Here is a 72089-nt window from a genome sequence, read left to right as displayed (position 1 = left end):
TGACAGGTGGTGGGGGGAGACCCTCACCCATTGCAGGAGGCCACTCTGTCACTTGGGACAAAGTTTGGCCTCCACCACCCTCCTCCTGACAGTCAAAGTCACCAACCTGCACACTTACCCCGGGGTCCAGAGACATGTACCTACCTTGCGGACCCCCTCAGATGTACATCTTCCGGATGGGGGCCGCCATAGCTGCAGTCAGGACCTCCTCGGAGGGCAAACAGCATCACCAGCCTCACCAGCCTCGCCATCCACGCCGTCCACCTCTGACACATGGAACTCCACAACAGAGTGCTGTGACACATCCACCTGTACAGCAGGAGGGAGGGCTACCGCAGAGAGAGATGCGTCGCAGAGGGCACTACCCTCGCCACAGGGTCCACAGACCGAGGCTCAGCCTCCTGGACCTCTCTGGGCAGCAGTGCACACGGAGGCTCAGAGTCACTCGACATGTAGTCGTGGACATCTGCAGCCTCTTTCATGCCGAGCTGCTCCTGGCTGGCCCGAGCACCATCTTCTTACCCGCTGTCAAAGTCACCACTGCCCTCAACAACTTCTCCTCCGCATCCTTCCAGGGTGCAACCGGGGACATCGCCGATGTCTCTCAGTCATCTGCACAAAAGAGCCCTGCAAATACACCTACACCCACTCTGCAGTGACACAATGGGTGGCATCAGTTGTGGGTCCTCATAGTGATCCTCAGGAGAGGGCATTATTGCACAAACCAGACAAGATTCGCAAAGGCGTGGCAGTAGTGGTGCCAATATAATCTGTAATGTGAGTTGGTCAGAAATTCAATATAAGTAACACCCATGACAAACCCTCAAACACGCTTGTGCATCCCCTTCATGCTCACGACACGTTTGCCTTACGCTGCCTACTGCACATATGTGATGCATGCCCTGTGGCTGCAGCACAGGTAGTGGCAGGTTGAGTGAGGCTGGCCGTGAAAGAGATGCACGAGAGGGTGAGTATGAGATAGAGCCATGAGATTGTATGAGGATTGGGTTGAGTGGTAGTGGCGGGATGAGTACTGGCGAGGTGAGTAGGTGCAGGTAAGATGAGGATGACGTTTGAGTTGGTATGAGGGGTGATGTGACAGAGTTGTGTTGGTAGTGCTGAAGGAGATGTGGGGTGGGGGCGGTGATGTGGCAGACGGAGTGTAGGGGAACTTTTTTTTTTATTCGTTCACGGGATGTGGGCATCGCTGGCGAGGCCAGCATTTATTGCCCATCCCTAATTGCCCTCGAGAAGGTGGTGGTGAGCCGCCTTCTTGAACAGCTGCAGTCCGTGTGGTGACGGTTCTCCCACAGTGCTGTTAGGAAGGGAGTTCCAGGATTTTGACCCAGCGACAATGAAAGAACGGCGATATATTTCCAAGTCGGGATGGTGTGTGACTTGGAGGGGAACGTGCAGGTGGTGTTGTTCCCATGCGCCTGCTGCTCTTGTCCTTCTAGGTGGTAGAGATCGCGGGTTTGGGAGGTGCTGTCGAAGAAGCCTTTGCGAGTTGCTGCAGTGCATCCTGTGGATGGTGCACACTGCAGCCACAGTGCGCCGGTGGTGAAGGGAGTGAATGTTTAGGGTGGTGGATGGGGTGCCAATCAAGCGGCTGCTTTATCTTGGATGGTGTCGAGCTTCTTGAGTGTTGTTGGAGCTGCACTCATCCAGGCAAGTGGAGAGTATTCCATCACACTCCTGACTTGTGCCTTGCAGATGGTGGAAAGGCTTTGGGGAGTCAGGAGGTGAGTCACTCGCCGCAGAATACCCAGCCTCTGACCTGCTCTCGTAGCCACAGTATTTATATGGCTGGTCCAGTTAAGTTTCTGGTCAATGGTGACCCCCAGGATGTTGATGGTGGGGGATTCGGCGATGGTCATGCCGTTGAATGTCAAGGGGAGGTGGTTAGACTCTCTCTTGTTGGAGATGGTCATTGCCTGGCACTTATCTGGCGCGAATGTTACTTGCCACTTATGAGCCCAAGCCTGGATGTTGTCCAGGTCTTGCTGCATGCGGGCTCGGACTGCTTCATTATCTGAGGGGTTGCGAATGGAACTGAACACTGTGCAGTCATCAGCGAACATCCCCATTTCTGACCTTATGATGGAGGGAAGGTCATTGATGAAGCAGCTGAAGATGGTTGGGCCTAGGACACTGCCCTGAGGAACTCCTGCAGCAATGCCCTGGGGCTGAGATGATTGGCCTCCAACAACCACTACCATCTTCCTTTGTGCTAGGTATGACTCCAGCCACTGGAGAGTTTTCCCCGATTCCCATGGGCTTCAATTTTACGAGGGCTCCTTGGTGCCACACTCAGTCAAATGCTGCCTTGATGTCAAGGGCAGTCACTCTCACCTCACCTCTGGAATTCAGCTCTTTTGTCCATGTTTGGACCAAGGCTGTAATGAGGTCTGGAGCAGAGTGGTCCTGGCGGAACCCAAACTGAGCATCGGTGAGTAGGTTATTGGTGAGTAAGTGCCGCTTGATAGCACTGTCGACGACACCTTCCATCACTTTGCTGATGATTGAGAGTAGACTGATGGGGCGGTAATTGGCCAGATTGGATTTGTCCTGCTTTTTGTGGACAGGACATACCTGGGCAATTGTCCACGTTGTCGGGTAGATGCCAGTGTTGTAGCTGTACTGGAACAGCTTGGCTAGAGGCGCAGCTAGTTCTGGAGCACAAGTCTTCAGCACTACAGCTGGGATGTTGTCGGGGCCCATAGCCTTTGCTGTATCCAGTGCACTCAGCCGTTTCTTGATATCACGTGGAGTGAATCGAATTGGCCGAAGACTGGCTTCCGTGATGGTGGGGATATCGGGAGGAGGCTGAGATGGATCATCCACTCGGCACTTCTGGCTGAAGATGGTTGCAAACGCTTCAGCCTTGTCTTTTGCACTCACGTGCTGGACTCCGCCATCATTGAGAATGGGGATGTTTGCAGAGCCTCCTCCTCCCGTTAGTTGTTTAATTGTCCACCACCATTCACGACTGGATGTGGCAGGACTGCAGAGCTTTGATCTGATCCGTTGGTTGTGGAATCGCTTAGCTCTGTCTATAGCATGTTGCTTCCGCTGTTTAGCATGCATGTAGTCCTGAGTTGTAGCTTCACCAGGTTGGCACATCATTTTTAGGTACGCCTGGTGCTGCTCCTGGCATGCTCTTCTACACTCCTCATTGAACCAGGGTTGATCCCCTGGCTTGTTGGTAATGGTAGAGTGAGGAATATGCCGGGCCATGAGGTTGCAGATTGTGCTGGAATACAATTCTGCTGCTGCTGATGGCCCACAGCGCTCATGGATGCCCAATTTTGAGCTGCGAGATCCGTTCTGAATCTATCCCATTTAGCACGGTGGCAGTGCCACACAACACGTTGGATGGTGTCCTCAGTGCAAAGACGGGACTTCATCTCCACGAGGACTGTGCGGTGGTCACTCCTACCAATACTGTCATGGACAGATGCATTTGCGACAGGTAGATTGGTGAGGACGAGGTCAAGTAAGTTTTTCCCTCGTGTTGGTTCGCTCACCACCTGCCGCAGGCCCAGTCTAGCAGCTATGTCCTTCGGGACTCGGCCAGCTCGGTCAGTATTGGTGCTACCGAGCCACTCTTGGTGATGGACATTTAAGTCCCCCACCCAGAGTAAGTGTACTCACTTTGGCTGACCTACTGAGGTCATTGGAGCGCCTCCTGCACTGTATGCAGTTGCGCGATATGTTGGTGGTGCAGGTGACCTCCTCTGCCACCTCGAGCCAGGCCTTCCTGGTGGCAGAGGCAGGCCGCTTCCTCCCGCACGCCGGGAGGAAGATCTCTGTCCTCCCCCTCCTCCTCACCCCATGTATTGATACCTGGAGTGAGGCGTCATTGAACTGGGAGCAGCCTTCCCCCTGGGCTGCTCCATGCTGTCATTTTTGCTATTTGTTGCAGCATCTGTCAGTGGAGGACTGCCCCTTTAAATAGAGCTCCTCCAGCTGACAGATCTTACTGCGCGTGCGCAGCCCGCCCGACGCGCAGATCAGCAGTGGGGAACCCGGAGGAGCAGGTAAGTGGATCCAATTTGTGCATTGTCTGCTACAATCGCGCGGGAAGCTGAATAATTTCACCGGGCGCGTTACTCACGCGCCCGATAGCCTCCCCGCCGAGAACCCGCTGCCCTGCTAACATCGGGCCCATGGAGTCAGAAGCTCACCTCGAACTCGAATAGAATGATGAAGTTGTGCACAATGTGGTTGAGCATGAGACACTGGCCAGGCAGTGGATGGAATCGGTTTCAAGGGACGAAGTTTGTGGTGCGGGCAGACAATCATGGCTTTGACCTTCTGATGTTTAGCTGGAGGAAATTGAAGTGTACCAAAGATTGAGGCCCTGATATTAGCATGGAGGCGGGATGGCTGCGGGGTGTAATTGGGCGCGTGGGTAACCCGCCCAATAAAAAATGTCCGTTTTCCACACGATCGCGAGTCAATTGGAGCCTGGTTTGCCGTTCGAAAGCTACGCATCGGGCAGACTGCGCACCCATATCACAGGTCGTCAGCTGGAGGAGCTCTATTTGAAGGGGCAGTCCTCCAATGGCTGCTCCTGGTGCAAACACCCACACACCACAATGGAGCAGCACAGGGGCAAGGCTGCTTCAAGATTCAGCGATGCCTCACTCCAGGTGCTACTGGGGTGAGGAGGAGGAGGGATGTGTTCTACCTGGCAGACGGGAGGAAGTGGCCATCAAGAAGGCCTGTCTCGAGGTGGCAGAGGAGGTCACCAGTAGCAGCAACAACATCTCCCGCACCTGGATCCAGTGCAGGAAGCGCTTCAATGACTTAACTAGGTCAGCCAAAGTGAGTACACTTACTCATTCTCCTACATTCCATCTTCCACATCACTGCCCTCACCCCCCAACTCATTCTGCACTGCCAACACTACTCTATCACATTACTCCTCACACCCACTGAAACACCCATGGGAAACACGCTGAGGATGCTTCAAAATCGCACCCCTGCCAAAATGTGGAGACAATTAAGTACTTCAAGTACCTCATCAACTATGAAAATGACCATCCCGCCGGCTTTAATTGCCGGTGGGACTTCCGCATTCGGGAGGCGCGCGCACACCCTGATGCATCAGTGGGGAAGCCGGAAGTCTGTGGGTTCGGAGCCCCCCCTGCCCCCAACGGACCCGCTACTTAACTTGAAAATCGAGCCCTGAATGTTGTCACTCGAAAGAGGAAAAGGTGCCAGAGATGTAGGAGGAAGAGACTACGGTGTGATTTGGTGATTCGGGTTGCACTGCCACAGCAGCGGTTTGGGCAGGTTAGTTGGTGGGACGTCTCGCCAGGTGGGGAGGTTTCAATACGGGGCAAGATGTCACCTCCCATGAGCCAAGTTTCAGTAAAGCCAAATCTCAATGCAGTCATCCGCAATCCTGGAAACTGGAATGTTCCTGTAAAAGTAGCCACCTGCAAGTGAATGAAATGTGGTGACGGCCACCAACGGAGCTAGGTTTCAGTACTCGCACAATCTATGTTAGATCATACTTGGTTGACCTCAGGTCTTGGTCTTGCTATTATATTGCAAATCTTTTGTAATTACATAGCTTCTTTAATTGAGCTTTTGAAAGAAGTTAATACTGGTTCAAAGATCTGAAGAAATGATCATCAGGAGTCTAATGTAGATTTCTCAATGGTGGTGCTGTCACTGGTAATCAGAGAAAAAAATAGATGCAGCAAGATAGGGAGGGGGAGCCTTATAGATGCAGAAGGGCAGATTACATAGTTCCTGTGTGAAATTTGTTAAAGGAACTGAATTTCATGATCGTATTTATTGCTTAACCATAGTAGGTGGAGTGTAAAGAAATGTTAATTATGATATTAGGCATGAAAGTTGCACATCCACAATATTAAGGTACAATTCATGGAAATCAAACTGCTGTGCTTACTATCAGCTTTTTTGAGTCAAAACATCTTAAACATTGTTGAAAAGACTGCTTTAACATTTTGGATTTATCAAGTTACAGTTGCTATTCAGATATACAGCAGTCTTTGCATTCATAACCTGCTTTGTTATTCAATACCTTTAACTCCCATTTGAATGCAGTTCACTTTTCAATGGAATAGGAAGTTCAAAGCTAAAAATTTTCCTTCTTTCAACAAAATACCTCAATCGTACCTACGACATTTCCTTAGGGATTATGTTTGATTTCCTTCTTATCTTTCCTACCTAGTCTGCCCAACTATTTCTCCTGCAAAAAAACAAAACTGCATCTGCACTATAGGAGCTTCTGACTTTCTCCCAGCCACCTCAGTCTTTGCAGAAATTGCTTTAATAATGGCCTGAGTGCATAATTTCACCAGCTCAGAACTAAACTTGATGTCAGGATTTGAATCGCATTACAGAAATCCATAGATCTAAAGCAATTTAACACTGTTTGAAGCAAAATTAAGGAAACTGCTTGAAAGGGCATTGAATATTGTGGGCTGTCTCAATCATTAGTAATTTTGAGTCCAGCATTGAGAAGGTTAGAATCTCCGAGACCTCGTATTCAACCACTGATTTGGTTCATTTACATTCATGCCTTTACTGACATGGTGTCTACTGAAGTTTCAGCAGTTGTTATTTTATTGCTTAAATTTTTGACCTCTGTGATGTTCAGTGGCTGACTCTGTAACAATATTTACAATTATTCATATGACATTTTTCAAAAGGTTGTAAGGATGGTTTAACTTTTCTCTAAAAATTGAGAGGAAAGCTAAATGAAATGCCACAAAATTTCTTTCATTGAATAATTATTCAATAGGAATGTTTTGATGTCACCTTCAAGTATATATGAGCATGTAAATCACTTTTCTGTAGCTTAACTACTTAAAACTAAAACTGCAGCCTGTGTGAGGGGTGAAATTAAAGTAAAATTTAAAAATTAAATTTTTTAAATATTGGGCCAGATTTTCCTCTGAAAATAATGGCAAGGCTAACAGCACTGTTCCAGAAACGTCTGGCGACCGCACATGCGCATACAAACGCTAAGTTCCAGAAGTTGCTGTACCAGATGCCCTGCTCCTCCGTGGAAACAACATCTCGCCGGCTGGCTCACCGTTCAAATGAATGGAACGGCGTGGAGTTTCTCCACTGCCTTGATGGATACGAACTAATCTCGCGAAAAAAAGGTATGTCAAGTCATTTAAGTCTAAGCAAACTTTTAACAGCGTGGTAAGTCTTAATGACTGCCAAACAACCTCTCTGGAACTGAAAATTAACTTTTATAAGTGTGGTGTCTTCAGATGTTAATTGTTGTTGGACATTTAAAAAAAAAAGTGTAATTATTTTTTTACTTTTTCTTCTGTCTCTTTTATCTCTGTATCTTAATTCAATATTTCTTACTCTCTCTTTATTTTGCTTTCTCTACCTGATCTGACAATGAATTCTCTATTCTAACTTACACTTCCTGGTTCAGTCGTCGGGAAAATGCTGGAATCCATTATTATGTAAGTAGTAACAGGGCACTTAGAAAATCATAGAATCATAGAAAGGTTACAGCACGGAAGGAGGCCATTCAGCCCATCGAGTCAGTGCTGGCTCTATGCAAGAACAATCCAGCTAGTCCCACTCCCTCGCCCTATCTCTGTAGCCCTGCAAATCTTTTTCTTTCAAGTACTTATCCAGTTCCCTTTTGAAAGCCACAATTGAATCTGCCTCCACCACCCCTTCGGGCAGTGCATTCCAGATCACAATCACTCACTGTGTAAAAAAGTTTTTCCTCATGTCACCTTTTGCCAATCACCTTAAATCTATGTCCCTTGGAACCAGTGGATGTGGTATATTTGGATTTTCAAAAGGCATTCGATAAGGTGCCACATAAAAGGTTGCTACGCAACATAAGGGCTCATAGGGTTGGGGTAATATATTAGCATGGATAGAGGATTGGTTAATGAACAGAAAACAGAAAGTAGGGATAAACAGGTCATTCTCAGGTTGGCAGGCTGTAACTAGTGGGGTACTGCAAGGATCAGTACTGGGATCTCAGCTATTTACAATCTATATTAATGATCAAGATGAAGGGACAGAGTGTAATGTATCTAAGTTTGCTGATGATACATAGCTTGGTGGGAAAGTAAGCTGTGAAGAGGACTCAAAGAATCTGCAAAGGGATATAGACAGGTTAAGTGAGTGGGCAAGAAGGTGGCAGATGGAATATAATGTGGGGAAATGTGAGGTTATTCACTTTGGTAGGAAGAACAGAAAAGCAGAATATTTTTTAAATGGTAAGAAACCATTAAATGTTGGTGTTCAGAGTGATCTGGGTGTCCTTCTACAAGAAACACAGAAAGTTAGCGTGCAGTTACAGCAAGCAATTTGGAAGGCAAATGTACAGGGCTTTGGTGAGACCACATCTGGAGTACTGCGTACAGTTTTGGTCTCCTTATCTAAGGAATGATATACTTGCTTTAGAGGCAGTGCAACGAAAGTTCACTAGATTAATTTCGGGGATAAGAGGTTTGTCCTATGAAGAGAGATTGAGTAGAATGGGCCTCTGGAGTTTAGAATAAAAGATGATCTCATTGAAACATAAGATTCTGAGGGGGCTTGACAGGGTAGATGTTGAGAGGTTGTTTCCCCAAGCTGGCGAGTTTAGAACTAGGGGCATAGTCTCAGGATAAGGGCTCGGCCATTTAAGACTGAGATGAGGTGGAATTTCTTCACTCAGGGGGCAGGTCAGGGTCACGCTCTGTCTTCAGACTCTTACACTGTTCCAAAAAAGCTCATCGGAAGCGTGAGGAACAGCACCTTATCTTTTGATTAGGCACTTTAAAACCTTCTGGGCTCAACATTGATTTCAATAACTTCAGATCATAACCACTGCTCCCTTTTTTTCCCCAACAGCAAGTGCTGCTAATGGTTCTGATGTTACTATTTACCTTTAGGCCCATGTTTTGTTTCTTTACTTGTCCCATTACCACCTTCCCAGCCTCGTACCCAGGTGTATCCTGTCCACAAAAAGCATGACAAATCCAATCCGGCCAATTACCGCCCCATCAGCCGACTCTAAATCATCAGCAGAGTGATGGACAGTGCTATCAAGTGGCACTTACTCACCAATAACCTGCTCACCGATGCTCAGTTTGGGTTCCGCCAGGACCACTCGGCTCCAGACCTCATTACAGCCTTGGTCCAAACATGGACAAAAGAGCTGAATTCCAGAGGTGAGGTGAGAGTGACTGCCCTTGACATCAAGGCAGCATTTGATTGTGTGTAGCACCAAGGAGCCCTAGTAAAATTTGAGTCAATGGGAATCGGGGGAAAACTCTCCAGTGGCTGGAGTCATACCTAGCACAAAGGAAGATGGTAGTGGTTGTTGGAGGCCAATCATCTCAGCCCCAGGGCATTGCTGCAGGAGTTCCTCAGGGCAGTGTCCTAGGCCCAACCATCTTCAGCTGCTTCATCAATGACCTTCCCTCCATCATAAGGTCAGAAATGGGGATGTTCGCTGATGATTGCACAGTGTTCATTTCCATTCGCAACCCCTCAGATAATGAAGCAGTCCGTACCCGCATGCAGCAAGACCTGGACAACATCCAGGCTTGCGCTGATAAGTGGCAAGTAACATTCGCACCAGACAAGTGCCAGGCAATGACCATCTCCAACAAAAGAGAGTCTAACACTTCTCCATTTGACATTCAAAGGCATTACCATCACCGAATCCCCCACCATCAACATCCTGGGGGTCACCATTGACCAGAAACTTAACTGGATCAGCCACATCAATAATGTGGCTACAAGAGCAGGTCAGAGGCTGGGTATTCTGCGGCGAGTGACTCACCTCCTGACTCCCCAATGCCTTTCCACCATCTACAAGGCACATGTCAGGAGTGTGATGGAATACTTTCCACTTGCCTGGATGAGTGCAGCTCCAACAACACTCAAGAAGCTCGACACCATCCAGGACAAAGCAGCCCGCTTGATTGGCTCCCCCTTCACCACCCTAAACATTCACTCCCTTCACCACAGGCGCACTGTGGCTGCAGTGTGTACCATCCACAGGATGCACTGCAGCAACTCGCCAAGGCTCCTTCGACAGCACCTCCCAAACCCCTGACCTCTACCACCTAGAAGGACAAGGGCAGCAGGCACATGGGAACAACACCACCTGCACGTTCCCCTCCAAGACACACACCATCCCAACTTGGAAATATATCGCCGATCCTTCATTGTCGCTGGGTCAAAATCCTGGAACTTCCTACCTAACAGCACTGTGGGTGAACCTTCACCACACGGACTGCAGCGGTTCAAGAAGGCTGCTCACCACCACCTTCTCAATGGCAATTAGGGATGGGCAATAAATGCCGGCCTCGCCAGCGACACCCACATCCCATGAACGAATAAAATAAAACATCATTCCTTTTATCATTTAATTACTGCTGCCCTCCACCCTATCAAAGACCTTCCATTTTGTTCTTTCCTCCCCTCCCCTTCCTGCCACACCTCCTCCCCCCTTTCCATGGCTCTGTGCTTGCTTAAAAACTGTTTAAATCTTCGACTTCTTCCAGTTCTGACGAAGGGTCTTCGACCTTCCACAGATGCTGCCTGATTTGCTGAGTACTTCCAACATTTTCTCTCAAAATATAAATGTAAGTTTGTAGTTTCTTTCTTTAGTGGGACATTCAGGAATATTTTGATTTCACAAGGAGATGGCAATCAGGCAAGGAAAGTACCAAGCAGAGAGACGGTAGTGTTGTGGTTATATTCCAGAAACTGAGTTCAAATCCCACCATGGCAGTTTGAGAATTGAATTCAGTTTAATATAATCTGGAAATTTAAAAAAGTTGGTAAAAATGACCATGAAGCTGTCAGTTGTCATATTAATGTCCATTAGGGAAGGAAACCTGCTATCCTTAGTCAGTCTGGCCTATATGTGATTGACTCATAACTGTCTTCTGAACTGGCCTAACTAGCCACTCAGTTGTACAAAAAAGTTATTTGTGCAATAAATGACACCCACATCCAAGAATGAACAGGAAGATGGAAAGCATTTCCTTGCTGAAGTCAATTTCTTTAGTAACTTGTTAAACTAGCACTGTTAGAGCTGCTGGGACTAGATTTTTTTCATCCACTGACAATGATGATCTAGCCCACATTGGCATCATCTGTCAGAGAATGGTTATGTGCTCGAGGAAAAATTACATTAACAGGAGAGGAAGAAAAAGAACAATATTACCGACCTGAAGTTACACAGGCCGCCCTGCGCAATCCGCCAGAACTCTGATGGGACTGTAGGAGAAGGCCCAGGTTCAACACCAGGTCTTGGTATTCACTGGTAGTTCCTGGTGAGCCTTGTCTGTCCCCAGCATGGTCCCCAGTGCCAGTGGTGGTAGGGCAAATGACTCCCTAGGGTTCCTACTTCCCCAGCCTCAATGGGACCTGACATTAGGTCAGTGTGCTCAGTGTGAAGAGTATGCTAGTCATTTGAAGGACACAAGTTGTCCCCATTAGAGGGGTCCATGCCCTTTGGAAAATGTTTCTCCAGGAGCAGGGGAGGGGGAGCGGGGGAGGATGGGCAGGCACCTTCCCCAAATGGAACCCGTGCTGGAGATTTTAGTCTGTACAAATTTGTGGGACACTCGATGTGGCCATAATTCTGCAGGTGCCCTCTAGGCCCATGCTAGTTAGGTGCCCCTCCCCTGACTCCACATACTCTTGTGGGGTCAGTGCTGGAGGGCAATGGTGGCACGTTCTCTCCGTAAGTGCCAGGATTGCATCCCTGAGCAAGTTTGGCGAATGATCTGTTTTGTTTGCAGGGGTGGAGAAAACAGATTTAAGACAACACTTCAGCTGAGAATTCTCATTGTTCACCGGAACTTTTACATTGGTTTATAGAATTTAAACAGACAGATCAGCTCTAGTAAAGTTGCTCTAAATTGACTTTCTTTATGTTCTACAAGTAAGGGCATAGTGGGCCCTGATTCCTACTAACAAGAGCACAGATAATTTAGTTTTGTTGGAGATGCTCCAATGCACCTTGAACCTGAGCACCCATCACCTCCCTGGATAACCAGAGCCTATCCTACTGTTGCTGCACTATAGGCCTTTTGTAAAACAAGGCCAAGGCCGAGGCCCAAGTGAGGAAGAACACACTGTCTGCTCAGGCCACCTACATTTTACAAATGATTATGTTAGTGATATGATTCACATGAATGCTGCTCTGTTTTCAAATAGATTAAATTAAATCACATTAATTCAATGATATATATTTTATTGGAATGATTGTAACATCATCTCCACCAATTCTCATCCTTTTAACTGCCTCAGTATTGTCAGACTGCTTTTCAGTCATCAAGACCTTGATGAATCACAACTTCCTCCAGCTCAACATCAGGAAGACCAAAGCCATGATCTTTGGCCCTCCATCACAAATTCAGCACCCTAGCCACTGATGCCCATTCTGTGGCCACTCTCAGACTGAACAAGCAAAGCTCTCTCTTCTCTACTTCAACAATATGCCCTAGCCCCAACCTCAGGAGAGCACACTGCATCATTTTCCATTTCCCACATTAACCATCCTCTGAGTGCAATTGCCATTTTAGTACCATTTAGGGTCAGTCTTGTGCTGTGGGCCCATGCACTCTGGGAGTTGTAATGAGAGCCCCCTCCCACCACCAAATTTAACTCATATTGGACTCTTACAGCCAGGAGACTCATTGCAACAGGATGGGGCAATAGGCAAGTCTCTAACCCTGCCCAGGTCCCCGAGAAACAAACTATTTTAAAAGGAAGATATCCACTAGAATTTCCATTTTATTAACCATAATCAAGACTAATAATTGCATACTGCTATCAGCCACCAGGGATCTTATTTGTTTGTTGAATAATGTCAGATCATTTGAGATTGTGCCATTTTAATTAAGTTTTAAATGTCATGCTACATTAAATTAGAAACTACTGCTTTGTTGCACTTTAAATAGATGCAAATGGTGCAATAAATTAGTTAATGATCACCACAAAACACATTCCAGATTCCCTCATGACTGTCAAAATATATTAGAACCATGTGTCACCACCATATCCTCTGACACATTATATATCCACCTAGGTTCTACTTTATACTTAATTGCATTAGTTAGCTGTGTTGACAGGAAGGTTACCCTGCAGAACATTTAGAGCAATCTTGACATATTAAAAGTAAACACTTTGAACAGATTCTACTAATGGCATATCCTGCGAATGGCTTCCCTGGTAAGCTTAAATTACTGTTCGAGTACTGGTGCCTCATATCAATTTAGGAGAGGGAATCAACATTAAAGTTCTAAAACTAATTAATATATTTATTGTAAAGTATTTAAGTTGACATTTATTTTCACTGTAGATATGGAATATTCAGCACTTGATATTTAAATTAACCTTCAGAGAATTCCAATAGAAATTCAGGAAAAATAACTCCCGGGATTCAACTTTTATTTGAACATAGGAAGATGGGAACAGGAGTAGGCCATTCGGCCCCTTAAGCCTCTTTCACCATTCAATTAGATTATAAATAGGAGAGGAGTAGGCCATTTGGCCCTTTGAGCCTGCTCTGCCATTCAATATGATCATGGCTAATCCTCTATCTCAATACCATATTCTTGCTCTCCCCCCATACCCCTTGATGCCTTTTGTGTCTAGAAATTTTGGCAAGTAACATTTGCACCAGATAAGTGCCAGGCAATGACCATCTCCAACAAGAGAGAGTCTAACCACCTCCCCTTGACATTCAACCACATCACCATCGCCGAATCCCCCACCATCAACATCCTGGGGGGTCACCATTGACCAGAAACTTAACTGGACCAGCCATATAAATACTGTCACTATGAGAGCAGGTCAGGGGCTGGGTATTCTGCATCGAGTGACTCACCTCCTGACTCCCCAAAGCCTTTCCACCATCTACAAGGCACAAGTCAGGAGCGTGATGGAATACTCTCCACTTGCTTGGATGAGTGCAGCTCCAACAACACTCAAGAAGCTCGACACCATCTAGGACAAAGCAGCCTGCTTGATTGGCACCCCATCCACCACCCTAAACATTCACTCCCTTCACCACCGGCGCACAGTGGCTGCAGTGTGTACCATCCACAGGATGCACTGCAGCAACTCACAAAGGCTTCTTCGACAGCACCTCCCAAACCCGCGACCTCTACCACCTAGAAGGACAAGAGCAGCAGGCACATGGGAACAACACCACCTGCACATTCCCCTCCAAGTCACACACCATCTCGACTTGGAAATATATCGCCGTCCCTTCATCGTCGCTGGGTCAAAATCCTGTAACTCCCTACCTAACGGCTCTATGGGAGAACCTTCCACATATGGACTGCAGTGGTTCAAGAAGGCGGCTCACCACCACCTTCTCAAGGGCAATTAGGGATAGGCAATAAATGCTGACCTTACCAGCAACGCCCACATCCCATGAACGAATAAAAATAAATTATCCCTCAACTAACCTCGCTTTGGTCATTGTGGGATCTTGCTGTATGTCAAGTGGCTACTGTGTTTCCTACATTACAACAGTAATTACACTTCAAAAGTATTTCAGTGGCTGTAAAGCCCTTTGGGATGTCCTGAAGTTGTGAAAGGTGCGAAATAAATGCAAGTTCTTTCCTTCTTTATTTTTGCTGCCAATTTCTACTGAGACTCCATTCTCTGCTGGACTGCCTCTATTCCAGTACATGGCCTGCATTTGCAGGCTGACTTTTGTGCTCCTCCGCTGGAACTTTTCACTCTATGCTGTGCTGGCTCTGATCTGTTCCTGGTGGCTCCTGTGTTGCTGAATGATCTCAGCATTGCTGCTATCCACTTGCTTCTATTCGCTGCTGACTCTGATCTGCTCTGCTCATCCTTCAAAACTCTTCCATCACCATTCGCCAGGTTGGGTTGGACCCTCTGCTCAAGCCACTGCTGCTGCTCCTGATCTTGTGTGCTCCTTATCTAGGACCAGCTCTCTCATCTCTACTGATTCCATGGATTTACCTTTCACCTTACCCTAGCTCCCTGGATTTCGTAGCTCTTGGTCCTCAGGTTTCATTCCCACTGCTCCTTGCTCTCCTGCTGATACAAATTGCTATCACCGGAGGCCACTTTCCACCTCCACGGGACTCCTGGGTCAACCTCTGCTGGCTCATGATCAATCCTACGCTCCTGCTTGATCTCTGATACAACTGGATAACTTTCAGCAGCGTGTCCGCTGATACTTTGCCCCTCAAATGGCTCCTGAATCAACACTGAACCTGAATTCCTTCGATGTCCATTCACACGTGCATTTTGGCTGCCACACCAGATCCGATCCTATTGCTTCTCCTCCTCCCACTCCTCCAATGAGGACACATTGACACCCTCCTTAAAACCCACCTTTTCGGCCAAACTTAGTCATCCCTCCTAATATTCCTTCTTTCGCTTGGTATCCATTTCTTTCATTATGCTTCTTAAAGCGCCTCAGGACGTTTTTCTATGTGAAAGACTCAATATAAATGTAGATTGTTGTTATTTTGTTTTACAGGTTTTTCAATTACTGAAACAACTAATATTTATTTATTTACAAGGTTAATGTGATGGCACAGTGCATGGAGGCATCAATGCATTGTGCAATGAAGTGCTGGGTGCAGTTTTGCACAGTGATAAGTTCCCTATCGCAGCAGAGTATTGTGAAAAAAAATTGAAGGAGAAGCCAACTAAGGCTGTTGGTGCCATTTTAAACATGGTACTGGTAAAGGCCTGGGGGCATATTGTTTCTCACCTACCTTTGATGATTCATAGCATGTGGCAGCCCCCAAGAAATGAATGGGTGAAAATATTAAAAACTTTAAAGAGGGTGCGTCATTCTCAAAACGCAAAAAGAAAATAAAGAAGTGTTTATTTGTTTAATATAAAGTTCAATTTTGCTGAAAATTACTAACTTACTATGTATGGAGCTCTCTCAGTGGCTCATTTGGCAGGCTATTGTAGGAGGTAAAAATACCATTGCCACCAGTGCGAGGGCACTGGATCTGCAAATCCATTAGCATCTGTGCTATTGTGATAACGGGAACATGTTACATTATTATAAGTTCCTAGACAGACAGATAAAAGAACTGAAGGTGCACAGATATAGCATGTGCAATCTCCCGTCCTCCCCTTGCTTGGTAAGTTGTAACTACCCTTGACTAGACAACGAGAAAGAGTGGTAGTGGGGCACTCCATCTTTTGGGTAAAGGAGAGAAGATAAAGATGATGAGAAACAACACTGGAAATCAAAAAGCAAAAATAATAATATGTGGCTTTTGATTGTTAAATTCTGTACATTAGACAACTAATCAAAAGCCTAAGTTTGTAATTGCTAGAAAATTAGTAATTGTTATTTTAAGACATGTTAATCTACCTTAATAGTCTTCCTCTTTCTTTAAAGGATTTTTAGCCTCCATACAATTGGAATTTGGCATTATACATTGTGGGAGGGTTAAGAAGGTTGTGGAGTGGGAAACATTGCCTAAAGACAATCTTTAAAAAAAATCTCCTTTACCGAGGACATTTTGATCAAGTGTTTTTCCTCTGCTGCATTTCTATATTCTGGATTCCATAGTCCGTCCTTTCTCGACCATTGCTGGTACAAGTCTTGTCTGTTGTGTATACACACAGGAAAATGTGCTTTAATTATTGTTCTCGTTCTGTCTGTGCTTGAAAACAATGTCATTTTTCAGTGTGTCATTTTCATAGAAATCATGAGATGGTTTTCAAAAGTTTCATGCAGTTTTACCGAGTTTTTAGAAAAGTTTCAAAAATGGCTGATGCTGACCTTCTGGCTGCTTCGCATTTTGTTTTTGTCATTACTCAGTAACTACCCATCGAGGTCAATCTCAGGTGCTTAGGTTCCAGTCAATTCATCTTTGCTATCCAGTTGAATCCAGCTCCTAGTTTCAAGCTATGTGTTGAATGAAGCCGTTGACAAAAAAATCCTGGTGCTGGAAAATGTGGAGCTCTCAGGGGATGAAGGTGTGGCATTCAACCAGCAAAGGTCAGGGTCTTCTGTAGAGGAGGGGGGAAATGAAAATAAAAAAAATACTTCCAGGTCTGGAATAGTATTGATCTATTGAGGTTAGGTTATGGGGGTGGAGGGTTGCAGTACTCACAGTACATGCAAACAAGATCTAGAGGCAGCAGGCCTTTCACTAGAAGCTGTAAGTGTCATAGTATCATAGTAGGCACAGCATAGGAGGAGGCCAATCGGCCCGTTGTGCCTGTGCCGGCTCTTTGAAAGAGCTAGCCAATTCTCCTGCTTTTTCCCCATAGCCCTATAATTTTTTCCCTTCAAGTATTTATCCAATTCCCTTTTGAAAGTTACTATTGAATCTGCTTCCACCACCCATTGCATTGCATTCCAGATCATTACAGCTTGCTGCGTAAAAAAAAATGTTTCCTCATGTTGCCCCTGGTGCTTTTGCTGATCACCTTAAATCTGTGTCCTCTGGTTACCAGCCCATCTGCTACTGGAAACAGTTTCTCCTTATTTACTCTATCAAAGCTGTTCATGATTTTAAACACCTCTATTAAATCTCCCCTTTACTTTCTCTGTTCTAAGGAGAACAATCGCAGCTTCTCCAGTCTCTCCACAAAGTGTAAATTTGTACTTCCTAATGTTATTATTGGGCTGGATCTTGCTGAAGCAGGGCATCTCATGGCATAAGCCGTTAGTTAGACTTTTTCCTGCACCCTTCAGCTCCAAAATGTTTAATGCGGTAACCTGCTGATAGCGAGGCGTGAGCTGGTAACGGCCTGGTGAGGGCAACGGGGCATCTGGGATCCAAGTGAACATGGGGACCAATCTTAACCGATGAGATCTAAGGATTGAGAAAGAAACAGAGGAATGACTGAGAAGGAAATTGGATGAATTAGAGTCAAATCAGGTGGAGAAAGAGAAATAAAGAGAGGGAAAAAAAGATTGGATTAAGAGAGAGAAAAAAAGAGACAGAAAAGAAAAGTAAGAAAACATTTTTTTAATTTAAAATTTGACATTAAAATCTCTACGTACAATTCACTACCTGGAGGAATGAGACTCCTCAGTTTTAATTGTTCCCTTTTTGGGCCAGAGAGGTTGATTGGCATTGCATTAACAATTATCATGTCGTTAAAAAGGTACTTACACTATTAATTACCAAACTTAACATTCTGTGGCGAGTTTAATGGGCAATTAACATGCAAATACAGCAAGTTCTTAAAAATAATGGGAAGGCTAAGGGCGAGATGCCATTTGCACGAAGCAAACGGAGGATCGGCGTAAATCAGCCAGCGAATTCTGGAGATTCGCTACTCATGGCGTATCACTTGATCCCCTGAACTTGCCGGACAATTTGCACATTAACAACGACGTGCGTTGTTAACACGCTGTTATTTTTCCAGCAAGATCCAGCCCATTGTATTTATTTATGAGCTGTAATGATGCATGTTTCGAAGATTTGATCACCCAATATATCAAAATATATTATAGTACTTGAAAAGGGTTTTTTGGTCAACAGGCAAATGCTTGGTCCCAGATAGCTCCCCTACCCACCCAAGCATTGCCAGAAACCACTTGCTGCTTAAATCCCATCCAGTGAGTCTCCTCACCTACCCTCTGTTCAACCGAGTGATCCACCAAGAAACCACAATGACCTTATTAGTACATAGTGTAATTCATATGTTCACAACTGTCTAAGGGCCTCAGTGTAAACATTTGTGAGTTTTGGATGTATTGCAGTTTATGTAGGGAGGCCAAAGAGAAGGTAATTGGAAAAGTCAAGCCTTTTGGTAACAAATGACTACCTTTGACGACCAGTGGATGTAGTATATTTGGATTTTCGAGGGTACGGTAGCATAGTAGTTATATTACTGGACGAGTAATCCAGAGGCCCGGACGAATAATCTGGAGTCATGAGTTCAAATTCCACCATGGCAGCTGGGGAATTTAAATTCAATTCATTAAATAAAATCTGGAATAAAAAGACTAGTATCAGTAATGGTGGCCATGAAACTATTGGATTGTCATAAAAACCCATCTGGTTCACTAATGTCCTTTAGGGAAGGAAACCTGCTGTCCTTACCCGGTCTGGCCTATATGTGACTCCAGACCCACAGCAATGCGGTTGATTCTTAATCGCCCTCTGAAATGGCCTAGCAAACCATTCAGTTGTACAATCTCGCTTTAAAAAAGTCATAATAAGAATAAATCAGGACGGACCAACTGGCATCGGACCATTAGGCACCGGACACGACAAAGGCAAACCAAGCCCAGTCGACCCTGCAAAGTCCTCCTCACCAACATCTGGGGACTTGTGCCAAAATTGGGAGAGCTGTCCCACAGACTAGTCAAGCAACAGCCTGACATAGCCATACTCACAGAATCATACCTTTCAGCCAATGTCCCAGACTCTTCCATCACCATCCCTGGGTATGTCCTGTCCCACCAGCAGGACAGACCCACCAGAGGTGGCGGTACAGTGATATACAGTCAGGAGGGAGTGGCCCTTGAGTCCTCAACATTGACTCCGGACCCCATGAAATCTCATGGCATCAGGTCAAACATGGACAAGGAAACCTGCTGATTACCACCTACCGCCCTCCCTCAGCTGATGAATCAGTACTCCTCCATGTTGAACACCACTCGAAGGAAGCACTGAGGGTAGCAAGGGCACAGAATGTACTCTGGGTGGGGGACTTCAATGTGCATCACCAAGAGTGGCTCGGTAGCACCACTACTGACCGAGCTGGCCGAGTCGTGAAGAACATAGCTGCCAGACTGGGCCTGCGACAGGTGGTGAGCGAACCAACACGAGGGAAAATCCAACTTGACCTCGTCCTCACCAATCTACCTGTCACAGATGCATCTGCACCAGGTGTACTACCTAAAAATGAGGTGCCAACCTGTTGAAGCGACAACTCAGGACTACATGCATGCTAAACAGCGGAAGCAACATGCTATAGACAGAGCCAAGCGATTCCACAACCAACGGATCAGATCAAAGCTCTGCAGTCCTGCCACATCCAGTCGTGAATGGTGGTGGACAATTAAACAACTAACGGGATGAGGAGGCTCTGTAAACATCCCCATCCTCAATGATGGCAGAGTCTAGCACGTGAGTGCAAAAGACAAGGCTAAAGCGTTTGCAACCATCTTCAGCCAGAAGTGCCGAGTGGATGATCCATCTCGGCCTCCTCCTGATATCCCCACCATCACAGAAGCCAGTCTTCAGCCAATTCGATTCACTCCATGTAATATCAAGAAACGGCTAAGTGCACTGGATACAACAGAGGCCATGGGCCCCGACAACATCCCGGCTGTAGTGCTGAAGTCTTGTGCTCCAGAACTAGCCACGCCTCTGGCCAAACTGTTCCAGTACAGCTACAACACTGGCATCTACCCAACAATGTGGAAAATTGCCCAGGTATGTCCTGTCCACAAAAAGCAGGTCAAATCCAATCCGGCCAATTACCACCCCATCAGTCTATTCTCAATCATCAGCAAAGTGATGGAAGGTGTCGTTGACAGTTCTATCAAGCGGCACTTACTCACCAATAACCTGCTCACCGATGCTCAGTTCGGGTTCCACCAGGACCACTCAGCTCCAGACCTCATTACAGCCTTGGTCCAAACATGGACAAAAGAGCTGAATTCCAGAGGTGAGGTGAGAGTGACTGCCCTTGACACCAAGGCAGCATTTGACCGAGTGTGGCACAAAGGAGCCCTAGTAAAATTGAAGTCAATGGAAATCAGGGGGAAAACTCTCCAGTGGCTGGAGTCATACCTAGCACAAAGGAAGATGGTAGTGGTTGTTGGAGGCCAATCATCTCAGCCCCAGGACACTGCTGCAAGAGTTCCTCAGGGCAGTGTCCTAGGCCCAACCATCTTCAGCTGCTTCATCAATGACCTTCCCTCCATCATAAGGTCAGAAATGGGGATGTTCGCTGATGACTGCACAGTGTTCAGTTCCATTCGCAACCCCTCAAATAATGAAGCAGTCCGAGCCCGCATGCAGCAAGACCTGGAAAACATCCAGGCTTGGGCTCATAAGTGGCAAGTAACATTTGCGCCAGATAAGTGCCAGGAAATGACCATCTCCAACAAGAGAGAGTCTAACCACCTCCCCTTGACATTCAACGGCATTACCATCGCCGAATCCCCCACCATCAACATCCTGGGGGTCACCATTGACCAGAAACTTAACTGGACCAGCCATTTAAATACTGTGGCTACGAGAGCAGGTCAGAGGCTGGGTATTCTGCATCGAGTGACTCACCTCCTGACTCCCCGAAGCCTTTCCACCATCTACAAGGCACAAGTCAGGTGTGTGATGGAATACTCTCCACTTGCTTGGATGAGTGCAGCTCCAACAACACTCAAGAAGCTCGACACCATCCAAGATAAAGCAGCCCGCTTGATTGGCACCCAATCCACCACCCTAAACATTCACTCCCTTCACCACCGGCGCACTGTGGCTGCAGTGTGCACCATCCACAGGATGCACTGCAGCAACTCGCCAAGGTTTCTTCGACAGCACCTCCCAAACCCACGACCTCTACCACCTAGAAGGACAAGGGCAGCAGGCACATGGGAACAACACCACCTGCACGTTCTCCTCCAAGTCATGCAGACACAGCAAGCAATTAAGAAGGCAAATAGTATGTTTGCCTTTATTGCAAGGGCGTTGGAGTATAAGAGTAAGGAGATCATGCTACAATTATATAGGGCTCTGGTGAGACCACACCTGGTGTACTGTTACAGTTTTGGTCTCCTTATCTAAGGAAGGATATACTTGGCTTAGAGGGAATGCAATGATGGTTCACTAGATTAATTCCTGGGATGAGAGGGTTGTCTAATGAGGAGAGATTGAGTAGAATGGGCCTATACTCTCTGGAGTTTAGAAGAATGCGAGGTGATCTCATTTAAATGTATAAAATTCTGAGAGTGCTTGACAGGGTAGATGCTGAGAGGCTGTTTCCCCTGCCTGGAGAGTCTAGAACTAGGCGTCATAGTCTCAAGATAAGGGGTCGGCCATTTAGGACCGAGATGAGGAAAAATGTCTTCACTCAGAGGGTTGTGAATCTTTGGAATTCTCTACCCCAGAGGGCTGTGGATGCTCAGTCATTGAGAATATTCAAGACTGAGATCGATAGAATCGAGATATATGGGGATAGGGTGGGAAAGTGGAGTTCAGGTCAAAGATCGGTTATTATCTTATTGAATGGCAGAGCAAGCTCGAAGGCCCATGTGGCCTACTTTTGCTCCTATTTCTTATGTTCTTAAAAGGAACGATAACGGTTTCGTACAATGGTGGAGGTGACGTAGGGGTGAAGGTAAGCAATGCTACAGAGGTGATATTAAGTGGTCTTTGTAATGGTTGGGATATGGGGTTTGGCCTGCAGTGTTATATTGGGCAATTACAGAGAACAGGTTGCCACAGTCACATTTGTGTGAACTTTAGTGCCATTGCACCAATTTGATTTGAAGTGCAATGGCATCAAGTTTTATTTCACTGCATGTTATCGTATCATTTACACTGTTCTGGTTACTTTGAACAAATTTGGGTCATCGTCTCTTAGGATGATTGTTGATTTATGACACTGCAAGAGCTGACAGTACACATTGTTGAAGTTCCTTTCCCCATCTATCATCAAACAGTTCTGACATTGTGAATAATGTGTAGCCTCTTGAAATGGTGTACAGTGATTTGATGGTAAGGCTTTATATAGTTTGGAGAATAATTGTTCACAAGACTTTTATTTTGCTTGTGCGTGAAGCCACAACAGCACAAGTATTCCATAGAAATATATTTTCAACATACAACTCAATGGTGAATATTAGAAAAATGTTTGAGACTCAAACAGCTTTCATTACCTTTTTATAATTATAGTTCTACATTATCTGGCCAATTACTAAACAGCTGTCGATTGCCAAATAGAGAGCAATATCACTCTCTTGAAGTTTAGATTCAACTTTTATTTTCCTCTATGTATACTGGCCTAAATGTCCACTTTTCTCATAAACAATTTACAATTTACTCTATTATGAATGCCACTCATTCAATTTGCTGAGGGAAAGTTCTTCATTAATACCCCTTGATCCCAAAATTTATCAAGAAGAACACCAGGATTTTCCACCATTTAAACTTGGCTTCCCACCCTCCACAAACTGCACAGTCTTTCTCCTGCCCATCTCAACAGCACCCCCTAATTTAAATATCAATTCTTGGCACTCCCAGCTCCATGGGCAGAACTTGGGTGCCACCAAAGAGGGCAGAGGAAAGTAAAGTGGCACTAACCAGCTACTCTTTTGGCTGCCGCACCACTGGCTATTTGATAGCCCTGATCCGCCCTTTTTATGAGGGGATTGAGAATCTTACTTGAAGTTAACTTAACTACTTATTGAGAACAATGTTCAGTGGAGTATTATCAATAATGCACACAAGGCAAATTGCAGTGGAGAGAGAGGTTGTAAGTTAGATGCGAGAGGGATGCCCTATTCGACAAGGGGGTGAAATTGGTCTTTGCCAGTAACACGAAACAGTCTCATAGCGAATCGGAAACCCTTTTACATCGCATCCGATTTTTATTTTCCTTTGCCGTTGATTGAAAAGAAAATGGGGCCCAGTGTAAAACGGGTTCTGATTCGCTATGAGCCCATTTCTCATTACTGCCAAGACCAATGTCACCCCACAAGTTTTTCCCTGTATCCTGTCTTGGCATGCAGGAGGGGAGCAAGAAAATCCTCTTCAAATATGGGAGCAGTATTGAAGTCTTGGACAAACTTGGGTTTTATATAATGTTAAGAATTGTTGAAGGAAAAGAGATGTTTGGCAGATAAGAAGCAAGTCAACTTTTTGGAGGCAGCTAAAGCTTAGGAGGAGATATGAAAGTTCTTCTTGTGGTCAAGGAGATAGTGAGACTAAGAATGTTGATAGGTTTAAAAGGACAAAGGGTAGAGCCATGAAAAGTCAGAGATGCAAGTTAATAGTCAGAGAAATGAGAGACATGAAGAAACTACATTTTGAAGACTTAAGAGAAACAAGACTATTATTGTCCAATGGAAGAACATGAAGAAAGTCAAGATGCAACAGTACAGCTATTCAGCTGCATAAGGCTTGAAGATTATAAGCACTCGAGGTAGCCAATTCGAAAGATGTTGGTGACTATAAAGTGAAACCATTAGCAAAAGAGTGGATAGGGTTTGGTAACGAGTGGGAGATGTCATGGATATGAAGAAAGAAAGTGAGAGAGCAAAGAGTCCTGAGGAGTCCCTGGATTAATGGGAAAGGGTCGAAGAATGAACCATCTACCATAGCACAGATGGTGTTAGATGCCCTAAGTGTAGCTTTGGTGGAAAGGCAAAAACACATGGTGCAAAACACTGTCTAAGGCTTTGGAGATGTCTAAGGTAATGGTTTATGAATCACCAAAAATATTCAAAAGTAGAATTCCAGAAATGCACAGCATAGTCAGCAAGATCGCCAATGGAATGACCACGGTGAAAAGCAAACCATTAATCATGTATTAGGCTAGAATTTCCAATGTGCAAGTTAACTGCAACCTCCATAATGCTTCTGTTTTAAATTTGCTTTTGTTTACATTGATGCTGTCTGAGTCGACTGGCCTGTCTTACCACGAAGTAATATTCTGGGTTCGCCTTATTTATTCTGGTTAATACTTTATAAACCTCAATGAGATTGCTAGTGGCCTTGGCACTGCATTCACACTACATTTGCACAGTCCTGAAGCTTACAAGGAGCACATGTATTTGTTCAAACATTTAGTTGAAAAATCCACAGATTGGAAAGTAAAGGTTAAACTGCCAATGGGCTGCATCTGTTGAGAGTATACCCTGGGATTTGCACTTCATTTTGATAAGAATATGAATTCTGTTTTTGATATTTTTTAGCAACAATTCTCAACTGTTCAAAATTTAAGCAGTTACAGTTTTGTTAATGTATTGCCATCTGGCATCTGCCTTTAGCTTCCCCCTGCTGTTAATGGGAGTATTGTGTGTGCAAATGTGTAAATGTCAATAACACCGTCATACAGATAGAGAAGAGGAACAGATATGCTTAATTCTGTAACATTTTAACAGAATAGCAGTAACGGATGCACTAATTTTGCATCCAGTGTGTTCCAATTATCCATCACCCTTAAATACAATGAAAGCTTGATATAAAATGCTTTGCTGCATTGAATATATTGAACTTTTAATCGGGTCCTTGGCCCTAGAATAAAATTACATTGAACTTCAGTTTATCGAAGTAATTCCACTCAAATGTACCTGCCGGCTTCTGGTTCGACCTCATTCTCTTCGACTCTCTAGTCAGTCTCCTGCTGCCCCAACCTGCCACATTTACCTGTGCTGTGTTTGAAACTGGTCTGGTCTGTCTGCTAGAAATTCTGTGGTAGCTCCCAGCTTTACTGTCCGGTGGCCATCTACAAACCCTTCCATTTTCTCTCTCTCTGTGACTCTGAGCCCATGCAGGGGGTAGTCTGCCTGAGACTGGAGTTGCAAGATTTATTCTTATCTATGCTACTGGGTCTGTCTGTTTGAATTTGACAGGTCCAACAGCATGGAAAATGGGTGCTGCCTTCTTGGTGGTGAAAATACCAGACTGTTATTAAAGAGGCAGTATTCATTTGAAAGCTACTTATCCAATTATTAGCCCTTACCATGGTGGTAGATTCAGGGAAAATTGGCTCACTGGGCTGACTAGTTTTGTTTGTTCATACACCAAAATTAGCTACCCAAAATGCAATTTTACATGAACATTGAACACTTACCTGTGTTTGCCCCATTGTCTCTTCTTCGTCTTTGTACCTTTTAAATTTTAGTTTTAATTTTACTCTGTCCTACTTAATATGGTTCTATTTTCTTACCATTCAAGCTTAATATTTTGATAAACTTTTCATCTTTGGCATTCCTGCTCCCGCCATCCATTTGTAGGTTCACAGAAATCTATCAATCTCAGATTTAACTTTCACAACTGAGCTAGCATCGACTGCCGTTTGCAGAACAGCGTTCCAAACGTCTCCCACCCTTTGCGTGTGGAAGCATTTCCTAACTTCACTCCTGCACATCCTGGCTCTAAATGTTAAGCTATGTCCCCACGTCCTAGTATTGAAGTATAGGAGACCTCCAAAAACAGTTACAAATGCCTCAGCAGCCAGAAGCAATAATCCAGTAACTAACCTGTAAATCCTGCATGGCCACTTTAAATAGCGCTGGTGGGGGGTCCACCAGGCACTCTAAGACACGTTCAGATGGTCGGGGTTAAGATTGTGCGTTGAGTTGAGCGTTAAGTGCCAAAATGGTGTTTATCGCTTCAAATCTGCATTGCACATTGATTGAAGCCATTTTCTCCTACTTTACATGATTCCAGTGTTTGTTATCTGCACCTGCGTTACCTCCTATACCAAGATGGTGTCCGGCGCACATCACGCTGGAAACGTGCGTGCGCATCTAAGGTGTCATCTTGGATGTCAGAGAGGCCATGTAGTGCCAAAACAACGGGCGCTGCATGGCCCAATTTAGCACCCATATTCTTTCCCACATTAAGGTCTGCACTCAGTAAATATTATGAAGGAAATGTAGGAGAAATGCCCCAAGAATTGGCTTAAACGTATCCTCAAAATGGAGTCAGCAGTTAGACTGAAAGCTAGGGAAGGAAAGAGCTAATGTTAATTAAACCTGATGGCTTATTCAAAACAAAACATTCCTTGTCAGGGGCAAAAGACAAGCCATCAAGACCAGAGGCCTGGAGATGGCTTTTTAGGGGGGACATAAAGATGTCCTGCCTTATTTGGACTTGTGTATGATCCCTTCGTTCGCAAAGACCTGAGAAGCTAGTGAGTAAATGTGCAACCTGCATGTCTCGGTACCGGTGTTTCATTGATTTGGAGATCATTAAGGATATGAACAGGACTGTGTTAGGTGTCCTGAAGTGATGAACTCTTCTAACACACGCTTCACTCAGATTGGTCAATAGAATTGAGGTTTCTCTGGAAATTAAGGATATCTAAGAGTGTTTCTGCGACACTAAAGTTCAGTCCTCAGTCTTTAGTTCAGCTCTAGTTCTTTTAGTAGCTCTTTTAATAGTCTTTGTAATAGGAGGTGTAGGAGTTTTGTGTAGAATATGTAGAAAGGTGTCTCTGTAAAATCAAAAAGTACATCTCCGACAGAGACAGAAGTTAAGATACTACTGCTATACCAGCCAGATACAGGCATTTATAAATCTGTCACTTAGATGTACAAGTTTCCCTGAGATCAGGGAGGTGACTTTAATCCAAATAGTTCACATACAACTATCAGCATGGAAGGTGAATTTACCTAGGAGCAGAGGATCCTAGAGGAACTGATAGTAGCTCTACAGATGGAGATTCATCCCTCTGATGTCTCAGAAAGCTAACACCATCCTCCCAGAGGAAGTCGAGGGAACCAATTCATCTCCATGAGATCATAATGACGATGTTATGTAATTCTTGAAACATTACTAACTACAAGCACATAGACTTTAATCTATTCAATAGACTGGTTATCTAATGCTGATAACTTGCCAGCTATCTAAGGTTTAATCTCACCACTTTATATCAAATCTCAGAGATTGATCTCAACCGTAAATTTATAATCAGCAAGCAGCTATTGCTGAATCACTATGACCTAACTGAATTGCCATAATAACCTCTGTTATTTCATCAATTAGCCCTATCTACTAATTATTTGTATTCTCAATGTTTACATTTTAAGTGCTGCTAACTGTGATTCTAAGGTTAATAAACAATTGTTAGTTCATGACTTTGTTGTCTAACTTCTTTGATAATTGGCAAGAAAGGGCTAATTCATTCACTCAGTAGCTTGTGTGGATACTGATGGGAAGTTGGTAGTGGAAATACTAATATAAACTGAACCGGTTGATGTCAGTCAATTCAGCGTAACTCCCAGGCATAGGAGTTAAGGTGAAGTGGTTAAGAATCACCTGGTGCCCATGATGATTATTCTTGTCAGGGTATCGATCCCAGTGCTCTTACAAAGGTCCTGCCAACATTGCGTCCTGAGGAAATTGCCACACCCTGCACAGAATTTTCCTTGAAGAAGGCTATGAAAGGTATTAACAAGTCCTTCAGAAGGTTCATTTTTCTCCCAACTTTATCTATTGCTAATCTTTCAGTCCTTAATGCCTTGGAGCACTCCTGCGAATAGTGCTAACAGTAATTTTTTACTAACAAAGTTGGATCTTCAGCTGTTAATGATGTTTTTGATAACACAATGAGCAAAATGTAGACTACAAATAATCTACAACTGTGTGTAAGAAATAGCCCAAAGGATTCAGCTGATGTTATATAAACCACAAGAATGAAACCTGCTCAGTTTATTAACATCATCACAGCCCCATAATGTGTTATTGTCTCAAAATATACATTTTTATAGTGAAGAATTTTGAAATTTTCAATATGGACTTTTAATACCAGTCTTAAGGAAAATTAAAAGGATGGGCTAGTAACCCTGGATTACTTGCTAAAAGAGCAGAGCTTAGTTAAATGTATTAATAACAAAGGATAGAACATAGAACTGTTAAACTTGACTGTTCAAGATGGCATGGTGGGAAACTTGACCAAGTTCAAAAGTATTGTTATTGTTTACTAACTGCTGTGTTCAAGAGTGCATGATGGTTTTTGCTTACAGTTTGTGTCTGTAGCCTTAGTTCAATATTTGCCGTACTTTTAAAGGACAAGGAAAGATAAAGAAACATAACGAGACACCTGTCCACTAAAACCATTAGAAGAGAGAAAAACAACAAGAAGCTGTTTTTGTAGCAGCAGCAAGGGTATAACAACAGCCATTTTAAAGGGAAAGGAGGAGACAGACCAGAAGCCGACAAAGAAGAATGTCAAGAAAGAATTAATCCCTCGGTCTCCCGAAGCAAAAGTATTGGCCATTCTAAGTCTTGAGTTGGGTTGTAAGCATCTCTAAGGGTAAAACTGTTGTGTTATAACGTTAATAAAACCAATTATTTAGAAATGTTTTAAGCCTCGGTTGATCCTTACCTCTCGGTACTCTAAAGCAGTACGGAGAGAGTTAAGAAATCCTACAGTATCAATCATCACCTTTCTCAATGTGGAAAATTGCCTTCTTTCTAAAAGCTGCAGCAAACTCACATAACCAGCTGTATCACTGATACTCTGAACTGGATACAGTTTGTTCTCAGGAATGCCTGACTTGCAATGTGAAAAAGCCTCTAATGATATCACTCTTCAATTGACACAGAATACATATTGGTGATATGGGATACGCGTTGGCTGGAAGTAACACTATTTCATTTATTTAGAGACAACATGCATTGAAACCGTATCGGTTTTCTGAACCTTCTCTGTACAGTAATTAATCCCATGCCATGGGAACACTGCTCTTACACCAAGCGGTTTATTTATGGCAGCAAATATGTTGGCCCAGCTGATCAGCTGGAAATACTATAAAGAAATGCCTGTTTGTGTGTTTTATTTTCAGCTGGGTTAGCTAAGAAAGGCCAAGCAAAGTGGAATATCCCCTGCTGGCTATAGTCACTACAGACATCCCAACTAAACTGCAGATTACAAAACCGCAGGGAATTCAGAATCCCTCTGCTTGCTATATGTGGCAATCTCATTCAGGAACATTTCTTGTGTTTGATATTTCTACCAACATCGTAAATATATTCCAAATGTGCTTCCAGTTTCACTGGAAATAACAAAGCAAAGCTTCACAAACGGATCCTCCATGTCATTGCAAATGGGTGAGAAGAAATCTTAACCCATTATTCCCTATCTATGCTGCAGTGTATCTGACTTAATAAGTAACCTTTAAGTAATGGTGGTGGAGTCACTGAACTAGAATGAACTGCTTCTCTTTCAAGCTTCATGTGAGCCTCCTGCCAGAGGCGTGAGAAGCACATGTTAATACTTGTCATTTGCAGTGTTAATTCCATGTGATTGCAAGCATGGCAGATGTGAAAGTTATTTTCTGCGCTGAAGTAAATCATTCTGCCCTTTGGGCTGTCACACTGTCAGCAACCACCTCTGCAATTTGGAAGGAACAGCTCTTATACTTTTATAAAATGCCATATTCCAGGTCTGTGGCCTCAGTTGTAAATAATTGCCAGTCTCAAAGAATGACACCGTGCTGTCATTGAAAGAGCTATTGTGCTCAAACAGTTCCTCATTCAGGGTAAAAAGGCATCCATCCCTCCCGAACCCAACACAACACCACTGACAGGCAGCTTATGCCAAATATACTACCCTTCCTTATATTACAATTGCCAGTCTCAAGTCCTCTTTCAGCATTTGTATGTGGTGACATCTGTAAATAGATGAAGTCAGTAATCTCACTGCACCGGTGACAGGTAGTTCATGAAGTGCACCAGAGAAGAATTCTATTTGTCTGCAATGATTCCAATTAATGGAGTTCACTTGCACGTATCCAGGTGTAATGTATGAGTGGTAACAAGGCTGAACTATCAAGAAATGAATGTACAAATCTCTTGCTACTTCATTGCTTGTATCTGAAAGAATACAAACTAATTTTACGGTGCTTCACAGGAGAATTGGGAGGGCGGTTTGTTGACATGTATGAACTTTGCTCATGAAAAATAAAAGCCATTACTTGGCAGATTCCTCAACACCCTATGCCTATTGTTCACTTTTTGCCCTTTCATTTCCAGAGAGATCTGTTAAGGTCAAGGCAGTGTGACTTTGATCCCCAAGCTTCTGTACAGAGAGCTGCCCAGAGCTGCATTAAGATACCTCACCCAATGCATGTTGTGAATTGGTTGTTGTAGTATCGTAAACATACAGCACAAGTAAAAATAGGGCTTAATAGCATTCTCTCAGCAGAGTTTTGTTAGTCATATCCTGTTTAACATGGAGGTGTCCCTTTTGTGTTGGAAAAAAACTATGTTTAATAGAGTGAATTTAAGACAATGGGGGCGGGGGGGATTTTCAAACACCTGCTTCTCACCTGATAAACAGGTAATCAGCAGAGGAAAATCTGCTGGGGACTTCATGCATTTATTTGCTTGCATGAATCAATTTTCAGGCAGGACCTTATATGGGCTCGCAGCACATCTGACCAAAACAGGCAACAGGCTGTTTAAATATGCAAATAGGGTCCTGTTCTAGGACCCCAATTGCAATTTCCATTGAAAAACGGGTGGAGCATGCATAGCGCATACTAGTCCTGCTCTTTCCAGGCACTGAGACCCCGAACCGGCGGTCCTTAAAGGGACCACTGGAGGCCTCTCCAAAAAAAGGTACATTTAAAAAAATTTTATTTAAGATTTTTGTGGGGCCAGGAGGACTAGGAGTCCTGCCGGCCCATTCTCGCACCCACCTGCATCCGCTCCCCTCACCCCCCGCTCCCCCAACAAGCCTTATCTATCATCTGGCTGCATGCAGAAGCCGGACGATTTTCCACCGCAGGAAACGGGCAAGCTGCACCTTGTTGGTTAAATGTTAATGAGGCCCGAACCCATAAATGGTTCAAGGCCTTCCAACTGTCACACTGGGCGAACTCCGCAGGCCAACTGCTGATATCGCGCTCATTTGTCGGCCAAGTATATGCTGATGGGATTAGATGAAGTAGAGTGAGAGGAGGGTCGTGTGGAGTATAAACAGACCAGTTGAGCTGAATGGCTGTAAATTCTATATAATTCTCTGTAAAGTAGATATCTCCCCCGATATATTTTATTTTGCATTTACGTGTCACAAATACACTGCAACAAGCAATGGAATCTGATTACAGATCTGAATGAACCCAGGGAAATGAACTGCTGCTGTACAATGAACAGTCCTTCAACATGAATACATTACTGTGCTAATGTCTTTGCAGATTCCTCATAGATCAAACAAAATGGAGTCCTCCAAAAAAAAACTGATAAATACTTCAGATCGCTCAGTATTCAAAACTAAAGGAGTTATTGTCAGTTAGTGTCAAACAAGAACTTTTTGTATTGCAATAGCTGGCAAAATATTCTGCAATATATAGCCCAAACAAATGAGCAGTGAATACTTAATAGTGACTAGTGAAGCAGAGATTTTCATCCAGGGGTCCATAGAGAGATGATAAAGGATCCCCATGATGGCGATGTATTTTATATATGTCAGTGCAGGGCCTCCATATAAATTCATAGCATTCACCTGGATTGCATGATTCTGACTACTTGCAATTCCAAACCAATAAATTAGATAACTAATATAACTGCTATCAAGTAGGGTCAAAGACTTCATTAATTAAAGGTCTGGGGCTATTATTAGCTTGAAAGCCGTAGAAAACTCTCCTTAGAAAGCAGACAGGGCAGAAAATTGGGAATATTTTGCTCTTTTCAAGAATAAAGTAACTGCCCTTAATCTGTAGAAAATAATAAAAATGAAAGTAAAAGATGTGGTTGAATTTCATGCATCTATTTGTTTCATGCAATCCAACTCCAAATGCTTGATGGAAATTGACCAATGTGGTTGCAGATGTAATAATGCTTGCTTTGCACTTCCCCAACATCTCTATTCCCAGTTAAACTGTATGTATCATAAGGAAGTCATACATACAGCCATGAAGTGAAAAGGGAGCGATGAATGCACAGAACCCATTTTACCCATCACTACATAGAGGTCCTCACTGATTATAGAGTGGGGAGGCAACCTGGACACATGCTCCAAATTCACCAATCAGATCACCTCAGGGTCATCCACTTCCAGGACCTGGGAAGATGTACAAACAAGTTTCATGATCTAAAAAAGACCAACAAGGTAAGGCAAGTACTTGCAATTCCAAATTAATAAATTGGATGACTAGGCCTGCATGCAACTGTTATCATCCAGGATCAAAACTGTCACTAATTAAAGGTCTTGTTTTAACATTTATATGAGGGGCATTTTTACTGTGACTTTTTAAAGCTATGAATAAAACAATAAATGTCCACTCAATCTTATTAATAAATATTAAGCCAAAGAGCACACAAAACTGTCCTGATATGGATATGAAGGAATTATATAGGCAGTACTTTTAACTGACTTTATAAAGCTATGGATGAAAAAGTGTAAATGCTTACACTGTCAAATTATGAGATGCATTGCTAGTTAACAATTAAAACTGGCCTGCTTTTATTTTAAAGGCCAAACTTTCACTGAACAGTAGGTCAAGAGGTGGAGCAGGTGATGGTCTTTCCCAATAAAAGATTCTGAAACTCCATTTGCAGCTCACTCAGCAATTCATAGGGAGGGAGCTATTGGAAGATATTGACCCTAATGAGGTCAAAGGGGTACACAGATCAGCTGGTACATGTGCCATATAAATCATGTGTTACATCAATGTCTCTATACACACTGATTATGCATAATTACATCATACTTCATATGATGAAAGCACGACACCCAAATGGATAAGGGTGTTTACATGCTAATCATAGCGCATGAAACCATAGAAGTTTACAGCATAGAAAGAAGCCATTTGGCCCATTTCATCTATGTCAGCTCTTTGCTAGAGCAATACAAAACTAATCATAATGCCCTGCTCTCTCCCTGTAGCCTTATATCTTCCTTTGTTTCAAATATTTATTTCATTTTCTCTTAAATTATGCAATGGTTTCTGTCTCAACCACCTCCTCTGGCAAAGCATTCCATGCTCCAACGACCTCATGATGTCCCAAAGCACTTTACAACCAATGAAGTACTTTTGAAGTGTAGTCACTATTGTAATGTAGGATTAATGCATGGCACAACTTTCATATTTAATGAATATTGAAAAATTGTGGCCAGAGCCTCTCTGACTTCTTTCAGCCTCGGGCACTCGTCATCAGGGCCTGGTAACTTATTCATCTTCAGTTCTGTTAATTACTTTTTTGACAGTTATCTCTAACAATTGCTCCATGTCCTCCTCTGGTACATCTATATTCTCACTTCCACCATCATTTGATAAAATCAAAGCAAAATATTTATTTAACTTCTCCACAATTAGACTCCTTCCTGCATCTCTCCACCTGCTGCCTTCTCGGAGAATGAAGAATGCAGTCATATTTCTAACAAAACTTGTTAAAGAGGAGGTACAAGAAAGGCTGGCTGTACTTAGAGTAGATAAGTCACCCAGTCCGGGTGGGATGTATTCTAGGTTGTTAAGGGAAGTAAGGGTGGAAATTGCAAAGGTGCTGGCCATAATCTTCCAAACTTCCTTAGATATGGGGGTAGTGCCAGAGGATTGGAGAATTGCAAATGTTACACCCTTGATCAAAAAAGGGTGTTAAGGATAAACCCACCAACTACAGGCCAGTCAGTTTAATCTCGGTGGTGGGGAAGCTTTTAGAGACGATAATCCGGGACAAAATTAATAGTCACTTGGACAAGTGTGGATTAATAAAGGAAAGCCAGCATAGATTTGTCAAAGGCAAATCATGTTTAACTAACTTGATTGAGATTTTTGATGAGGTAACAGATAGGGTCTTAAATCTAAACAAAGGAAATTACGAAGGTATGAGGCGCTACTTGGCTGTGGTTGATTGGGGAACTACATTAAAAGATATGATGTAGACAGGCAATGGCTAGCATTTAAAGAATTAATATATAATTTTCAACAAATATATATTCCTTGAAGGCAAAAAAATCCAACAGGAAAAGTGGTTCAACCATGGCTAACAAGAGAAATGAAAGATAGTATTAAATCAAAGGAAGAGGCGTATAAAGTTGCCAGAAAAAGCAGTAAGCCTGAGGATTGGGAACATTTTAGAATTCAGCAAAGGAGGACCAAAAAATTGATAAAGAAAGGGAAAATAGAATATGAGAGTAAACTAGCGAGAAACATAAAAACGGCCTGTAAAAGCTTCTATAGGTATGTAAAAAGGAAAAGACTGGCGAAGGCAAATGTGGGTCCCTTACAGACAGAGACGGGAGAATTTATAATGGGGAATAAGGAAATGGCAGAGAAATTAAACAAATGCTTTGGGCCCGATTTTAGCAGGGCTGCGGGTTCTCGGCGGATGGGCAAGCGGACGCGTGGGTAACGTGCCCGGTGAAATTAGTGGGTTTCCCGCGCGATTGTAGCAGGCAAACCACTAATTGGAGCCAGTTACCTGCTCCTCCGGGTTCCCTGCTGCTGATCTGCGCGTCGGGCGGGCTGCACATGCGCAGTAACATCTGTCAGCTGGAGGCGCTCTATTTAAAGGGGCAGTCCTCCACTAACAGATGCTGCAACAAATAGCAAAGATGACTGCATGGAGCAGCCCAGGGGGAAGGCTGCTCCCAGTTTAATGATGCCTCACCCCAGGTATTAATACATGGGGTGAGGAGGAGGGGGAGGACAGAGATCTTCCACTCGGCGGGCGGGAGGAAGCAGCCCGCCTCCGCCACCAGGAAGGCCTGGCTCGAGGTGGCAGAGGTGGTCACCTGCGCCACCAACATATCGCCCACCTGCACACAGTGCAGGAGGCGCTCCAATGACCTCAGTAGGTCAGCCACAGTGAGTACACGTAGTCTTTCCCCTACACTCCGTCTGCCACATCACTGCCCCCACCCCACATCTCCTTCGGCACTGCCAACACTACTCTGTCACATCACCCCTCATACCCACTCAAACCCCATCCTCATCTTACCTGCACCTACTCACCTCGCCAGTACTCACCCCACCACAACCACTCAACCCAATCCTCATACAATCTCATGGCTCTATCCCATACTCACCCTCTCGTGCATCTCTCTCACGGCCAGCCTCACTCAATCTGCCACCACCTGTGCTGCAGCCACAGGGCATGCATCACATATGTGCAATAGGCAGCGTAAGGCAAACGTGTCGTGAGCATGAAGGGGATGCACAAGGGTGTTTGAGGGTTTGTCATGGTTTTTACTTATATTGAATTTCAGAACAACTCACATCACACATTATATTGGCACCACTACTGCCATGTCTTCGTGAATCCTGTCCGGTTTGTGCAATAATGCCCGCTCCTGGGTATCACTATGAGGACCCACCACTGATGCCACCCATTGTGTCACTGCCGAGTGGGTGCAGGTGTATTTTCAGGGCTCTTCTCCGCAGATGACTGAGAGACATCGGCGATGTCCCCGGTTGCACCCTGGAAGGCTGCGGAGGAGAAGTTCGGGAGGGCAGTGGTGACTTTGACAGCGACAGGTAGGAAGATGGTGCACGGGCCAGCCGGGAGCAGCTCGGCATGAAAGAAGCTGCAGATGTCCACGGCTACATGTCGAGTGACTCTGAGCCTCCATGTGCACTGCTGCTCAGAGAGGTCCAGGAGGCTGAGCCTCGGTCTGTGGACCCTGTGGCGAGGGTAGTGCCCTCTGCGACGCATCTCTCTCTGCGGTAGCCCTCCCTCCTGCTGTACAGGTGGATGTGTCACAGCACTCTGTTGTGGAGCTCCACGTGTCAGAGGTGGACGGCGTGGATGGTGAGGCTGGTGATGCTGTTCGCCCTCCGAGGAGGTCATGACTGCAGCTACGGCGGCCCCCATCCGCAAGATGTACGTCTGAGGGGGTCCGCAAGGTAGGTACATGTCTCCGGACCCCGGGGTAAGTGTGCAGGTTGGTGACTTTGACCGTCAGGACGAGGGTGGTGGAGACCAAACTTTGTCCCAAGTGACAGAGTGGCCTCCTGCAATGGGTGAGGGTCTTCCCCCACCACCTGTCAAATGGACCTTTGCAGCTGCCACAGGCTGACGGCTGCAACACGTCCATTTGACCTGGGAGTGTTTCCCCCAGTGTGGGAAACAGTCCCAGGTTGTTCCAAAATCCCACATAGTCCCTTAATCAGGTCAGTTAATGACCTGAAACACCTAACTAAATATTGTCAAGTGGCATCCCGCTGGCTTTAATCGCCTGCGGGATTCCCACCAGCAGGGGCTGCGCGCGCACGCCGGCGCGTCAGCGGGGAACCCGGAAGTGGGCGGGATCGAGGCGGGATCCGGTCCCGCTCTTGGATTTCGCGATTTTCAGGGCCCCCCCGCCGAGAACGCACCCGATAGCGGGTGCTAAAATCGAGCCCTTTGTGTCTGTCTTCATGGAAGAAGACACAAAAAACCTCCCAGAAATACTAGAGAACCAAGGGTCTGGCGAGAAGGAGGAACTGAAAGAAATTAGTATTAGTAAAAAAAATTATTAGAGAAATTAATGGGGCTGAAAGTCAATAAATCCCAAGGACCTGATAATCTACATCCCTGGGTTTTGAAAGAGGTGGCTATAGAGATAATGGATGCATTGGTTGTCATCTTCCAAAATTCCATAGATTCTGGAATGGTTCCTGCAGATTGGGGGGTAGCAAATGTAACCCCACTATTTAAGAAAGGAGGGAGAGAGAAAACAGGGAACTATAGACCTGTTAGCCTGACATCAGTAGTAGGGAAATATTAGAATCTATTATAAAGGATGTGATAACAGGACACTTAGGAAATAATAATAGGATTTGGCAGAGTCAACATGGATTTATGAAAGGGAAATCATGTTTGACAAACCTATTGGATTTCTTTGAGGATGTAACTAGTAAAAAAGATAAGGGGGAACCAGTGGATGTGGTGTATTTGGATTTTGAGAAGGCTTTCGATAAAGTCTCACACAGGAGGTTGGTGAACAAAGTTAGAGCACAGAGAATTGGGGGTAATATACTGGCATGGATTGAGAATTGGATTACAGACAGAGAACAGAGAATAGGAATAAACGGGTCTTTTTCAGGTTGGCAGACTGTGACTAGTGGGGTATCGCAGGGATCGGTGCTTGGGCCTCAGCTATTCACAATCTATATCAATGAATTGGATGAGGGACCCAAATGTAATATTTTCAGATTTGCTGATGACACAAAACTAGGTGGGAATGTTGGTTGCGAGGAGGATGCAAAGAGGCTTCAAGGGGATACAGACAGGCTAAGTGAGTGGGCAAGAACATGGCAAATGGAATATAATATGGAAAAATGTGAAGTTATCCACTTTGGTAGGAAAAACAGAAATGCAGAGTATTTTTTAAATGGTGAGAGATTGGGAAATGTTGATGTTCAAAGGGACCTGGGTGTCCTTGTACATGAGTCACTGAAAGCTAATGTGCAGGTGCAGCAAGCAATTAGGAAGGCAAATGGTATGTGGGCTTTATGACAAGAGGATTTGAATACAGGAATAAAGATGTCTTAGCAATTATATAGGGCCTTGGTGAGACCTCACCTGGAGTATTGTGTACAATTTTGGTCTCCTTACCTAAGAAAGGATATACTTGCCATAGAGGGAGTGCAACAAAGGTTCACCAGACTGTTTCCTGGGATGGAGGGATTGTTGTATGAGGAGAGATTGATTGGACTAGGCTTGTATTCTCTAGAGTTTGGAAGAATGAGAGGTGATCTCATTGAAATATACAAAATTCTTATGGGGCTCGACAGGGTAGGTGCAGGGAGAGAGTGTTTCCCCTGGCCGAGGAGTCCAGAACCAGGGGTCACAGTCTCAGAATAAGGGGTAGGCCATTTAGGACTGAGATGAGGAGAAATTTCTTCACTCAGAGGGTGGTGAATCTTTGGAATTCTCTACCCCAGGGGGCTGTGGAGGCTCAGTCACTGATTACTTTCAAAACAGAGATCGATAGATTTCTCGATATTAAAGGCATCAAAGGATATGGGGATAGTGCAGGAAAATGACGTTGAGGTAGAAGATCAGCCATGATCTTGTTGAATGTCGGAGCAGGCTCAAGGGGTCGGATGGCCTACTCCTGCTCCTATTTTTTATGTTCTTATGATCTTATGAAAGGAATGTGGTTGATGTTGTGTATATGGACTATCAAAAGGCATTTGATAAAGTGCCACATAATAAATAGGCTTGTCAGCAAATTTCAAGCCCATGGAATAAAAAGGGCAGTGGCAGCATGGATACGAAATTGGCTAAGTGGCAGGAAACAGAGTGTGGTGGTGAACGGCTGTTTTTCAGACTGGAGAAAGGTGTAGAATGGTGTTCCCCAGGGGTCGGTACTGGGACCACTGCTTTTTTTGATACATATTAATGACTTGGACTTGGGTGTACAGGGCACAATTTCAAAATTTGCAGGTGACACAAAACTTGGAAATGTAGTAAACAATGAGGAGGATAGTGATAGACTTCAAGAGGACATAGACAGGCTGGTGAAATTGGTGGACACGTGGCAGATGAAATTTAACACAGAGAAGTGCGAAGTAATACATTTTGGCAGGAAAAATGAGGAGAGGCAATATAAACTAAATGTTACAATTCTAAAGGGGGTGCAGGAACAGAGAGACTTGGGGGTATATGTGCAAAAATCTTTGAAGGTGGCAGGACAGATTGAGAAAGCGGTTAAAAAAGCATATGGGATCCTGGGCTTTGTTAATAGAGGCATAGAGTACAAAAGCAAGGTTATGTTGAACCTTTATAAAACACTGGTTCGGCCACAACTGGAGTATTGTGTCCAATTCTGGGCATTGCACTTTAGGAAGGATGTGAAGGCCTTAGAGAGGGTGCAGAAAAGAATTACTGCTCCAGGGATGAGGGATTTCAGTTACATGGATAGACTGGAGAAGCTGGGGTAGTTCTCCTTTCGAGCACAGAAGGTTAAGAGGAGATTTAATAGAGTGTTCAAAATCACAAAGGGTTTAGATGAGATAAATAAAGAGAAACTCTTCCCATTGGCAGAAGGGTTGTGAACCAGAGGACACAGATTTAACGTGATTGGCAAAAGAACCAAAAGCGACATGAGGAAAAACTTTTTTATGCAGCGAGTAGTTATGATCTGGAATGTGCTGCCTGAAAGGGTGGTGGAAGCAGATTCAATCGTGGCTTTCAAAAAGGAATTGGATAAATACTTGAGAAAAATTTTGCAGGGCTATGGGGAAAGAGTGGGGGAATGGGACCAATTGAATTGCTCTTACAAAGAGCCGAGATGGGTTCGATGGGCCGAATGGCCTCCTTCTGTGCTGTAACCATTCTATGATTCAATGAAATAGGAGCATTCACCATAGCACCAACTGGCATCACCCACATTTGAATCTATCAGCAGCCTAGATTCACACACTACGTGGCCATTATTTGGTGATAAGGAGGAGGCAACAGTTCACAGGTGATGAACTGGGAGCAGAAGAGATGGGGACTCTACGGTACAGGTCCCATGTGTTGGACGCCTCTCCTGAGTTTCCTGTGAAAAACACCTTAGTGGATTTGCTTATCAACACACGTCTGATATGGTACAGGTACTTAACACCATAGGGGTGATTTTAGGAGGCAAATGCGGGTGCGTTGGGGGCGGATGGGACCCCGAAAATTGTGCAAATCCCGTTTGGGTTCGGAAGCCGACTCCAACCCGCTGGCTTCCAAGTTTCCCAGGGATCCACCTGTGTGTGTGCGGGTGACTGGAAAATGGAAGTCCCGCCGGCAATTAAAGCCGGCGGGATGACAATTAAAGAGCCAAATGTACCTCATTGAGGTACTTAAGGCACTTTACCTGTGAAAGATTTAAGTAGTTCGAAAGATTTTTTAAACTTACCTGGGTGGCTTGCGCACCGCTTCTGATTCACATCTGGTGAAACCAGGCGTGAAGGGCCGGATCAGGGAAAAAGAAACTAAATAAAATAAATAAGAAACCATGCATCCAAAAACCACCACCACCACCACCCCCACCCCCCCCCCAATCTTCCCCCTACCCCCCCACCCCGGTCTTCCAGTCCAGCGCCGGATCTTCCATTCTCCCCTCCTCCCTGGTCTTCCGGTCCAGTGCCGGATGATGTCTTGCTCTCTCTCTTTCCTGCCCCCCTCCCCTCTTGTTGCAGCTCCTGATGGCAGCCATCCTGTCAATCAGGCTAGCTGCCGGGCACGAAACTCGAGAGGACGGTAACCACCATCAATCAATGTGCGATCGCGTCGGAAATGGTAAGTTTGGTTCATGCGAATTTGCCACGCACCCCCCCCCCCCCCACCGCCATCCTGCCTCTCTGCTAATATCGGGGCCAATATCTATAGAAGTTAAATGAAAAGACGAATGATTGTTTGCATTGCAATCTGCCATTGTGCAGAGATCAACATCATTGACAACTGCATTTACATAGACCGCAGAGATATTAGTAGGAATGTCATCCTGCTGTTATGGATGTTTTGGGGTCAAAACTCCAAGAAGCAGTCAAGGCTGGTTTTGACTTACTTAGACAATGCTTAAAAATAATGATGGATTTCAAGACCTTATAAAGAACTACTGTTCGACATTAAGACAGATCACTGAGCCTCGTTCAGATACTGCAGATACCACCAATGAGCTCCCAGTGACCACAGCACAGGGAACTTCTAGCACTGCTCCAGAGTTAGTCACAGCCAAATTCCTGGATCCCATGTTGCTCACCAGTTGCTCAGCAGTCAACCACCAATGTTACTCCCTTAGATAAGGAAACACCAATGATTAGGCAATCAAAGAAAGGAGTAGATAGAAGTTTGCAAATCAAAAGGAGCAATTTAAAACACCTTAGAAAAGCAGTTTGAAGATTCACACCAGATACACGGTAGTACCATGTGCATCCCTTCACTGAATAAAATTATGTCACTTGAAATATAGTGGCCAATTCTGTGGTCCAATTACAATGGTGGCATGACTGTTTGTGAAACTTGTGCTATCAGCCTATTGACCTGATTTTCCATTCATTGTTATCCTGAAAACTGTACTCTACATTGATGTGCCCACAAATTTTTGACTAATATCAAATAGGTAGCAAGGAGTGGAGAAGCAGGATCATTCCATTTGAGGATGCCACTTTAGAGTTCTTATGCCATGAGGTACTGACAGGAAGGATCATCCTCTTTGGAGCTCAGGGGTATCCTCCAATGCTGGGCATTATGTACAATGCTGAGTGATGGTGGCAGAGTGTGTGACAGCTGTCGTAAACGCATAGACCATATCAGCAGAGGAAAAAGAAATTTCCAGGACTTCTGAAGGCTGTTGAGAGATGTGTACTAATACTTTTCCTTTTTTGGATCTGTAGCCTTTTTCTGAATGCCACTAACAGTGCACCCTCACCTCAGTGGAACATCACCCAGACAATTTGCATATCCCTTAGGCAACGGCTCACTTGGTTACCATGCCTGCCCATATTGCTGCAGGGCACACTTGTTGCTGATAGAGAATTATGCTTCTAATGCTGCACATACATCAACCACCAATCACATCAGCAACACATGCTACCTGCATTTTCATGCACTCAAATAATGTGATTGGTATCCTGCACACATGGATGACATAATGCCATTAAATCTTTTAACGTCTCATCTGAAAGATGGAAAAATCATAGAAAACACACACCATACATTTTCACAAAGGAGAAGCACAGGAATAAGAAATATTGTGCAGATATGACCACACATTCTTAGGGAAAATAAAACTGGGTTAACTGTAATTTAGATGTGTTGTGACAGTTCATTTGAGATGAGGTAACAATAGAGTAGTGGAGTAACAGAATAATGTTCATGATGTTTGATGCAATGCTGGGAGCAATGATACAATATTGTCTTCTTCCACTTTATCCAACACTCAGAGATGACTGTTATACATTGTTTTGCACAGGCAGCTAGATGAAGGTGACTGTCTGATTTCAGGATTTATAAATATTTTTTGAAAACAAAATTTGAAATGAAGTTAGCATTTTGTTTGTTTTTTTAAACAAAGTGTATACTCACAGTTTTTTTAAAAAAGGCATCTAGTTGAATTGTGGTAAATATTCTGAATGGAAGTTGTTTTCCCCAGAGGCTAAACATGAAGCAATTCATTAGCTTGCCTCGATAATTGGAAAACATCTCATACCCATTGTGTTGGAAAGTCCTTTGACCCCTGTCTGCCCGTGAATAGAACAAAATAAAAGAGACAGGGATACTGGGGGAGAGGCTTTTTGAAGCAGAAAAACTCTGAGGGCAGTCAGACCTGTTAAAGAGAATAGCTGTGAAGAGATTAGAAATGCTGGATGATAGCTAGTAGCCATCTTGTCAAGTAAGGTAATCTACTAATGAGGGCCAGTGTGGCATTTTCTTTATTTTGTATTATTATGCAAAGATAAGATGTACAGATTGAATTAAGTTAGTGCAGTCATCATGGCTATTGTGTCTATTCACTATATTGTGAAAAAAAACAGCTTATCGATTTGTTTCACCAAGTGTCACTAGTCCACAGTTGGAGAAATATCCATGCAAAAGGCATAAATATCCAATTCAAGTCACAAGGGGTTACTATTCTCATACCCCAGGTCATGCTATTCTACCAGCAGCTAGGAAATGGTCAAAAAAAGAGACGCTCAGATCATTTACGGAAGCAACGGAAGCCACTGTACCTGAGAAGATCCTACAGCAGACCCAAATTCGAAACAATGAATTCAGTAAAAGTCTGCCATAAGTTTCCTCCTGTCTGCAATTAAGGTTGTGTCCTCAGGCTCTGAGATGGTGTATTTTTCTGCCATTGGGTGTGGCTGAGTCTCCTTTTCCAACTGCTCCATGACAATGTCTCTTTGGATGTGACGTTGCACAAGAAGCAACATCGTAGGTCGGACTTTTTGGGTCTGACTTCGGGAGTTGGACTTTGGGGGTCAGACTTTTTGAGTTGGACTTCGAGAGTCGGCCATTGGAGGTCGGACTGCGGGGGTCGGACTTTTTGGGTCGGACTTCGGGGGCTGGACTTCGGGAGTTGGAATTCGGGGGTCGGAGTTCGGTGGGGACTCGGAAATCGGGGGGGGGGGTCCAATCGCAGGGGGTGGGAGTCAGCTGATCGAGGGGGTCCGATCATAGGGTGGTTCACAGGTTAGCTTGCTGGGCTGGGGATAAGAACTTCTGCTCCTCCTGGCCCACAGGCAGTGCTGGAAAGGCACTTACTTGTTCCATCCAGCTGCTCTTGCCTCCCTTCAGCTGCCGGGTTTCCGGAGGCCTGGGAAACTCCCGTAAAACCAGAAGTAGGCACATTGGAGGCAGATTGGGATCGGGTTTCCCATTTTTAAATTTTTAACCCCCCCCCCACCTACCTCCCTCCCACCTGTCCTGGGGGGTTAAAATTACCCCCTTCAACATCCCAATAATCTGTTCCACCACAAACCTGGGTGTATCTTATTATGTTACTCCCCTGCTCTTCCTCAAGGAAGTCTCTAGGGCATTAGACTGTGATCCATGAGCAACTATCAGTCCAGTTTTCAAAGTCCTTCAAATAATGGTGGTATCATCAATTGCCATAAGATAAGGAACCACGACTGCTACTAGAGTAACAAAGCATACCTTTGGTTACAGACCAGATGCACATTAATGGAAAGGGATGGGATTTGGGGTTGGGTCCTTGATGTATTTGTACGTGCCCTAAATAATAACCTGCATTCTGGAGAAACCTGCCGCAAGGTAAGAGTGCAGTGCTCTCTCATGTTGCCAATTAGTTTCCATTAGAAAACTGATGAAGGAGTTTGTCCTGGAAAACAAGGCATCTGTCGTTGCTTTATGTGTTGGCGTACTGCTGGTTGTGAGATTTGGAAGATATCCCCTGCTGTTGCTTGGAATAAATCAGTTATGTAAACCTTTAAGACACTGGTCGTCTTGACAACCACTGGCACAGCTGACCATGCCCTGGAATTGGTCTAAAGATCTGACTCCAGTGACATGATTTTTACTTGAAGCTGGGAACCCAGCGAGTGGGCAGATGTTCGCTCGGGGAACCCGAAAGTCAATTGAGTGCTGACAGGCAGCCAAATTGACAGGCTGGCTGCCTGTCGGGAGAGAAAGGAGCTGCGAATCAGAGAGAAGGGAGGGAGGGAGAGAACGTCGGCCGTGGACAACATTGGGTGGGGGCGGGACATGGAGGATATTGGGGTGGGGGGGGAGCCTTGTAGAAGATCGGGGGGGGGGGCTTGGAGATGATCGTGGGGGGGGGTCTTGGAGTAGATCGGGGCAGGGAGGTGATTGGATCGGCAGTCGGATGAAGTGTCGGAGGTCCGGTGGGGTCTGCCATCAGTGGGATCTACCATCGGTGGGGGGGGGGGGGTGTGGGTCGGCTGATCACGGGGTCCGATCGTGCCAGGTGACCTTGTTGGGCCTGGGTGAAGCACTTCTGCTCCTCTGGGCCCACAAGCAGTGCAATGAAGGCTCTCACCTCATGGATCTGGCCCTTGTCACCTGCTTTCACCTGACGAGAATCAGCAGCCATGGGAAACCAATGCAGGTGAGCTTAAATTCATTCCAGCTTTAGAAGCCTCAAAAAATGAAGTATTTCAACTATTTCAATGAGATACATTGCCCCTTTAACAATCTGCCCGCCAGCATTAAGTGGGGGCGGGGCTTTTGAGTTACGGATGTGTGCGTGCATCGAAACGTGCCTGGGTTAAATCCGGAAGTGGAGCCGGGTTACGGTCCCACTTCAAAAAACTGTTATTTTTACCTCCCACCTGCTCCCTCCCCACCCATTCTTTGGAGTTAAAATTACCCCCCAGGAAACTGGATATTTCTATTACTGCCCCTCCTCAGGCTGATCTGCTCTGATGTGAACAGGTGTGTCTTGGTTAATACACAGGCTAGATTGGGGTAGGATGGGTGCAAACACACTTCACTCTTTTGCTTCCTCAGATGTCTCTTCACAAACAAGGAGATTTAGTGGTATACCCAATGGAATACGCATGGCCATAATTATGGTATTCCCACATTAATTTGCACTTGGCAAACGCCCACAGGTGGGAGATAGGATCCTGATAAAATGGCAAAAATCAATGTTCATTGTGTTGTCTGTGTCTCTCACTTTTAACAGTATAGCTATTTTCTTTAAGTTTTACGTTTTTTTTTGATGGTATAGTAAACTGAAGATCAGAAAAAATGCAACAGATCATATGATGATTCCTACGCTGAAAGGAGCACACAAAAACTCCCAGAACTTACAAAGGTGGCAAGGTTTCAGATTACTGCAGAATTGGCAAATCTCTCAATTTTCTGATAAAAATCAATAAAAGGTGATTTAGAAGCAATTCAAAATCCAGGCATTTATCAATGAAAACTGAAATTGAAGTGTAACAATATTGGCATAGTAACCAAACAGACATTAAGTAGCTGCTGGAGATAAAGTAGAAGAATTACGTTGAGCATCCAAAGTGATTTGCAGCACAGCGTTTAGTGAAGCAATGTGCAGAAATAATGAAACAATAGACAATAAAGAATCTACTGGATATTCCATAAATAGAGACATAAATACACAGCAGCAGAATTGCTAAAAACTGCTGACCGAAATGGTTGCACAAGGATTACCACAACTTGAATAATTGCAACTCCTAACCAGAAACCCAGTGGAGAGCTGGAAGAGGTTTGAACAATGGTAGGTGAATCATGAGCTAACTATAGATATTGTGGAAAAAAGACAAGATTAAAGGGCCGTAACACCCCTTTCTTGTGATCAGTGATGAAGCTGTTGATGTATATAACATATTTAGATACGATGTAGCAGGTGATGGAAAGTAAATAGAGAAGGCCACAGAAAGGTTTGAGAATTTTTGCCAGTAAGGGAAAAACACATGATGACATATATGTGCAATTTAATAAATCAAGAGAATGGGAACTAAATCAGTGCAGTGCAGAGAGAGTGCTGGACTGTTGGAGCTGCCATTTTTCAGATGTGATGCTAAATTGAGGCTCCAACTTCCTGCTCAGGTGGACAAAAAGATCCCATAGCACTATTTAAGGAAGAGCGGGGAGTTCTCCTTACCAATATTCCTGCCTCAAACACCACCAATAAAAACGCATTATCTGGTCATTCGTTTCAATTGCAGTTTGTGGGACCTTGCTTTGCATAAATTGGCAGTTACGTTTCCCTGCGTAGCAACAGTAACTACGCTGCAAAAGTTTGTGTAGTACTCTGGGATGTCCTGGGGATAAGTGCTATATAAATGTAGTTTCTTTTTCTTGATCACCATGATACAGTGTTGAAGACCTTGAAGACACTTCTAGTGAACTGAAGGAGTCACTGATTCCTGGTACAATTGTAAGGGAGAGAAAGGGAGAAAGAAAAAAAGAGACTGCTCAGAGAGCTAGACCTAGGCCTTAAGAAAGCTTTAAATATAATAAAGGAGCTAAAGTCACATCGTCTCAGGTGAAGCAGCTCAGTAATGATGAAATTGTTCATACAATTAGGCATAAAGGGAGTGCCAAGAATAAATTACCTGTTAGGAACCTAAGCCAACAGAAGCTTAAGCCGATTAGAGGTGAACTGGTGGATTATAATTAATAATCAGTCTAGGATTCAGGCAGACATGAAATAAATTTGGTTGAAAAATTCATTTTGCTGTCAAGAGTGGCACAGAAAAAGAAACAACTCCACTTCATAGAGACAGAAGAAGATAATGAGGACACGTATACAACTGGGGCAGGGGAAGTTAGACAAACTATTCCAAATGTTGCTTGTGTTAATGTGGGTAAATGTCAATGATAATGTCAATGTTAAGCTTCAGCTTCATTATGGAGCAATGTGTAATGTTCAATGAGTACATGGATGCTGTGGGAAAGTCAGATAATCACTACCTCCAGAAGACTAGTGCTAAATTAAAGGTATTTAATAAATCAACAAAGTTCCAATCAGCAGATGTAGTCTAAAATCCACCAGAGGAGGAGTTACACACAATATAACCATATGGTGGGATGAAACCATACGTAAAGAAAACTGAAGAAAATCTGATAATGAGTAAAAAAAAATGTCTGTCATTTGAGCACTTCTTAATTGTGGTAAATAATCCTCTAAAGTTTCAGCCATATTTGTCAACTATCACAACCATTGAGGCATCGAGAAGGAAAGGTGTGGAGTTTCACTGGATGGAGAGTCATGGCCAAGCTGTAACTGTTGTGAAAACGTTGACCACAGAATATAAAGTTCTTAAGTACTGAAGGAGGAGGTCATGGAGGAATCAGATCTTGGTGCAGCTTTGTGGCAAAATAGATCAGTACTGTTTCCATATATAGAAACCTATTCTAACACCTCTTTCACACAAAACAAACCCTCCAACCTGTCTCCTTTCTTTCTCCTTGTTACAACTTAAAAAAAATCAACACCATTTTGGTCAGTGCTTTTCCAAACATTGTTCCCTTGTTCTTTCTAAGTTCCAAATGTGCCAGCTGACATACTCTGTCTTCTCCCTACACCCTCACTGTTTTGAAATCAAGGTGTTTTGCACTCCCCTACTCTAATTCACTTTTTCCAGAACTTTAAAAGTGTAGAACATTACTTTCTCCTTCCTTCCACATTTATCAGGGTTTTAAAAGCCAATTTTAGTGTCCTTCCATCACTACTACCTAATTTACCTTGTCTTACTTTTCATTCTGTTCAGCCTTGGTGGTGTCCTGGTTTTTCAATCTAAAGAAATCTCCCCGCCCACTCTTTACACTCTCACTCTCCACTTCCTCTCTCAAAGTCTCACTCCATACCTTCACACCTACATTTACTCCCTTCTCTCCATTTTCATTCTTTCTCCACATATCTCTTATCATTTCTTGATCTATCACCATGTTTTGTTTTTGCATGGTCTGTACAGGCTAAAGTGAGGATAATCATAGGTGAAAGTAGGATTTGAAGATAAGCAATGGCAGAAATGGAGAGGACTGTATACAGAAATGCAATGACGGTATAAAGAAATGTAGTGGTTGCATAAAGAAATGTAAACTGTATAAAGAAATGTAGTGACTGTATAAAGAAATGCAACAAAATCAGTGATTGTATAAAGAAATTCAGTGATTGTATACAGAAATGCAGTAGAGACTATAAAGAAATGCAGTGAAATCAGTGACTATATAAAGAAATGCAGTGATTGCATAAAGAAATGCAGTGACTGTATACAGAAATGCAGTGACTGTATAAAGAAATGCAGTGACTGTATACAGAAATGCAGTGACTATAAAGAAATGCAGTGACTGTATAAAGAAATGCAGTGACTATATAGAAATGCAGTGACTGTATAAAGAAATGCAGTGACTATACAGAAATGCAGCGACTGTATACAGAAATGCAGTGACGATATAGAAATGCAGTGACTGTAATCAGAAATGCAGTGACTGTAATCAGAAATGCAGTGACTGCATAAAGAAATGCAGTGACTGTATACAGAAATGCAGTGACCATAAAGAAATGCAGTGACTGTATACAGAAATGCAGTGACTGTATACAGAAATGCAGTGACTATACAGAAATGCAGTGACTGTATACAGAAATGCAGTGACTGTATACAGAAATGCAGTGACTATACAGAAATGCAGTGACTATAAAGAAATGCAGTGACTGTATACAGAAATGCAGTGACTATAAAGAAATGCAGTGACTGTATACAGAAATGCAGTGACTATACAGAAATGCAGTGACTATAAAGAAATGCAGTGACTGTATACAGAAATGCAGTGACTATAAAGAAATGCAGTGACTATAAAGAAATGCAGTGACTGTATACAGAAATGCAGTGACTATACAGAAATGCAGTGACTGTATACAGAAATGCAGTGACTGTATAAAGAAATGCAGGGGTCAATTTTCGGATGGCCGAGCGGGTGCGTTCGTGGCTGGGGGGCTCCTAAAATTGGGGATTCCCGGAGTGGGTCCGGAGCCCGGCTCCAACCAGCCCACTTCCGAGTTCCCCAATGACGCGGATCGGTGCCTGCCCAGCCCCCGCATGCGGGACTCCCACCGGCAATCAAAGCAGGCAGGATCCCACTTAAGATCATTATCTGGGTACTTGAGGTCGTTTACTGACCTCATTAGTTGGAGATTTTAGGAGGATTCGGATTTTGGACTACCCAGAGCGTGTTTCCCATGCTGGGGGAAACACTCCCTGTTTAAACAGACGTGTTGCAACCAGCAGCCAGTGGCAGCTGCAAAGGTCCATTTAACAGGTGTGGGGTAAACCCTCATTCATTGCAGCAGGGCACTCTGTCACCTCAGACAAAATTTTGCCTGACACACCGTTGTCTCTACACTCAAAATTATTACATCAAACCCTAAACTCTGCTGTCCAAACACACTTACCTACTTTGTGGACCCCCTCACAATCACACCGTCAGGATGGGGGGGGGGGTTCCATTGCTGCATTCATCACTCCATTAGAGGACGAGCAACATCACCAGCCTCGCCAGGCACGCCGTCCACCTCCGCCACGTGGAGCTACACAACACAGTGCTGAGCAACAGGCACCTGCACAAAATAGTCATGCAACTACACATACACCCACTGTAGGGTGACCCAATGGGTGGCATCAAGGGTGTTCATGAAGAACCTCATGAAAGGGCATTATTGCACAAGCCAGTCAAGAATGGCCAAGACGTGGCAGTAGTGGTGACAATATAATATGTAATGTGAGTTGATCAGAAATCAAATATAAGTAAAAACCATGACAAACCCTCAAACACCCTTGGGCATCCCCTTCATGCTCATGACACATTTGCCTTACGCTTCCTACGACACATATCTGATGCATGCCCTGTGGCTGCAGCACAGGTAGAGGCAGGTTGGGTGAGGCTGACCGTGAAAGAGATGCATGAGAGGGTGAGTATGAAATAGAGTCATGAGATTGTATGAGGATTGGGTTGAGTGGTAGTGGCGGGATGAGTACTGGCAAGGTGAGTAAGTGCAGGTAAGATGAGGATGAGCTTTGAGTGGGTGTGAGGAGTGATGTGATAGAGTAGTTTTGGCAGTGCAGAAGGAGGTGTGGAGTGGGGGCGGTGATGTGGCAGATGGAGTGTAGGGGAATGAGTAAGTGTACTCACTTCGGCTGACCTACTTAGGTCATTGAAGCACCTCCTGCACTGTATGCAGGTGCGTGATATGTTGGTGGTGCAGGTGACCTCCTCTACCACCTCGAGCCAGGCCTTCGTGGTGGCAGAGGCAGGCCACTTCCTCCTGTCTGCCGGGCAGAAGATCTCTGTCCTCCCCCTCCTCCTCACCCCATCCAGTAGGACCTGGAGTGAGGCATCATTAAACCTGGGAGCAGCCTTCCCCCTGGGTTGCTCCATGCTGTAATTTTGGCTCCTTTCTGCAGCATCAGTCAGTGGAGGATTACCCCTTTAAATAGGGCTCCTCCAGCTGACAGCCTATGATGCGGGTGCGCAGACCGCCCGCTGCGCAGCTTTCCAGCGCGAAACCCGGAAGCCAAGGTAAGTGGCTTCAATTTACTGACGAACACGTGGGGAACCCACCGATTTCACTGGGCGGGTTACCCACGCGCCCAGTCGACCCCCCACTGGCAACCCGCATCCCTCCTAATATCGGGCCCGCAGGGACTGTATACAGAAATGCAGTGACTGTATAAAGAAAAGCAGTGACTATGAAGAAAAGCAGTGACTATGAAGAAAAGCAGTGACTATGAAGAAATGCAGTGACTGTATACAGAAATGCAGTGACTGTATACAGAAATGCAGTGACTACAGAAATGCAGCAGAAGCGCAAGTGAGGGTGGCAGATCCATTGATAATGGGTTCGGAAACCAACCTAGATAGGATGCAGAAGAAGACATAAAGATAGGATAGGCATAAGGGAATGGTGTACACAGATTGCTAGGACTATAGATTGACAGGTGAGCTGACAGGTGAGCAGGCAGGATAGCAGTAAAGGGAAGAAGGATGGACAGATAGGGAACATGATACACAAATCACCATGTCATGAACAGAATGCACTGAACTGACAGCTGTGTAGATTGGCAGCCAAGAGGGAAAAAAATAAAATTGGCACAAAGACAAGATCCAAAAATAAATAGCACTCTAAACTTTTCAACAAAGAACTAATGATATGCAATGAACTGTCACTGGGCTAGCAGCCAAATAGAGTTAAGAAAACAAATGTCCTATCACTATAAAAGGTATATATAAAAAGAACATTGGCTGCATAGCAAAGGATAAAACTTCTGACATGGAAAAGATTCATTTTAAATTGAGTCTCAATGAAACTGCTTCCAGAATCTTCTATCATATTTTGGTTCCCCTACTCCAACAAGAACATCATATTATTGGTATGAGATCAGTACAGCGTACAAGATTGATGCCACAACTCACAGGTGCAGCCATATAGAAGGAGCTGGAGGGAACATCAGGAGCAGTTCTGAGATTTAAGAACGTAAGCTTTAGCCAAAAAAAATTGTTGGGGGACAAAAACCTAAGAGGAGTGAGCTACGAAGATCAATGATGTATTCTGGGACTTTTCTCTGTTGAGAATATTACGAGGAGGCTTGATTAAAGCATTTAAGATTATGAAGAAGTTTGAAAGGTTATAATCAGATAATTTTTCTGCTGTGCATAAAATTCTAGAACAAGGTATAGATTCTAAATAAGTAAAACTAAAATGAATAGACAGTTCAGATAGAGCTTTTTTAGCTGAAGGGTGCTTAACATATCAAATAAACTGTCAGTGCAGTTGGTTAAACAGAAAAGAGAACAGTCCTGGCATTTGAAGGGTTTGATTGTAATTATATTTTATAACATGAGGAAGAAAGGGACTTATTGGACAGGCAGGCTAGATGGACCAATGGTTACCTCCTTCCAGAAGTATGTTATGAAATATTTGTAACATTTAGCGGCTGCAATGAGTAGTGCCTGGGTGATGGTGACATGTGGATATGTCACAGGGGTCCACCACACTACTAATCTGCACTGCATCTTGGAGGGGCAGGGCAAGGAGGCCGGGGGCTATTTCCCATGGGAGGGAGTCATTGCTGTACTTCTGTTGCACTTCTCACATAGGCTAGCTCAAGATAAGCACAGGTAGAAAGACACCGGGAAGTAGGTTTCCCACCCACCCTCTATGTGTGACTCAGAGAGTCCTGAAAATGAGGAAGGGAGAAAATAAATACGGGGGTAGATATCTTCATCAAATTGCAGATAAAATGATTCCGGAATAACAAACATATTCCCTGAGCCAAATTAAAAAAGGCTGATTAACTCAACTGCTAATTCTGCATCAATAGCAAAATTTAAGAAAACGTATGTTCACACAACAATACTGATTTTTGTTTCTGTAGACATCAAGTTATGACTTCAACACGGGATCGATCTTTGCTAACATTAGTTAGTAATTGTATTATAGAAATAGGGAAAAGTTTAATACATGTTCTTTAAAGTCCAATCTTCCTAGCTTGTAAATGTGCATAGTACGTGAGTAAACATTAAATGATTGCCACCTAATCTTTGACATCGGAACCATAGTAATGGAATGGCACCCACACAAAAATGATAGGACAAAGTGGATGATAATTTTATTAGATCTTTTACGCAACAGCACACCATATCCTCCTTAACGTGTTTATAGTGAGCTCCTAGTACATAAAGAGCTATTAATACTCTTCTCAAAAGTTTATGATAGCACTTTCTCCTCAAAATGACATTTATAACAAAGCCCTGGAAGACACTCAAAGGTCATTTGACATTGGAAAATCTAAACATCACTTTTATTTTCATTATTTTTAGTTGTTCTCCAACCTCCCTAAACCCATCAATTCATTCAAAACTCTGCTGCCAGTATTCCATCATGCACTATGTCCTGCTCACCAAACACACAGGGCCCGATTTTACCAGGGGTGCGGGTTGGCAGCGGGTGGTCGGGCGGGCTCGAGGAAAACGCGCCGGCCAAATTGAGTGCGTTGCGCACGCGATCGCGGGATGATTGATGTGATTAGCCGGCAGTTACGGGTTCCGCGCTTCTCAGCTGCGTGCCGGCGGCCTGCGCATGCGCATTGACGTCTGAGCGATGGTTGCGCTCTATTTAAAGGGGCAGTCCACCAAAGCCCCTCCAGCCACAAACTACACTCCATCAAGGATGGAGGAGCACAGGGGTAAGGCTGCTCCCCGTTTCACGGACCACGCCCTCCAGGTGCTGCTGGACGGGGTCCGCATGAGGAGGGAGACGCTGTTCCCCACGGATGGAAGGAGGTGCCCTGCCAGCGCCACCAAGAGGGCATGTGAGGAGGTGGCCGCGGAGGTCACAAGCAGGGGAAACACCACCCGCACTTGGATTCAGTGCCGCAAGAGATTCAATGACCTCACCAGGTCCGGAAAAGTGAGTACACTAACGCATTCTGCATCACTCCGTCTTCCACATCACCTCAAACACCTCACAACCCCATCTCCACTGACAGCACTGCGCTCCCGCACCAATCCTCACAGCCACCCAACTATCATCCTCACAGTGCCTGCACGTACCCACCGTCCCTGTCCCCACTCGACCACTACCACACACCCCAATGCCCATACAATGGGATGGCCATGTGGCACACGCATCCTCCCATCCATCTGGCACACGTTCAACCCAATCACACCAATGCTTGAAGCGTCTCACATTGTAATCATCACTCAATAACGTTTTTGTGTTTTGCCCTCACAGGAGAAGAGGGCCAGGAACGCACGCGATAGGGCATGCACCGGAGGGGGCCCGCCACACGAGATGGCCCTGACAGACGCCGAGGTCGAGGCACTGGAGATCAGCCGCACGCTGCATTGCCTGTCGATGGCGGATGGCGAGTCTGGTTCTGGCGAAACGGCCGGTAAGGGAAAGCTGGCACTCATCACTCATGATCGTGAATGATCGTAGCATCACATGGCATATGCCGCACCGCCACATTTGGTCACATGCCTGATATTTCCCTCTGTTCTCTTCCAGGACCGTCTGCGATCGACGTCTCGGTTGAGGGCGATTCCTCAGAGGACATGCCCGTCTCTGAGGGTGCATCGTCACACATGAGCCTTGCATCCACCAGCGCAGATACACACACCTCGGTGGGTCCCCCCCCTCAGCTAGTTGGGATTGCACATGGTGAGTCACCGCGCACACATGAGCATGAGCAGACCCTGGTGGCAGGGTCAGCCGCGGAGGGTCCGCGTCGGTGGGAGCACTCTTCTCCAGGCTTTGCTCAGCCGGACCCAGATGCTGAACCCAGGGGGCCACCTGTCAAAAGGAGAGTCGTCGAGGGGCACCAGAACATTGCTGAGGTACTGGGAGAGGTGCCACGCGCACTCTCCACAATCGCACGGAGGATGGAGGAGTCCAACTCCTGCATGAGGGGAATGGTGGCACAGGTGCAGGAGGGTATCGCCGAGATAGTGTCGCAGGGACGTGAAGGCATCTCTGAGATAGTGTCGCGGGTAGGTGTGGGAACGTCTGCGGTGGAGGACAGGCTAGCCTCCCTCGAGCGTCACGCACAGCTCACCAATGAGTCCATCCAGGCCCTCACAACGGCTGTTCGGATTCAGGGTGAACAACATTCTGCCGCCATCAACAGGTTGACAGATACATTGGAGGTGGCCTTGCAAGGTCTCATCCACGTCATCCAAACTGCCGTCCAGCAGGGTGGAAGGGGTGATGTGGGCCTTGGCCATGAGAGGGAAGATGGTGAACGGGGAAATGGAAGTGTGGACGCTACTCAAGGCGCCCCCAAGTCTCACCCGTTGCCCCCCTCTCAACCAGTGCCCGCAATAGTCCATCCTCTCCAGGTGGCCGAGTCTGCCCCTGCACAGGTGCAGGAGGAGCAGTCTGTGGAGGTGCCCTCACGGGCACCGAAACCCAGGGGGCGTCGGCCCAAAGCATCTACCCGGTCAGGGCACGAACAGGAGCAACCTGCCACCACCTCTGCTGGAGCCACAGGGGTAGCACCACGTAGGGGGTCCCGAAAACGAACGCCTAAAGTTCCGTGAGCACACAGGGATTGCAACAGGGTGTTTGTCGTTTTTTTTAAATTTTCTACTCTTTGAATGTCACCACAAAATAAACTCACTTTTTCTCACCAATGCTGCCACCTCTTGTCCATAATTCTGCGGCTTGTGCAATATGTCCCTTCCCTGCGCCTCATCATGACGACGACCACCCCGTCCCACCCATTGAGCATAATCCAGTGGGTGCAGGTGTACAGGCACCACTCTTCTGTGGAGGGAGCCTGTATGGACCCTCGTCTGTGCACGTTATGACATGTGAACGCCTCACACAGTGTGATGTTAGGAGAACCGTTGGCATATGAGTGCCTCCCTGGCCTGATGAGCACGCAGGTGAGCCGGTGTTCGGCGCATGGGTCGTTCCTCCTCCTCTCCCTCTTCCTCCTCCTCCTCTTCCTCCTCCACCTCCTCCTCATTGTCGTCCTCAATGTGGGTGGCGGGTGTGCATGGGGCCTCCTCCAGCGGCACCCCTCTCTGTAGTGCCATGTTATGCAGGGCACAGCAGACAACTATAATTCGTCCCACTCTGAATGGCGTGTATTGGAGCGCTCCCCCGGAACGATCAAGGCACCTGAAGCGCATCTTGAGCAGCCCTATAGCCTGCTCAATTGTAGACCTGGTAGCAATGTGGCTGTCATTATACCGACGCTGTGGCTCGGTAATGGGGTTCCTCAGAGGTGTCATAAGCCACGTGTGCAGGGGATATCCCTTGTCGCCGAGGAGCCAGCCGTTGCCGGCGTTGGGTGCGTGGAAGAGGGGCGGGACGGTGGACTCCCTGAGGACGAAGGCATCGTGGCAGCTGCCGGGGTATCTGGCGCACACGTGTAGGAATCTCTGGCGGTGGTCACAAATGAGCTGGGCGTTCATGGAGTGATACCCTTTCCTGTTGATAAACAGCCCTGGCTCATGTGGAGGTGCCCGTATTGCTATGTGGGTGCAATCGATTACACCCTGCACCCGTGGGAAGCCAGCCACAGCATGGAATCCAACCGCCCTCTCCGTCTGGCTGCGCTCATCCATGGCGAAGTTGATGTAGGTCGAGGCCCTGCGGAACAACCCATCGGTGACCTGCCTTATGCACTTGTGTGCAGACGACTGACAGACCCCGGTGATGTCCCCCGTGGCACCCTGGAAGGATCCGGAGGCGAAGAAGTTGAGGGCAGTGGTGACTTTGACGGCGACGGGTAAGAAGATGCTGCTTGGTCCATCCGGGAGCAGCTCGTCATTGAGGAGGCTGCAGATGTCGGCGACTACCTGGCGAGTGACTCTGAGCCTCCGTATGCACTGCTGCTCAGAGAGGTCCATGAAGCTGAGCCTCGGTCTGTAGACCCTGTGCGGAGGGTAGTGCCTCCTGCGACGCATCTCTCTCTGCGGATGCCCTCCATCCTGCTGTGCAGGTGGATGTGCCGCAGCACCGTGTTGTGGGGATGCATGTCTCTGAGGCGGACGGCGTGGACTGCGAGGCTGCTGAGGCTGGTCATCCTGTTCGTCCTCCGAGGATGTCAACGCAGCACCCATCTGGCAGGTTTAGGTTTGCGGGGTTGTGCACGCTAGAAAAGTGTGTCCTCGCACAGGGGTTGGACTTCCACGCCGGTGAATCTTCTTGCTTGGAGGAGGGTGGTGGAGGGCAGGCGTTGCCCAATGTTACGGAGTGTCCTCCTGCGTTGGTGAAGGCTCTCCCCCCCCCCACCTGTGGAATGCACCTTGGCAGCTGCCACAGGCTGCTGGCTGCAACACGTCCGTTGAGAGTGTGAGTGTTTCCCCCAGTATGGGAAACAGTCTCATTTCACTGTAAAATCCGACACCTGTTAAATAAACAGCTCAATCAGGTCATTTAATGACCTGAAATACCAAGATAAATACACTCAAGTGGAACCCCGCTGGCTGTAATTGCCTGCGGGATTCCCACCAGCGGGGCCAACGCACGCACACCCGCACGTCAGCGCGCAACCAGGAAGTGGGCGGGATCGAGGCGCGATCCGGTCCCGCTCCTCGAAACCGGGATTTTAGAGGCCCCCCCGCCGAGAACGCACCCGGAACCGGGTGCTAAAATCGGGCCCACAGTCTCCAAATGCCTCAGATTTAAAATCCTCATCCTTGTGTATATGTCCCTTCAGGGCCTCACACCTCTCCATCTCTGTAACCTCCTCCAGCCCTACAACCATCACCCCCCCTCCCCCACAGCAAAGTCTCTACTCCTCTGATCCTGGCCCCACATTCTGGAATTCCTTCCCTAAGGTCCTTTACCTCCTCCATTAAGACCCTCCTTAAAACCCACCTCTGACCAAGCTTTTGGCCACCCTCCTAATATCTCCTCCTTTGGCTCGGTGTCCATTTTTTAAAATTATAACTCTGCGAAGCAGCTTGGATCATTTTTCTACATTAAAGGTTCTATATGAATCCCAGTTGTTGTTGTGAGCATGGCAATGCAAATATTGTGATAGAGTCAGAGTCATAGAGTTATACAGCACTGATAGAGGCCCTTCGGCCCATCGTGTCCGCGCCGGCCATCAGCCCTGTCTACTCTAATCCCATATTCCAGCATTTGGTCCGTAGCCTTGTATGCTATGGCATTTCAAGTGCTCATCCAAATGCTTCTTGAATGTTGTGAGGGTTCCTGCCTCCACAACCCTTTCAGGCAGTGAGTTCCAGACTCCAACCACCCTCTGGGTGAAAAAGTTCTTTCTCAAAACCCCTCTAAACCTCCCGCCTTTTACCTTGAATCTATGTCCCCTTGTGAAAGAACCCTCAACGAAGGGAAAAAGCTCCTTAGTATCCATCCTATCTGTGCCCCTCATAATTTTGTACACCTCAATCATGTCCCCCCTCAGCCTCCTCTGCTCCAAGGAAAACAAACCCAATCTTCCCAGTCTCTCTTCATAGCTGAAGCGCTCCAGCCCTGGTAACATCCTGGTGAATCTCCTCTGCACCCTCTCCAAAGCGATCACATCCTTCCTGTAGTGTGGCGACCAGAACTGCACACAGTACTCCAGCTGTGGCTTAACCAGTATTTTATACAGCTCCATCATAACCTCCTTGCTCTTATATTCTATGCCTCGGCTAATAAAGGCAAGTATCCCATATGCCTTCTTTACCACCTTATCTACCTGTTCCGCCGCCTTCAGGGATCTGTGAACTTGCACACCAAGATCCCTCTGACCCTCTGTCTTGCCTAGGGTCCTCCCATTCATTGTGTATTCCCTTGCCTTGTTAGTCCCTCCAAAGTGCATCACCTCGCACTTTTCCGGGTTAAATTCCATTTGCAATTGTGTTGTAATTGTAGAAATGTTACTTGCAATTCATTTCATATCATATCAACAATGTAACTTGAGAAGTGTTTGCCTGCAGCCAGATTATCTTGGGTAATTGGACATTGACATTGAACATGTGTTCTAGCTCATCAGGATCCTATTCATGGCAGGAGGTCAGTTTTGGAGCTATTTCCTGAATAAAAATGTAATGATGTAGTGTATTATGTTCCTCTGTGGAAGGTAGCCAGCTCACTTCATTAAAGAGAGTGGGAGAATGTCAGCGGCCAGGCTAAAACCGTATCATGGTGCAAAAGCGCAAGTGCAAAAACAAAGAACCAGGTCAGCAGAAGAGGCAGCAGTGATGGAGCTTGCTATTATTTTAGCAGGCAATAAATTCATAGATTTGATTTTCTATAAGGAAAGATTACTGAGGGGAGGCACAGTATAACAAGGCAAGCAGTGAAACATGTGACTAAAAACCATAGTACAATACCAAGAGAGTACCATATCTCATGACAGTGAAAGAGAACAACATGAAGACTGAAATGTATTACAAGCAGGCAGGTCTGGCACAGAATGTCTGAAACAATTGAGATGCTCATAGCTACCTTCTACTAGAAGTAGAAGTAATAGTAGTCGTACTAGCACTACTACTACTATTACTACCAATAGTACTAGAAGAGTAGTAGTAGTAACATGACTACTATTACTATTATTAGGACTATGACTACTACAACAATGACAATAACAACATATCCCAACTTTTAACACCTTTCACATATAGGGGTAAGTATGCCTATGATCTCCATGTGTAGCAACATAATAAATGCTTTCAAAAAGAACATATTTACATGTTGCTGCACATAGCAACCAGGCCTGTCTTCCTCTGGGCCTGGATGTACTGTGAACAATTAGTCCAATGTCTCCTTTGAGATTTCAGACTCTCCACTTAACCTCATACCTTGTTTCTTTTGTATCTAGCATTGCTTTGGAATCTCCCAGTGCATCACTTCAGCTGTAAGGTAAATACATGGCCTTAGGGCAATATTATGTTCAGAATGATAATGACAACCTTTTCAAGGAGATGTCTGAAACGCATGCTTTGATGTTTCTTTAACCAACTGCTGCCAATAGAGAGAACCAAACCAACCACATTTTAAATATTTTCCATGAGCTGCTTGTTCACAGTCTTTTCTTTAATCCTGAAAAGCATGAAATTCAGTTCTACTAGTAAAACATTTCTAGGTTGTCAACGAAGGGCTCGGCAGCACATATATAAAGAAATATACAATCACAAAACAGATTGTGCTGAACGTGCAAATCTCTGCAAATGCACAGTTTAATTTTGTGTCTGACAGAGATGTGACATATAATTGAAATCTGAACTCAGCTGGAAAATGTTTGGGCCTATTTTAGTCCAGATTAAAAGTTCATGATTCAGACTAGCTGAGATTTTGAATTTGAATTTACCAAGATTGAGCCAGTCACAAACACATGTGTCTTAGTTTATGTGTAATAGTTACCCTGTGTATTTAATTTCTATTTGCCAGTCTAGATCTTTTCCATCAACCCTTCAAATCAAATATGATATTCTGTTCTCCATGAACATCGGAACAGGACTAGACCATTCAACCCCTTGAGCCTATTCCACCATTCAATTAGATCATGGCTGATCTGTACCTCAACTCTATTTACTCGTCTTTGCCCTATATCCCTTGATACCCTTGATATACAACAACCAGAAGGCCATAAAGCTGGCGGCCATTACCATTGTAGCAGTAGACTTTCCTCCTCAAGCCGCGGCCATGGGATGGTCCTGCACCGGAGGAATATTGGACCAATGAAAATTACCTGAATCCGGAAATACAGGTGGATTCAGGTGAAATCAGGTAAAGTGCACTTCAGGTGCACTCAGCCCAATTTGCACACAGGTTGGGGGCAGGGTTGTGAATATTGGCTTTGAACTCGCCTCTTATCCAAAGAAAACACATTCTGAGGCTTTCCTCATAACTTAAATTCTTGAAAATCGGTATCAACTTCATTCCTCACTCCAGTGCTATCTGAAGAACAATAATATCCTTCCTACGATTAGATATCCAGAAATTCCATATGGTACTCTCGATGGGCTCTGACCAAAGCTTTATACATGCTCCAGGATAAGGATGACTGGCATTGTCATCGATTTATCCATAACGACTCCTAGATATCTTTCCTGGCTGGTGCGATATACTCAGTTTCATTTAACACCTATTCCCTCATCCAGGAAGCCTCATTCCTCTACGTCCAATGTCAGGTTGGCCGCCGTTCAGAATGCATTTACATTATAGTTGCAGCATCAGTGCGGAGCAGTTTTGTTTTGAGCTGGCACTACACATAGTGTAAATCCAGTCAAGTAACTAATGGCTGGACACAATCTAAATCTCTCTAGTACTACAGCAACTCAGCTTGAATCCCAAACTTAAAAGAGCATTCTCTACTGTGCCAACATGAATCTTCATTTTGCACACTAGTTATCCTTTTTACCATTGAATGAGGCTGAAAACAAAAAAAAAACAATATTTGCTAAATTAAGGTGATTTTGCACAGTAAACTTGTGCTCACCAGGAACTGGGTTGAGATCGCCTAACCTTATTTTGCTTGGGACTCGAACAGCTAATGAAAAAAGGAGACTTTAATTCCTTAAGTGTGTGCCAACGTAGAAAACCAGGAAAAGCTGTTGAACCACCCTATTTGTCATATGTAACTTCTTTGGGGACAAGCAATAACCAACAAAACATTTTATTTTTGCCCTATGTCTGTGCACAACAAATAATGGGAGAGAGTAAAGTCTGCTTGATTGATATTTATCGTGCCATCCGACGTATCTAATTGCCTCCAGTCCCACGGACCAATTTATCAGCCCTGCCATCCATCTGAAATAATTAGTTGTTAGAAAAAAGCGCCAAATCCCAGTGAAAACAAGTTGATTTTTCCTGTGCAACGCTGACACATTAGTTGAAATGCTGGTTGTCGAGTACTGGAAACCCTGTTGTCACTGAAGGAACTGAAGTAAAGCGACAATGTTCTAGGCCATTGACCAAGTCACCCCGATTGAGAACAAATCTGAAAAGAAGACATTGCACTAGAGAATAAATACACACCGTGTGTGTATTCTTCCTGTATTTCTATGGCACTGAATTGTTGTTACGGATAAGCTGTTCCTCTTATATTTTTTTTTTAGCTACAGTGAACCTAATGAGGTGAGATGATCTCCAAGCCTTTTGAGCTAAATGCCAAGTGTGCAACAAGTTATCTAACAAAATGACCCTGATTTTGAATCATCATAAACTGCTAATAATAATAACAATATTTTTTCATAAAAATATTGTTATTATTATCAGCAAATGACCTCTGTTTGACAGTACGGTTCAATTCTAAATAAATAAAATGTGGACTCCTGGTAAAGAGTAATTTTTTTACAAAAATTCTGATTTGCTCTTAATAAAAATCAATTGCAAGCAAATCAAAGAAAATTATATACTACTTTACACTGCAGCATAGATTAACTTTATATTATTTTTGCATGATAGACATAAAATAACCAAATCATATTACAAAAACAAATGGCAATTCAATAAGAACTACTTTACCAATGTGAAATAATCAGTTTATTACAGTAAGCTGGAGTGTTCTGGACAGCAAAAAAATAAATGGAGTTTAAAAGACAGTAACATAAGAATTTGATCATATTATGCATTGTAGACTGTTCTTATTTTCAATACATTTTATTACAAGACATCAAAAGTAACCTATTGTACGTGCAGTACTGTTCAGTACAGAGCATTTGGAGTATCATATACATTTCTTTATTTAAAATTTAAGGCAAAATGAGGCAGCACAAATACAGTCCAAGCGCTGTTTAGGAACACAGAGAATTCTATTTAAAAGGCTCCGTCACAGATCCTTGTCTCATTCAAATATAACTGTTTAAACCATAAAGAGTGTTGCTCCATGCACTGTGAAATTCTACACCCCACAATCATTTCTTTCAGATAACTAAGCTTTATAGGAAATAAATGACCGGTACATACAATAGCTGAGACTGGCAAGCATTGAGAAACTAAGTGATGAACAAATGATTTTATGTGAAGATTGACGACTCAGAGGATCAATTAATCACACACAGTGTGCCATTTTGACACACAGACTGGGAAGATCTCAGGTTCAATCATTAGGTCTCAGTTAGAGACAGGGACACTACAATTGACCTTGGTATCCCTAGGAACATAGGAATAGGAGTAGGCCATTCAGCTCCTCAAGCCTGCTCTGCCATTCATTGAGATCATAGCTGATCTGTATCCTGACTCCATTTACCCACCTTGGCTCCATATCCCTTAATACTATTGGCTCGCAAAAATCTATCAATCTCAGATTTAAAATTATTAATTGAACTGGCATCTACTGCTTTTCGTGAGAGAGAGTTCCACACTTCTACCAACCTTTGCAGAAAGAAGTGTTTCCTACCAGCTGTAAATGTTTCTCTCTATCTACCCTTTCAAAATCCTAATAACCTCAATCAAATCACCCCTTATCCTTCTATATTCCAGGGAATATGAGCCTAGTTTATGTAATCTCTCCTCATAATTTAACCCTTGGAGCCATAGTAACATTCTGGTGAATCTACGCTGCACTCCTTCCGGGCCAATATATCCTTTCTAAGGTGCGGTGCCCAGATCTATACACAATACTCCAGGTGTGGTCTAACCAGGACTTTGTATAATTGTAACAAACCTTCCTCCCCTTTATATTCTACCCCTCTAGTTATAAAGTCTAACATTCCATTAGCCTTTTTGATTATTTTTGTACATAACTACTACATTTTAGTGATCTGTGTACATGGACCCCTAAATCTCTTTAGACCTCCACTGTTCCTAGCTTTTCACCATTTAAAAAATACTCGGATCTATCCTTTCTTGGTCCAAAATGGATGACCTGCATTGAAATCCATCTGACACAGTTTTGTCCACTCACTTAATCTATCAATATCTCCTTGTAATTTTATGCTACGCTATTTACTATTGCACCAATCTTTGCATCATCGGCAAACTTGGATACATGGCTCTCTATTGTGTTATCTAAGTCATTAATAAATACAGTGAATAGTTGAGGCCCCAGCACAGATCCTTGTGGGACTCCACTAGTCACTTCCTTCCAATTCGAGGACATACCCATTATCCCTACTCTCTGTCTTCCAGTGCCTAACCTCCTAACCAGGTCAATAATTTGCCTTCAATTCCATGAGCTTTAATTTTAGCTAACAGTCTCTTATGTGGAACCTTATCAAATGCCTTCTGGAAGCCATAAACTACTCCCAAAGACATTCCCCGGTCTACTACTTTAGTTATGTCCTCAAAATATTCAATTAGCTTCATTAGACATGACCTACCCTTTACAAATCTGTGTTGGCTCTCTCTAATCATCTCAAATTTCTCTAAGTGCTCAGTCACACTGTCCTTAATTGTAGATTCCAATAAGATCCCCACAACAGATGTTAGACTAAGTGGTCTGTAATTTCCTGGTTGGTCTCTCTCATCTTTCTTAAATAATGGAGTTACATTTGCAATTTTCCAATCCAAAGGGGCAATTCCTGAATCAAGAGAGCGTTGGAAGGTTATGGCTAAAGCATCTGCAATTTCCTCACCAACTTCCTTTGAAACCCTGGGATGAAAACCATCAGGTCCTGGGGATTTGTCAGTCTTTGGTGCCATTATTTTTTTTAATAGTGTTTTCTTGCTTATGTTAATGTTAGTGAGATCCAGTCCTTGATTTATTTTTAGCTTCCCTGGAATGTCACATTATTCAACAAGTCTGCCATTTTCTTATTTTCATTTACAATCTTACCCACATTTGTTTTTAAAGAGTCCACATTACTCTTGACTACCCTTTTTCTGCTAATATAATTGTAAAAACATTTTGTGTTAATCTTGATATCCCTCACAAATTTCTTTTCGTATTCCTTTTTTGCAACTCTTACTAACTTTTTTGACTTCCTTTGCTTTTCTTTATATCTCCCCCGGTCCCCTGGACCTACACTATTTTTTGCACTTTTGTATGCTCTTTCCTTTAGTTGTATGTTGTCTCTCACCTCTTTTGTCGACCATGACTGTTTTATTTGGTAAGTAGAACTCTTGCCCCTTAGCAGTTTATACTGGTCCTGTATCAAGCTAAATTCTTTTTTGAACACTTCCCACTGTTCATCTGAGTTTACCCGATGACAATTTTGCCCAGTTTGCTGTTGTTAGCCTTACGAAAATCTAGAATCTTAGTAACTGTGTTACGTTTCTCCTTTTCAAATCTAACATTGAATTCAATCATATTATGATCACTTTTAGATAAATGTTCCCTTACTGTTAGATTATAAACTAAGTCTGGCTCATTACTCATTACTAAATCTAGTATGGCCTGCCCTCTTGTTGGTTCTATAACATGTTGCTCCAGAAAACTATCTTGACCTAAGAAATTCACTACCTTTCTGACTTGAGCTACTCTGCTCTTCTCAATCTATGTCAAAATGAAAGTCTCCTGTTAAAACAACTCTGCTTTTGTAACAAGCCTCTCTAATCTCTGAATTAATACATTCTGCTACTTCATTGCTGCTATCAGGAGGCCTGTAGAGGGGGGAGTACAGTGCAAATTAAAGGGGAAAAGACTGCTTATTATGAATATAAAGTTCTTTTCTTATTCTTTTCAATTCTGATTGCATGCCTTCCAAATCCTAGTTTGAAAAAATATACTTTTGTAGTATCAAGAATTTTAACTGAAAAAGTAAGATAAAGTTACTGAAGCCAGGAGCCCAAAAACATCAGTATTAGAATTCACATAGAAACATATATCAATATATATGTGCAGAACAGAAAATGATGCACAGAATGAGCAAAATACTTCCTCACATGTGAAAAGAGACTATTTTTTCCTTAAAGGCCCATGCAAAACTTAGCAAATCCAATATATTTTTATTTGTGCCTGGATTGTTCCAATTCAGATTGTTTGCTTAATTAGGTTTGTTGCTTATCCCTGGTTGTGCATGTGGGGATTTTACTGCATTTGATCATTTCTGTTAGATTCAAAATTTCAATCATTGCTAAGCATTCCAGATCGATGTGAACTTTGGATCAATTGATTGTTAATAAATCTGCAGATCCTTTAGTATCATCTCATCCTACACTGTTCTTACAACCCCTGACATCATTATGGTTCCTTGAGATTGGGGCACACAATGCACAGAAAGATCCAAATTACACAGCGTCTTATGACCATCACCAAAAAGAGCTATATGATTCAATGTAAATCAGAAAACAACTGAAATGTCAACTCTTAAACCAAAAATCAAAACTGTCTGATGACTGTCTCCAACGTAAACCCATGTATTTGCTTCCAGTCTTTACCAGAAGAAAAAATGTTAATATTCCCCGCTAATCCAAAAGCTTCTTCAATCCGAGAACATTTGTGTTGGTTATTCGTACCTTTATGCACAATGCCACAAAAAAACCTGCATAGCACAGTCTGAATGTCTATACAATTACTTCAGCAAACAGCAACAAATGAACATTAAGAGCACAGATTAGAATGTAAGTACTTTCCTGACAAGAGAAGCTAGGCACTAACGGCAAAAAAGCAAGTCACATTTAAGAAGTGAGTGTATGTTTTGGTAACAGTTTTGTATTTTAAGGAGTTGTAACAAGCATACAGCATTGGTGAGATAAACATTTAGTTGCATTGTAACTAACTTATTTGCCCTTTTCTGATGATAGTACAAAACTGTTTATTTTGTTAATAGTGATGGATGACCGAAAGTATTCAAACTCAATCATCATCATTTTATCTCAATCTTAAACAAAGTCCCAAAATCTGTATCTCAATTGTTAACATGCTACAACACACTGAAAAATGGTTTTGAGCAATCACTGGTGCTAAGTATTTATACATGAAATAATGTAGTAGCCTGATGTAGCCTGATGAACGAGTTTGAATAACTTATAAACCACAACAGTAAAGCCCCTGGCGAGCTTCAACACTGAATTACAGCTTTAACTCACCCTCACGTACAGCATTTGTTATTTTTGAATAACGTTAAAATATAAAACATGTTTATTTTCTTTCCAATTCATCTCAACATACTCCACATTGGTTGCAAGGTTGGAACATTGTGCCATATTACTAAGGTCATTACTGCTTACTGTGACATCCATCCTGTTTGACAGTATCCATTAAAGCCTAATGTATTACAAACTTGTTGACATTCATCCACCAGTTAATGTATTGCTTAGTGTATACATGATATAATTATTGGGCAATTTGCTATATTAGAATACACACACAATTTATACTTTCCCAGTCATTGGCTGAAGATTATCACTCAATAAGATGGATGCAATTATGTCAGAATATTAATTCTACAGTATGAATAACATCATATATGAACTCTATAGAGGGCACTGACCATCAATGACACCCGCTATCAGGAAACATGTATCCAACTTGTAATAAAACCACCGGCACAAATCCAATAGTCGACATAATAACAAACAAGTACACAGCCTCAATTTCAAAACTCTAACATCAGATAATAGTTACTCTGAGGGCATTATAAAGGATGTTAGGAATGTTTATCTAAAGAGAACAAAAGTAATCAAATATAGTCAACGGGGATGTACAAACAACAGGCTTTTTAATTTACTTTTGAGAAACTTTTTGACGAGTTAAACTATTGGATGAGCATTATCCAGTGGACACAATTTACATGAACTTTTAGAAAGAATTTGATAAGATTTCACATTTGGGACTTTGAACAGTCCATCGAACTGTTAGTCAGTTGGGTGGATTGTTTGAAAGCTGACTTGTCAATAAATGGAAGGCAGGGATTCATGGAAAAAGTTCTGGCTGGAGAGTAGTGACAAGTAAAGTTTACCGGAGTTTGTTTTGGGTTCCACACTATTCATAAATGATTTTGCGTACGAGTTCTTCTTATAGTATTTTACCACCGTCACAATTTGTAAAATGTTGCCCTGCTCAGCTTAATAATTTCTACACACAAACCAAACAAAACCAACACAGGGTTAAATCCAGCAAATTAAAACTAGATACTGAACTTGTACTTCAGTTATAGGACTAATTAAGAGCTGGAGACTGTAAAAAGCTCCCATTCAGGAGGTTTATCAACATTTGTCACAAAGAAACAAAAAGTGACATAAGACATTTGTAAAAATCTAAATAATTATAAGCTACAATTAAATTTCATAAGAAATTCAAATAATTGATTCTGTAGAAAACAATGAATTTATATTTACGGCAAATGAATACATAAAGATTGCACACATGAAAATGTTAACAAAACGCTTCATTATTTAAATGCCAATTTAAATACTTTTGTATTACAATTGAAATTTTCCTAGAGATTATTTTTCCAATTAATACCAATCACTGTCAATTGATGACATGACAACATGAAGTTTTCATTTATAAAAACATTGCAATGAATAGCCACAAACATATCTAGCTTTACAATAATTCATTCACATCAAAATATGCAATTCAATTAAACGTTCACTAATATCCTTCAATGTGAAGTATTCACACTAAAAACTAACCTCTCCTGAATAGTTCTGAAATACAGCCAGTAGGAACCTATGCCGGTGGTAACATGACAATATTAGGAAGTAAACATTTAATGTATTCTAAACTGAAGGTCTTTCATTAACCTTAACATCACGTTCTTTAAATAACACCCAACTGCTCACATGGTACTGCAAAGACTCGAAAGAATAGTGCAAGTATCATGAGCAAAATCCATTCACGCTTCCAGAAAGAAATATCCGTGGTTAAAGTAGTCCGACTTACCGCAACTTCCAGCTCACTCAGATCCATGTGCGATCTGGATAAATATCATCAATAGCATGTGGAGAAGGTTGGGAATTGTCTGGGAATCTGGCAGGGGATCTCAGCTGGGTTGGACTGCAGAGGAAACAAGGCAACAGTGAGAGACACACAAAGCAGAGTAGATAGCATATTCAGCAAAACAACACGCACAGAATAGCAATGGAATCTATGTACACATCAATAGTCTTTCAAAATGTTGAGTTTATTCACCAAACAACACAAGTCTCAAAGGGATCTCTGTTATCAGAATCTGTGAAGTCGATCCCCATGAGGTGACTATTGACTCTGCTGTAGCAGTGATCAGAATAGCAGGCAATAATTTTTTATTTGATTTTTTTTTGGTTTATTTTCAGTGCAGTTGTATGCATACAAAAACTTACATGACCTGCTCTCTGTTTTGCACACTATTTTTGCTGGCAAAGCACAGCAGCAAATGTGTGCTCCTAATTATCAAAAGTGAGTGATTAGAATAATTGTCATATCTTTTAGGGGTTTTTTTCTCTGCTAGCCTTCAAATTTAATATTCTGAAATTTCACAAGCGATGCTCAATGTCCAAAAAATAGAGTTAAAAAGAAAGTTTTTCCTAAATAGTCCTAAGGTGTTTTTCTCTGTTTTATTCTTCCAGCAGATTGCATGGCTGTGTGTGTGTGTGTGTGTGTGTGTGTATGCATATGTGCTTGTTCGTGTATATGTGTTTGTGTGTGTATTTGCATGTGTATATTTGTGTGTGTATGTATTTATGTGTGTGTGAGTCTGTGTGTGTGCATATGTATTTGTGTGTGTGTGACTGTGTGTGACTGTGTGTGAATCTGTATGTATGTGTTTGTGACTAAGTGTGATCCTGTGTGTGTGTTTGTGTCTGTGTGTACTTGTGTGTATTTGTGTGTGTGTGTGTTTGTGTTTGTGTGTACTTGTGTGTGTTTGTGTTTGTGCGTGTACGTATTTGTATGAGTGTGTGTTAGTGTGTGTGCGCATGACTGTGTGTGTGTGTGTGAGTCTGTGTTTGTGTGTGACTGTGTGTGTGTTTTTGTGTATTTGTGTGTCTGTGTGTATTTGTGTCTGTGTTCATGTGCGTGTGTACATGGCGGGGGGGGGGGGGTGGTGGTGGTAGGGGTCTAGTTACATCATGACGGAACAGAATGGACTAGATGGGCCGACTGCTCTTTTCCTGTCATCCTTCATGTATGTAAAGTTGTATGAAACTTTTCCAAAAAAACATAGGCCAGAAACTATTACTAGTGCTATTAGCTCATGAATCTTTAACAAATTTGTATGATATTCCACTGCCCACTGTTTTAACTGAGGGATTGATGCATATATGTTATGAGTCATTTATGTTTTAAAATGAAGACAGAGGAAAGTCATCAGAATACATTAATTGCGAAGGAAAGACCGAGTAATTACAGGCCAGTCAGCCTAACCTCGGTGGTGGACAAGTTATTGGAATCAATTCTGAGGGACAGGATAAACCGTCACTTAGAAAGGCATGGACTAATCAAGGACAGTCAGCACGGATTTGTTAAGGGGAGGTCGTGTCTGACTAACTTGATTGAATTTTTTGAGGAGGTGACAAGGAGGATCAATGAGGGTAGTGTAATTGATGTAGTCTACATGGATTTTAGCAAGGCTTTTGACAAGGTCCCACATGGCAAATTTGTCAAAAAAGTAAAGGCCCATGGGATCCAAGGTACTGTGGCAAATTGGATCCAAAATTGGCTCAGTGGCAGGAAGCAAAGGGTAATGGTCGAGGGGTGTTTTTGCGACTGGAAGGCTGTTTCCAGTGAGGTGCCGCAGGGCTCGGTACTAGGTCCTTTACTGTTTGTGGTATACATTAACGATCTGGACTTAAATGTAGGGGGCATGATTAAGAAATTTGCGGTTGACACAAATATAGGCCGTGTGGTTGATAGTGAGGAGGAAAGCTGTAGTTTGCAGGAAGATATCAATGGACTGGTCAGGTGGGCAGAAAAGTGGCAAATGTAGTTCAATCTGGAGAAGTGTGAGGTAATGTATTTGGGGAGAGCAAACAAGGCAAGGAAATACACAATGAATGGGAGGATACTGAGTGGTATAGAAGTGAGGGACCTTGGAGTACATGTCCACAGATCCCTGAAGGTAGAAGGACAGGTAGATAAGTGGTTAAGAAGGCATATGGAATACTTCCCTTTATTAGCCGAGGCATAGAATATAAAAGCAGGGATGTTATGCTGTAACTGTACAAAACATTGGTTAGGCCACAGCTTGAGTACTGCACACAGTTCTGGTCACCACATTACAGGAAGGATGTAATTGCACTAGAGAGGGTAACATAGGAACAGGAGTAGGCCATTCAGCCCCTCGTGCCTGCCCTGCCATTTGATAAGATCATGGTTGATCTGTGATCTAGCTCCATATACCTGCCTTTGGCACATATCCCTTAATACCTTTGGTTGACAAAAACCTATCTATCTCACATTTAAATTTAGCAATTGAGCTAGTATCAATTGCCGTTTGCGGAAGAGAGTTCCAAACTTCTACCACCCTTTGTGTGTAGAAATGTTTTCTAATCTCACTCCTGAAAGGTCTGGCTCTAATTTTTAGACTGTGCCCCCTACTTCTAGAATCCCGAACCAACGGAAATAGTTTCTCTCTATCCACCCTATCTGTTCCCCTTAATATCTTATAAACTTCGATCAGATCACCCCTTAACCTTCGAAACTCTAGAAAATACAACTCCAATTTGTGTAATCTCTCCTCGTAACTTAACCCTTGAAGTCCGGGTATCATTCTAGTGAACCTACGCTGCACTCCCTCCAAGGCCAATATGTCCTTCTGAAGGTGCGGTGCCCAGAACTGCTCACAGTACTCCAGGTGCGGTCTAACCAGGATTTTGTATAGCTGCAGCATAACTTCTGCCCCCTTGTACTCCAGTCCTCCAGATATAAAGGCCAGCCTTCCATTTGCCTTCTTGATTATTTTCTGCACCTGTTCATGACACTTCAATGATCTATGTACCTGAACCACCAAGTCTATTTGGACATCCACTGTTTTTAACTTTTTACCATTTAGAAAGTACCCTGTTCTATCCTTTTTTGATCCAAAGTGGATGACCTCACATTTGGCTACATTGAATTCCATTTGCCACAATTTTGCCCACTCACCTAATCTATCAATATCCGTTTGTAATTTTATGTTTTCATCCACACTGCTTACAATGCCACCAATCTTTGTAAACAATTTTACAACACCAAGTTATAGTCCAACAAATTTATTTTAAATTCCACAAGCTTTCGGAGGCTTCCTCCTTCCTCACCACCTGAG

This window comes from Heptranchias perlo, chromosome 5 (assembly GCF_035084215.1).
Source record: "Heptranchias perlo isolate sHepPer1 chromosome 5, sHepPer1.hap1, whole genome shotgun sequence".
In the NCBI taxonomy this organism is placed as follows: domain Eukaryota; kingdom Metazoa; phylum Chordata; class Chondrichthyes; order Hexanchiformes; family Hexanchidae; genus Heptranchias; species Heptranchias perlo.
The sequence above is the reverse complement of the archived record's forward strand: the minus strand, read 5'-3'. Positions refer to the sequence as shown.